Source organism: Nicotiana attenuata, chromosome 1 (assembly GCF_001879085.1).
Source record: "Nicotiana attenuata strain UT chromosome 1, NIATTr2, whole genome shotgun sequence".
NCBI lineage: Eukaryota > Viridiplantae > Streptophyta > Magnoliopsida > Solanales > Solanaceae > Nicotiana > Nicotiana attenuata.
In genome coordinates, this window is record NC_031989.1 from 48,855,532 (window position 1) to 48,927,620 (window position 72,089).

Consider the following 72,089-nt stretch of genomic DNA (forward strand, 5'->3'; position numbering starts at 1 on the left):
CTTGCCTTAAATGTTGTAATGCAGATTTCGACCTATACAGCTTTCTCATTTCAAATTTAAATAAGTCTCATCATTTTATATTTTTTTTTACTTTTTCTCGAGATGCCACTTGGCTTCATATAAAGCTTGATTGCCAGCCTTTTAATATAATTTAGACAACTTTGAATATATTATCTTCATATCAAGCTTGAGTACCACTTGGCTTCACTTTCAAGCTTGATTAATTCTTCGATTGTCTAAATTTATCAATAATATATTAAGTATTATTTATTTACTTTCTTTTATTTCCTAAATTTAGTATTTTATCTATAATCTATAACTGAAATAATTTTATATTTAATACTAATTTTGTTTTTTTTACTTCGTCCAAAATATATGTTCTTTTATTATTTTATAAAAACTATATCAATATTTTTAATATTTTCTTCTACATTATATGGAATAAGCAATTAGGCTTTTCTTCTATTTTATTTTTAATACAAAGTTATGATATTTTTTTTACTATGTTTCTTGTAATAATTTTTTTATTATATATTTTTTATTTTGTGTGAATTGATAATGATCAGCGAGACCAATACAAATAGGGACAGAGAGAAGAATATATCTTACTTTTTAAATTAATTTAAAATACTCTTGTCTCTAGATTCAAATTTATAAGCTTTATCTCAATTCAAATATTTTTATATATCAATTCAAATATATACGAAACCTCAAAATGATATAATCTAATAAGAATGTTAAAGATTGTGTATTTTAGCTCCCAATGTCAAATACACTTTTAGGATTACACATTGTCTATACAAATCTATAATATATATATTGTTATAAATAGAATTTTATTTATGGTGAATATCTATATTTAGAGAGATTCTAGGGTTTATTACTTGGTGGCTAAGTCACCCTCTCCCTATAAATAGAGGGTTCTATTCCATTGTAATTGATCCCATATCAATAAGAATTCTCTCTCCCTACTTTTCTCTACAATACTCTTCTTCTTCTTTTATTGCTTCATAACACGTTATCAGCACGAGACTCTAACCAATTGAGTAGAAGCTTTGGGATTGAGCATAATGATTGTCAATTATTCCATGAACTTCCTTCATGATTAAATTCTGGATTTAAGGTAAGTATTTTACCGTATTTTTCTCTTTTATTCTATACTTTGATTTTAAATACAAGCAAAGACAACAAAGTTTGATTATAACTCTAATGGAGTTTATAAGAAATTATAACCACCTGAAGTGGTAAAATTTCTATGCCTCGCCATGATCAAATTCATGTATGATTGTGGGCAAAGAATTGAAAACCCGTCCCATTGAATTTGCTCCATTCTCATTCCCTTAAGAGAATGTGATAGCAGTATGTGATAAGTCTGAAAGAAGACAAAATTATTACTATGAATGTATCAATGGATATGGACGTGGCAATAGACGAAATTATAATCGTCATCATTTGTGGTAATGAGAACAATAAGGATTCTCAAAATAATCTTTCACTCTGTGAAAAATATTTGTCATCGATTTGACATGAGATTTTGTAAAGCACATATAGATGATTATGGTCCATTCATGATGTGAATGTGACAACATCTGATTTATGAATACATATTCATTCTTCAAAGAATATGAACGTGCTAGTGGTAGTGAATATACCGCACTCACCTCTAAAAGGAGGTTTGAGATGATATAAGAAAATAATGTCATTATTATGGCATGAATGGTCATTGGTCACGTACCTATTGTACGCCAAAATATTTTGGCATTGTGATTGTTAAAAGACAACGGTAATGCAAGAAACAGATCTTGCATATAATTTTGACCATAACCATAATGGTATAACTTTCTCTTTAAAAGAGATATTCACCATATGGGTGTTGATGAATATGTGGTACTACAAAATTAATTGAGAACTCTGCAAGAGCCAATTATACTATTTTGGAGAAACACAATTGATTACCAATAAGGTATTGTGTTGTAGTAAGTCTCAAAGAAACTTATTCAGTTTCCAAAGTATACGCGAAAGCGGTTGATTATATTGAGACTATAAATAAAGGAAAGATTTAATATCTTCTATTACTACAACTTGTAGCGGGGTAATATGTATGTGAAAAGCTACCCGCTTTATTCTCCAGTTTGTACTACACAAACAAAAGAATGCCACAATAAAGAGAAGTTTATTGATATAAAAACCCATATCATAATAAACTTGGAGTTTATTGATAATTGCACACGTCATGGTGTAAATCTGAAGTTTATCAATATTGATAATTTATTCAGTTGGCATAATTGGTTTACCCATATCAATTTAAGTATGATGTGCAAAAATAAAAGAGAATTCACATGGGTAAATATTAAAGAACTAGAAAGTTCTTTACGAATTCTCTTATGTTGCCTGTTCTCATTAATTAATATACCAACTAAAATTGGGATTGAATCCCATGAATGCTGGAAATATCAAAGGTGAATATGGTCCCATTCACCGGCCATGTATACCACATAAGATGCATCTATGAGATGGTTACATGTGCGATTATTAATAACCCGCAACATGGTGTTTTGTGAGGTAACTTGCTCAATAATTTAATTTCGTGCATAATTTCCAGATTTCCTATTCAAGATAGTTTATCTTGATAAGTTGGCTTACATCACAGTTGGTTTAGCAAAATGATTTATTGAGTGCCTCCACTTAATAGCTAAAACTATTGCTTATGAGAACAAAATTACCTATATCAGTTTGATATAGGTTATATACGAAAGTATATTACATTCTCCCCTCACAAGTGGTTCAGGGTCAGGAACCAGATAATTCCATCTTATTATTATTGATGTGTGGTGTACATTTTAATTAACAACATAACACACAAATATGAGTTCTTAAAGTTGAGGAAACAAGTTAGTTTTTCTAACATGAGGGGGAGACATGATAAACAGTTGAGAAAAAGTTACGTTGAATGAATTATCATTTGTACATCTAGATCCTCGAATAAGATAATATGAACTCGAGGTTCATAAAAAAGATAATTCATTTGCAATATATTGCAAAGCATGCCAGACGCATTTGCTGACCCAAAGAAAGTAACTATATTCTCATTGCAAATGCTCTTATTAGAATAAGTCCTAGAAGGACAAAGTCTATAGTACGCTTAAAGCATATAGACAAATCGGTTTCAAATAAACTTCTTGATAAAGAAGATGAGCAAATGATCAAAATGATCATAATAAAGGAGGCAAGTGATCTAGAAGATCACATGACATACCACTTCATAAAATCTCAAGAGAGATTCATGTACCTGAAAATATGAATGAAGAGATCTCTATGTTATGTCTTTATGAAAATATATTGAAACTGATATAAAATGTTTGTCGACGACTATAGATGAGGATCTTAAGTCGGTCGCTTACAGACACAAAAATATTGGCCAAATAGAAGAGACACAATTCAAATAGAATTGGTTTCATATGAAAGACATGTAGTTTTGAACATGTAGTTCAAACACTTGAAAGTATAAGTCAATGGTATGTGCAATCAGTTTTTCGATATCTTATATGTCTAGCATTACATGAAAACTTGATATGCATCTAAAGTCTATTATATGGCTTATATGACTTAAAAATCCTTGAAGGATTTAAATTGCTTAAAGCATATAGAATTCATGGTCATGAAGTACTACATCCTCAGTGCAATTTGTGCACAAATGTATCTTGCTATGACTATAGGCAGATAATATGATAGTAAGAGTTTTCACCTCTATATGAAGATATTGAACTGACGATTCCAACAAGATCATATGAAGACAATTCATCTCTATCAAGAATGATGATTTCAAGGTGCAATATATTCATTCAAGTTAATATGGCTGATTTTTGTTCATCAAATCTCTACCAAAGATCTTTTGAAGATGGTGCGCAAGATTGGAATTCAAATGCTTAAGGATGTGAATTGATGCTCTCATCAGGGGGAGTTAATACGCGTTGTACTCTTTTTCCCTGCAAGGTTTTGTCCCACTGGGTTTTCCTTGCAAGGTTTTTAACGAGGCAACCAAAAGGCGTATTGTTAGATATGTGTACTCTTTTTCCTTCTCTAGAATTTTTTCCCACTGGGTTTTATTTTAGTTAAGGTTTTAACGAGGCACATTTTCTGTTGAATAGACATTCAAGGGGGAGTGTTATAAAGAGAATTTTATTTATGGTGATTGTCTATATTTAGAGAGATTCTAGGATTTATTACTTGGTGGCTAAGTCACCTTCTCCCTATAAATAGAGGGTTCTATTCCATTGTAATTGATCCCATATCAATAAGAATTCTCTCTCCCTACTTTTCTCTACAATACTCTTCTTCTTCTTCTTTTATTGTTTCATAACAGATATAGATTAGATTTTGTTATAAAATCTGGTTAAATTTTGCCTTTAAAATACGAAGTAGCATTTTCTCTATATGACACTTGGTTTGACCTCATGCTTCACTATCATTCTTTTAATGTAATACATGAAGTTATGTTATGTTTTTGTAACTTCACAATTTAAAATAGAATAGGTTTCAAAATATATATTTTTTTAAATATAAATACTATTATTTCCGTAAAAAAATAGTTAAGCATGTTTAAATTCAAATTCAAAATGAGTAACTAATTATTAGGGTTGATAATGCTAGCTTAAGGCAGTGCATTTGGAACTTCTAATTTGAATTTTACAAATTTACAAGGAGATTGCTATGTCTTTGTTCAAGTTTAAGTCTTTTTCTTGGAATAGATAAATTCTTGATAGGATATACTAATTTAACTAATAATCTGATCGAATGACCGCAAGATTAGAGTTATAGACCTCATACAAAAATAATTAGGAAAATGATTTCCCCAAAAGCCCCGTCGAGATTCATAAATAGACAAATTAAATAAGCATATGCTTCAATTCCACTTTCTACAAGGCTAGTAGCTCAAACGTAAAGCTACAAACTTGTATGTTACGGGTGTAAAATATGATTTTCATATCAAATACTTACCTTATCTCAGCCTTTCCCACAAAAAAGAAGGTACATAAAAACATTTAAAAAGAAAAGAATAAAATCGAGAAGTCTTGAAATTCAAATGACGAATATCGATTGAGAAAACACCAAAGCTCCTTTAATTCTTCCATTGTTGGGATCGTTGGCATAAAACAAATGAAAGTGACCTGTGGTTTCACCATCGGAACATATAAAATTAATTTTAAAAAACTGAACAAAATATATTTTTTGGCAAGGGACGTGGCCTGTGATTTCACCATCTACAAACTAAAATAATAGACAAACACCATCCTACCACAAATTAAATTGGCCTTTCTCAAACTTGAACCCCAAAAATAAATATAACAACGAAAACTCGAAAAATCTACTAATACACACACACACACATATTTAAATACATATATTGTTTATAGAAAGAAAGACAACTTGAGAGTAGGATATTAATTATGGGGAAGAAAGAAGAGGAGGTGGCAATGGAGAGAAGTGAGAGGGGTTGGGTAGTGGTGAAACCAAAGGCCAACAAGAAGTTTGGAGCAAAAGCCATAGATTGGTTAGAAAAGGTGATTGTTAAATTAATGTACAATAGTGGTTCTAATTCAAAGGCTTGCCATTTTCTATCAGGTAACTTTGCACCTGTTGATGAAACACCTCCTTGCAAGGACCTTCCTGTTAAAGGCTACTTACCTGTAAGTACTCCTCTTCAATTACATTTCCTTATATATGCTGACAGTGTAAAATACTTCTACATTATCAATGTATCATAATATGTTGCGGACTTGCGGTACGTAATTTCTCTTAAATAGTGTTTCTAAATATATTTTATACTTCTCAAAAACTGCTTCTGGTTCTATACTTTTTTCTATTTACAAATTAGGCCAACCACCTTAACCAGAAAAAAAATAACACTTTTAGCAACAAAAAACAATGGAGTACTACTTTTGGCCAAAAAGAAGGTTGGCCAAACAGGCTAGAAGACTGGCCGGCCTCTTTCCTTTTCAATCACGTGACTTTTTCTTCTTGTACTTATCATTTTACGCAAATAGGTTGTAAAAATAGCACGGGCTAGTGAGTTTTCGGACTGGTCATTCAAAAATAGTCAGCGTTTGCAAAGTCATTGAAAAATAGCCACTATTTTGCTGCAACACGGAAAGTTACAGCATAATATATTGGAGATCGGTGCACCTGTGTGTATGAACTTCCAGCATATTATACTGGAGTATTTTTCCGAATTTTGAACAGTGTTTTCGTTCAGATTTATCTTTACATAAAAAATGGCTAAATTTCGATTACTTTTAAAATTGTGGCTTTTTTTAAATGACTACTTGTAAATCTGACTATTTTTTAATTTCTCCCAAATAAGTTAGATAGTTAAATGGAAGAGGAAAGCTCCACAAAAGCCTCTTTCTCCTACATTGTCCAAAAAGGTGAAACGAAACCACCAGAAAGCTAAGAAAAGTCGAGAAGAGGAGCAGGCATTACTTTGTAGTCTTGTTCTTTCTTCTCTATAAATGTGGATATTGCATCTGGTTTACTGTCCAGATTATTTATGACAAGTTTATGTCATTTTTTTAAAGACTTTTACCTATATCTAAGCAAACAGATAGGTCAAGAAAACGAATATGTGACAGCAAATAATCCTTGACCATTGAAAATAGTATGCAAATTTTAGTAAAATCCTTCATATAAAATACAACATATATAGAGCATTAGTTTATTCAGTCCTTAATTTTCCGTTGATTCAATCTTTAATAAATGAAATTTGGCATGCCGTTCCATTTGAGATAAATAAAGCAAGAAAAAAGTTTTTCACCTAAGGTTTGTTGCCGTTGTTGTAAAGTAAGAAACAAAAATTATGAAGTGTGTTTATTATGGCACAAAATACTTTTCTAAAAAGATTTTTCATGATGAATCAATTTTTCAACCTTTTTTTTTTACCTAAAAGTATTTTCCATGCCAAGAGGAAAAAGAACGACGTGTAAATATCCAATTTTTACCATATGTCAGATATTTTTTATCCAATGGGCAGTCACGCATTGAGATTTAAAAATAATCTCCAAAAATAAAATACTTTCTGGGAAATTTCTTTTTTGTCCCTCTGAAAACCCACCTGAATTCCAAAATTAAAGGAATTGTTCCCTCTTTTTTTATCCCCAAAACCATTTTACAAATGTTATCTTAGGAAACGAAAAATATAAAAGAAAAGCGGGAAATTAGGGGGACAAATTGACAGTTACTCCAGCGAAGCTCCGCCTCGCAAATTCGAAGAAAACAGCGACACGTGGCAGCAGCATCTCCACCAGCTTAACGGTATCAAGAGGAACTCCATGACCAAACTTTCACACGCAAACATATTCACCAAAATAGGTTAATTGATCATAATTAGGCCATTAATTAGAAGAAGAAAAAAAAGGTACTGTAGTATAAATGATTTCAGATTAAAGTACTAAATAAACAGACGCATGGCATGCAATTACGTATATATCAGCTACGATTAAGTATTTCCTATATATAAGCACAGAGATTTCAGCTTCCACCCTCAACAGTATAAGGTAAAATGGGGAGGAAAGAAGAGATTAATGGAGTGGCGAGAATAGAGGGAGGAGTGGTGGTGGTTGACCCAAAGCCCCAAACTGGACTAACTGCTAAAGCCATAGATTTGGTAGAACGGGTGATGGTGAAGCTGATGCACGACTCCAGCAAGCCACTTCCCTTTCTTCAAGGAAATTACGCGCCCACTGATGAAACTCCTCCTCTTACCAACCTCCCCGTTAAAGGCCATCTTCCGGTCAGTTCACTTCATTTCACAGTTTTCCGTAATTACATTGTTTACGTACTTTACAAACTACTTTAAGCAATTAAATCTGGTATAAAATTGTTACGTATGCAGTTTAAAGTCATAAAAATTACTCTTCCGTCCCAATTTATGTAGCATCATCTGATACGAAATTTAAGAAAGAAATGAAACTTCTAAAATTTGTCGTCTAAGTTAAGCTATAGACATTTGTGCGATTGGGCAGAATAAAAACTGAATTATTTCTAAATATATAAGTGTAACATTCCTTTTGGGACAGATTAAAAAGAAAAGTGTAATGCGTAATTTGGGACAAAGGGAATAGTAAATACTAAATAGTTTGAAATTACTACTATCATTATCTGATCGGAATCAACAGAGAGGATTAAGCAAACAGAAGTGTGAAAGAAAGTAGTCGAAATGCTTATCTTATTTAACTAATGAAAATTTATTCATAAAACAATACATGACAGGGGAAGATCAATGGGCTTGTTGCCCAATGAAATTCCAAAATGGTAATTCCCGGTAAAAGTTATTAGTAGTTGTAACTGTGAGCTGCTCATCGAAAATAGGTAAATATGGAAAATCCAAAAGTTGAAAGCAAGCAAAGGGCACTCCAGTGCAGAAAGCAACCCCTGTGCACACAGGATTCGGGGAAGGGCCGCACTCCAAGGGGGTGTGATGTTACCCTAATGCAAGCATCGGTGGTTGATTGCACAGCTCAAACCCGTGACCTATAGGTCACACACAGACAACTTGACCGTTGCTCCAAGGCTCCCCTTCAAAAATTGAAAGGAAGTGATTATAAAAATTTGTTGTGGTGAAGTTTATGATAAAGAGGGAAACTGCTTTAATTAGAGTTCCATCTAGGAGGTGATTACTCAACACTTTTAACGGGTGAAAATGTGGAACTATATATGATATGTGACTATGTTGTTAGTGAAGATTTAGGTGGCATCCTACTGTAATGGAAATTTAAGATTCTTAGAATATATAATAGGACATCATCGTTAAGATAAACCAAATATGTTTTCACCATTTAGAAAAAACAAGTTTGTTGAAGTTAACTTGTAGAAGAGAGTAATAGACTCTCGGTTACTACATGGTAGCAGAATATGCATCTTTGCTCCAAGAGCTTGTTGAAACTGTATTTTCAAAGTGTGCTTTTGGGAGTTCAATTCATGACCCATTTGTTCATAATAAGGACCAACAATGCAACCTAACCTGATTGTAAATATGGGAGTATGTGACATGCCAAGAACTTAAGCTGTAGCAATGAATCAATTGATATTTGTCAGCTGTGAAGGGTGGAAAAATAAGATGAATAACAAAAGGTTTTACTTCATACAAAATACTAATCAGTTGATATTTCATCCTTTGGTTGTTTCTCCACTTCCATTTGTCCCCATAATTCTTTCAGGTTTGCATTATGAAAACTGATTGGGGTGAACAGATTGTTGTTTCCTTAATCTTTAGTATAAAGAAGAACATATCCGAAACAACTTTAGTTCTAAGATCTTCATTTTATGATGGCTTAATCTAGTTGGCTTCGCTGAAATCTAATAATCCATGATGAACTTTGCATGACAGGAGTGCCTAAATGGTGAGTTTGTCAGGGTTGGTCCAAATCCAAAATTTGCTCCAGTTGCTGGATATCATTGGTATTTTCTTTGCTTCATAACCTATTTCCATCACTATCTTTCCGTTCCTTCTCTTCTTCCCCCTTTCCTACAATAAAACAAATACAATCTCTGAGGTTACATAATAAAAGAATTTGTCGTTCTTGTTCATTAACATATATATAATATTCTTCTGCGTTCTTTGTTAGTGAAGAGATTCAGTTAAAAATTGCTAGTATTGAGACTCATCCTTGCTTTTTCTCTGTGCAGGTTTGACGGTGACGGGTATGTCTTTTGCAGACTTGACTTTTCTCTTTAGCATACATAGTAAATTGTCACAAATCATTTTGGAAAAGAAGTGCCACTAGTATTCTACTCTTGCACTCGTTTTGAGCAAGAACAATGTCAATTTGTTTTGCTGAAACTGGATTAGATTATTGCATTTCATGTGATTAATCAGCTACCTGGTATTATTTAATGAGGCAAGGAATCCACACTTGATAATCTTTTAATCTTTGAAGAAATCATTCATCTTGTTGTACTCTTTTCTTAACTGATAACTTTGTATGGTTTGTCGACCTTGTGTGTGGCTCTTTAAACTTTTAGTTAAATAATACTGCGTCATTTTAACCAGAGTCAGATATGGTATACAGGGGGAGATGCTTGTTGCTAGGTATTCTGAATAAAAATGATTGATGATTGGCACATTTCTTAATATCATGGCCAGCTTTGTTCATTATCTTAGTTCAATTTGCCTGTTTGCCTGTTTGCCTTTTTCCAGTGACAACAAAATTTGTTTGGTGTATCTACATTTCTGTGTTTCATGCTGCTTTTGATATGTGAAGGAGCACATGTTGAATGTGAAGGAAAATATCCTCGTATTGTATGACATCAAGAAAATGTTACCTTGATTAACTTTATTTTTCCTTCAGCATGATTCATGGCTTGCAAATTAAGGATGGAAAAGCAACATATGTCTCACGTTTTGTGAGGACATCTCGTCTAAAGCAAGAAGAGTTCTTTGGAGGAGCTAAGTTTATGAAGGTGTACATTTGTTTTGAAGTTCTAACTCTCAAATTTCTTTGTCTTGTTAATCTTTTATTCTATGGAACTTCAAGCAGTATAAGTTTGAAATTTCTGGAACTTAATGTAATCATCTGTCCATTTTTTTTTTGGGAACCATTGAGCTGTTCTTGCATAATTAAGGATCCTTTATCTAGAAAACTAGCATAAGTTGTTCACTAAGTATCTGGAAAATCAACATGTGACACTCTGTCATCCTCATCTTATGGAATAAGGATCATTGCCAAAAGTAGGGAAAGGAAAAAAAGAATGAAAAAAAGAAGAGGATATAGAATACAGGATGAGAATGTAACAGTTTAAGCATGTCAACAATGTTCTGAAGGAACAGTGAAGAAGAAATCTTTTGAGACTCAATTGAAGGAGAATGTACAGACTTTGGTAATCTTTTCAATATGAGCAATAAAACTAGAAAACTTAAAATTGCCAAAATTAAATGTTGGAAAGTTTCCTTGGTGTGACGAACAGTAACACTACCAAACTTTTTAGGTTGGTAAGTATCAGTTATTGTTGTGCTTTATTACGGTCAACAAGATTTAGAAAGCAATTTTTACAAAAATAAAGTTCCTGTTAGACAATCAGAAAGAAGAGTAGACGAATCGGGGGAAGAGAAGCTGGTAGAAATTTGATGATTATTGAGACTGCTCTCCCAGATAAAAGGATCATTATTGTATACTCATCTTTAGAAGATGAAATGATGGAAAGAGACAACTTTCGGCATTTCTGTCTTCACATTAGTACTATGGTGATTTTGCAATTAAAATAATTTTCCACTGAAATGACCTACTCATAGTTCTTGGTCTACTTGTTCTTAAGTTAACCTGTTATGAGTAAAAAAAACGTATAGAATGGTTATGAATATCCAATTACTTACCTGGATTCACCTCATAGCTAAATTAGATGCATTCTTATTCAATGTTAAACCATCAAATTGTTCTTAATTTGACATTTTATGATTAAAAAAATGTTGTTCTGAATACCAATCACTTACCTGGATAGCTAGATACTTTCTGATGTTAGATGCATTCTTAATCCTCAAATGCTATTATTGTGTCAAGCAGCCATTTCTTTGTATATTATTTAGTCTTTACTACTACATTTGCAGATTGGAGATCTTAAAGGGCTGTTCGGGTTGTTCTCAGTATACATTTACATGCTCAGGGAAAAGCTGAAAGTTTTGGACACTTCTTATGGAAATGGCACAGGTAGGTCAACCAGGTTTGAGGTTGTATGATGTTGTTATCTTGCTGGTTACCTTTGCAACAACTTTTGTTATGAAGGAAATGAATCTCTTGAAGAATGATATGCATAGATGTGTGTTTCTGTATGCCTGTGTTAGACTTAGGAAGAGGAAATGAGCTTTTTTCACCTTCTTTCAGCTAATACAGCTATGATATATCACCACGGGAAGCTTTTGGCTCTTCATGAGGGTGATAAACCATGTAAGTCACTTCTCCTTTTTGATCTATTAACTGAGAAATTTAAGCTATTTATAATCTAATTGCTTGCTAGCCTGAATATGTTGTTAATGGTTCTTTGACATCTTATAGTTAGTCACTTTGTTCCATTTATATTGCAACCTTTAAGTTTCAGAAATGATTTTATATGTATTCAAACTGCCAAACAATAATTTGATTGGCAACTTAAGATTGTTATTTGTTGTTTTTGATTGTTTTCCTTCTTCATATTGGCAAAATGAAAATTTCGTTCACAGATGTTGTTAAAGTTCTGGAGGATGGAGACCTTCAAACGCTTGGCATGCTGGATTATGATAAAAGGTTGCAACATTCCTTTACTGCTCACCCGAAGGTTGACCCTGTAACTGGTAAGAGAACAGTCGTGTGAATCTGCCTACAAATTATGGGAAAAAATAAAACATTGTTGTTGTTTCCAATCCTTTGTTCATATAGAATGCTAAACTTTTAAGAAACAAAACAACGATCAACTGTGGATATCACTCATCATTCCCCTGTATCCCTTCCATTTCATATGCTGGCTTCCTCCACTTGATGCTATTACTGTGTCAGCTGCATTTTGTTCAAGCGTACAAGAAGACCAAATATGAATGTAAAATAAAGCTGGGGAGTAAATGTGTGATGATTTATTTATTCCCATATTATTTTGGAAATATTTATTTTTTCTTTTCTTTTGGATAGGAAATATAGTTTGACTTGGAAATATTTGCATACAGGGGAAATGTTTACTTTTGGATACTCGCAGACACCACCTTACGCTACATATAGAGTCATATCCAAGGACGGTGTCATGCAAGATCCTGTTCCAATAACTATACCAGCATCTGTTATGATGCATGATTTTGCTATTACTGAAAATTATTCAATTATGATGGATCTTCCGTTGTACTTCAAACCAAAGGTATGCCACCTTTACAGCTTCTTTCTATTAATTTATATTATGGAGAGTAGCTTTACTCTCCTGATACCACTTGAAATTTTCCTCATGTTTTTAGTCAAAATTAATTATGAAAGGGAGTTCAGCTGATTAATGAGTTATGTATTTTTAGGAAATGGTGAAAAATAAAAAGCTGGCATACAGCTTTGACCCCACAAAGAAGGCTTGCTTTGGAATTCTTCCACGCTATGCAAAGAATGAATCCCTAATCAAGTGGTTCGAGCTTCCTAACTGCTTCATATTCCACAATGGTATGAAATTTTGAAATCTCAATTTTTTTTCCGGTTTTTATATCTGAAATATTGGAAGTTCATGTCCCTTGAGTTTCTCCTTGATTGGAAAACTGAACAGACTCTAGCCAGGATGTAAATATATATAATTATTCAGTTCAATTGACTTTTGTAAGGAGCAAGTTTCACTTCAATTGACAATCCCTATTATGGAATATCTCCATTAAACTGGTTAGAGAAAATTTTTTATCATGTAGAGAAGGTTTATTTCCAATGGAGTTTTTCGCTTTGTGCTTTGCTCTTTCAGCCAAAATTCGCATGTTTTCCACAGTTTTTGGATGGTTAGATAATATCTGCAGGATATTCGTAACTCTTAATGATGATAAATCTAGCCCGAAATTAACTTCATTAAGATTTGAGTGAGAAAGCCAAAAAATAAAAAATAATGGAAATGCATCTTTTGGCTATGCCTAAGAAGTAAGCCTTTGATTGAAATCATGGCTTGGTATGTGTTACAGGCCTGTTACGAGTGCATAATATAGACATTACTAGTTCTCTTATTTTTCTTGGCAATAGCTTCTTGCAAATCTTATTGTGCTTGCTCACTTCACTTCACTCAAACTGGCATGCGGCCACAATTAACTTCTGTGTTTCACTGATACTATGCTGGCCTGCTGGGACTTGGGATAAGAAGATAACTGAGAATTAACCCATAAGCAACTTACGGTATAAGTGAAACTTATAAAGGCACGGATTTATCTGCATACAACTGTTCTCCCGAAAGAGAAGTCGCTCGAGTAAATTTTTAATTAATTCCTTTGGTGGAAAAGGAATTTGAGTACCTTCATAGAAATTTCCTCTTTGCTAAAGTACCAAACTGAAAGAAAGATAGAAGGGGGTTCACCAAGATTGTAGTGTCTCTAGTCCTGATGTTTGACCTTGGACATCTTTCCATAGCGACGTAGGTGGATACCTTAAAAAGCCTCATGCTGGGTCTGCGCTGCGTAAACCGACGTAATTCCCCATTCATCCGAAATAGTATTTTAGTAAAGAAGAAAAGCATTCTGGGCTGACTACTACATGTCCATCTAGTGCAGTGGCTTTGAAGCAAGTTACCTTGACCATCTTCCGAAGTTCTAAATAATTTACTGATTGAAGGCTGTAAGAGCGGACTGCTCTACATTCAGCGACATCACAGTGACCCCGAAACAATCTTCTTCTAGTTGTGGGATGAAATTCGAGAGCCAATTGCTGTCTCTGAATAACCAGAAAACAGATTTCTACAAAGCAACCGAGAACATAGCTACCAACCTGCGGAGTTCATTAAACCCGCTTCCTGATATACTTCTCTACAGCTTTGAAGAGATGGATACACTTTGTACTCAATGTAGATGGTTTGCACTTCTCAGATCGTCTCATTAGACACAATGACTGCCTGGCTTTGAGTAACTTCTGTTATAGACTGCAAAAACATAAAAAATGTCTAACTCTTATTAGCACCATTCATAAACTTCACCAAGTCACAAGATATAAATGCCAAAGTCTTACGAACCGATCCAAACTGAGTTTTGTTTGATTGCTTTACCAGCCAATGCTTGGGAGGAAGGAGATGATGTGGTCTTGATCACTTGCCGTCTCCAGAATCCAGATTTAGATGCGATTAATGGAACTGAAAAAGAACAACAGCGTGATGGTTTCACAAATGAGCTGTAGGGTAACTGTAACCTCATGATCTTAATTGACTTTAATTATCTTTGAATGTTCTTGATTTTAGTCGTAATTATCAGGTATGAGATGAGATTCAATATGAAGACTGGTCTAGCATCACAGAAGAAACTGTCAGAGTCTGCTGTTGATTTTCCACGGGTCAACGAGAACTACACTGGAAGGTCAGCTGTTACAACATTTTCATTTTAATTCTAAAATTCCTACACTACATAAAATATCCAGGATGTGGATTAATGGATGTTAAAGTGCTGCATAGGAACACCTTCATCTGCTGGCTGTCTCTCTTGCTTCATCCTTTTTTCATAGTGTTGAGAGAAGCTTGCCTTAATTTTAGCGACTTGATCATGTCATTTTCATTTCTTATCTTGTCTGCCTAGAGGTTTGTTTAGAAAATCTTCCTTGTGCCATCATAATGATAGTGACTTTTGTAAACTTTAGGAAGCAACGCTATGTATATGGAACCATTTTAAACCACATGGCCAAGATCACAGGAGTTGTCAAATTTGATTTGCATGGGGAACCAGAGACTGGAAAAACAAAGCTCGAAGTCGGCGGTAACGTTCTTGGAATCTTCGACCTTGGACCTGGAAGATTTGGCTCAGAGGCAATATTTGTTCCCCGTCAGCCTGGGACAGAATGTGAGGAGGATGATGGCTACTTGATATTGTTCGTACATGATGAGAACACTGGGTACCTCATCTACCACTCTCTTTCGTTGCATAAACAAAATACACAATTATCTTAACTTGGACCTTTTCTATGTGAGACCAAAAGATAGAGATATTGAGTGTCTTTAGGTTGAATTTACTGTTTTAAATCAAGATTAAAGTGGGAAGGGAAATGTAGATTTCATCTCAAAGTTTCCTGCTTCAAGCCAAGTATTAAGTAAAAGAGCATAATAATGCAACTTGCCTCACGATTATGATTTAAAGATTGTGGCATGTCCTGGAAATCGTTAAGATGCCGTGTTAGTAACCTCCTGCTGAAAGTTTTCCAAGATTTTCACAAATCCTATCAGAATGAAAGAAAGTCTCATTCAATCAGTCAAACACACTGCACTCTCGAACTAGTTAGGGTTATGAGTCTTCTGTATATTCCTCTCTATTTGGGTCCACTTTATTGCAAAACTGGCAAGTGATTTGTCTTTTAAAGCGATAATGGGTTCTCTGCATTCCTACTGGGACATAATATAAGATTAGCATAAGCCGAAAATGGTTCTCTGTTATTCTTGTAATAAGATACAAATGCTCAGAAAGGAGAATTCCCCGTTGAAGAAAATCTCAGTCCTAAATAGGAGAATGACCAATGTAATGCCTTCCTTTTCAGGGGAGCAATTGTGACTTTTAAGGTACATTATTTTGTGCCAGAAACTTGAAATATTTTCTGACCAATTCCATTCTCTGGTTCACTATGCAGAAAGTCATCAGTGAATGTAATTGATGCTAAAACAATGTCAGCCGAACCTGTGGCAGTTGTTGAATTACCCAAAAGAGTTCCATATGGATTCCATGCCTTCTTTGTCACAGAGGTGAGTTAACATAACATTCTTTGACATTTTCTGTTGATTGTTGGTTAATTTTTTCTATGTAGGATAAAGTGACCTTAACTTTTGATCCGGGCGGTGTCCTTCCTAGATTTGGAGTTTTCTTTATTCACTAGCCTTGCTTAAACTAGGATTTGGCTAAGTTAAGGTTTTTTTTGCTGATAAATAGTTGCTAAAAGTTTTTTTTAGTTATTACCATGATTAATTTGTTATGTATTAATTGTAGAGTTACATTTTGCTGCTTCTGAGGACCCTCATGGCAGCAAATTCTAGTAGTTTTGACTCTCTTTTTACTTGTTCTCATTCTTACATATTGGTCTATACTTGGTCCCATTATCTCAATTCATCATACTCTGTACAGGAACAAATACAAGAGCAAGCCAAACTGTGAGAAATACTTGTGAAGAGTGGATCGAGCAAGCCAGTCTTCCAGCAACATGCAACCCTATTCTCAGTTGTCCTCATCAATTCTGTGATTTATGTAACTATATTCATACTACCTGTTATAAGCATGTGGCTACTGGTGACTAGAACATAATAAATGTATGTCAAGTTTCTGGAGGTATACATGTATCTACACTCATTTTATACACAAAAGAATAGAATTGTTAAACTTCAAAAATACACATTTCCTTCCAGAACTGGTATCGTTGATGTCTGAAGATTAAACAAGTTAACCTAAAATAGAGTCCAAAAGAAAAGGCCAGAATATAAAGAGGGACAACTGAACTATGTGTTCATTTTTTACATACAGCAGCAGGCTGCAGGGCAATAATAGAAAGCCAAATAAAGCTGCTACTGCAGAATGTACCAGAATTTCTCATTCAATATGTTTGAGAGAATATAGTTTCCTCTTTATTACACTTCCATATCCTTTCTTTTGTTCATTATCATGCCAAACTTCTCTAGTCGTTTAATCATCAATGAAAACATTAACTGAGGACTCTTTCTAATCACATAGCTCTCTTTTATGTTGGTTGCTAACGCATAGTCTCCTAGTTGAAGGTAAGCATTGTCAATGGTGAATAAATCACTTTTTTAAATAATAATAACAAAATTCCTTTTGTGTCATTAAATGTAAATTTGTGTTTTTTCCTAAAAGAAATAATATACTCCATCCGTTTCATATTAGATGAGGTAGTTTGACTCGGTACGAAGTTTAAGAAAAAAGAAGAAGAATTTTGAAACTTGTGGTCTTAAAAGCTTAAGAGGTAAAAAGTTTGTGGGGCCATGACATTTGTGTGGCTATAAAAGTTTCTCATAAGGGTAAATGGGTAAAATGAAAGAGTTTAAAGTTGAATTATTTCCAAATTTAGAAATGTGTCATTTGTTTTGGAAGTTGGAACATACTAAAGAGGAAAGTACCTTATCTAATATAAAACGGAGGGAGTATTAGGCACTAAATCACCAAAAGTAAGAGAATAGGGTGCTAATTAGAAATTATAAGACATATATGAGGGATGCAAAGTGCAAAAGATAGTGCGTGGTGGAAGCTTGTGAGTTGTGAGTGTATAGTTGGTACCCAAAAGTATCTTAATCCACAATTCGGGTATCTATTTTAGCCGTTACTACAAAAGACGTCCCGCGAATACAAACAAAACAGTGGAAAACGTGTCCATGGCATCTCCGTCATCAACAAAGTGAAACAACCAATATCCACTATACAGATTACAGACTATAATCATTCATTATAATACACACACACACAAGAAGAAGAAAAAAACCTTTTCTAACAATCAACTGAGTGGGTGGAGAAAATGGGGAGAAAAGAAGAAGATGATGGAGTAGAGAGAAGTGAAGGAGGAGTTGTGGTGGTGAACCCCAAGCCAAAAAACGGAGTAATTGGGAAGGCCATAGACTTGTTGGAAAAAGGAATCATAAAGTTAATGCACGATTCGACCAAGCCACTTCACTATCTTTCAGGGAATTTTGCACCTACGGATGAAACTCCTCCTCTTAAAGACCTATCCGTCACAGGCCATCTTCCGGTCAGTTCACTACTTTTCTTTAGTTATTTACTTATTATCTATTTGTTTGTTTTGCTTTTTTTTTTTTTTGTGTGTGTGTGTGTCATTCTTGAGTTATATTTGCTGAAATTAGGTGCTTATTGGACCCAAGATTTGAACTTTATGCGTTTGAGTTCCAAATTGTAGCACAGCTCATTTGAGTTGCCGGGTTTGAAATTAATTATTGGTACTTATTTGGTGGATTTTTTAACACATATACAGAGTTTGAGCTAAACTATTGGGTTCGGATGAAGTCATAACTTCTATACTACATTCCCCCCTGCTTACACCTCTTTGGATAGAGGGGTTGTGCTTAGAGAAGGGTGTTCGAAGTTTGTCTATCGAAATGAAGGATACAGATTTGGTTATTACAAGCTTGCATTTTTTGAGAAAATGGTAGGGGGAGAAGTAGGAAGTTAGTACTAATTGGATGCTCATCTTTTTCTATCATCAAGGAAAGAAAGGGGAAAATGAGGAAATGCCAAAATCTTAGGAGTGCAAATCCAATAATAGGTTGGGTTTGGTCAGCATGATTCAGCTGAAACTTAGTTTGATCCTTAATTGGTTCTAATGAGAATAGGATAACTCCTAATAATATTTATCACTGAAATGTGTGCTGTTGTGAATAATAATAATAACAATAATTCAAAATTTCAAGGGTAATAATAACGCCCATGACATGGTCGAAGTATTGTGATAAAAATTTACAGTTTGCGTGAGTTCATCTCTGATGACTTTGCTAGAGTCCTACACCATGATTATATTAGGAATTCTTGATTAGCACAAAATATATTATTTGTCTGATTAACGAGCAAAGCAGGGGAGACTTCCTATTTGTTTCTATTGAACTAAAGAATTCACTTTTATCATCCTTGATACAGGGAAACATTTGCTTATTCTTTTCATTGCTCTAAAATTTCTGGGGAATCTGCAAGATATCTTTTGTTCAAAACTCTAATAAGAAACTGGTTAAAGCCTATGTGATAATGTCCAGAGCAGATTTCTTGACAGTTTAGCGAACGTAGAATGTAAATGTCAATACATTAGGTTATGCAGGATATGATTTACTGCGTGGAAGATTCAGTGGGATCTTACTGCAACAGAGATTAAGATAACATATAATTAGCAGGTAACACATAGTTAACAGCATTAGCGAAAGTAACAGCTTGGGCTAAATAGCTTATTGAAGTTCAGTTGTGCAGTGGTGTGAAGAGCAAGCAATTAAATCACAACTATACTGTATGGAAGATTAAGTGGCATCTTGTTGTTTTATTCATCATTTCATTGTTTATGTTTTTTCTCTTGGCTCATATCAAACTATAGGTTTGCATTTGCTGGGATTGATTCGACAGAGGCACAAGTAGATTTATGCAACATTATTTTCATTTCTCCTCGAATTAAAAGCATAAGAGATATTGTCTAATTGACTTCTAAGGATTTACATTTTGTGCTTGTTGCCATCAACTTTACTCTTATGATACCTAGTAATATGAACTTCTAATTGCAGGAGTGCCTTAATGGTGAATTTGTTAGGGTTGGTCCAAATCCAAAGTTTGCTCCGGTTGCTGGATATCACTGGTTTGTCTTTTATCCTGAACCTATCGTCCTCAGGACTTCCAAATTCCTTTTCTTCCTGAAAATGATCATAAGCTTTTCTGGGTTCCTTTTGGTTATTTGTTTCTTTCTTGCCATTGTATCCCTGTAGCTCATTAAAATGAACATCATTTTCCGATTGCATCAAGGCTTATTCCCAATTTATTTCTATGCAGGTTTGATGGGGATGGGTAAGGCATTTACAATCTTGACTTTGCAATTTGGAGCAGTAATAAGTTATTTTCTCATTGCTTTGAACGACAAGTGGAGCACCTTTGTTCCAGCTACCTATATGTTTCTTTTCTCCAGCTTAAGCATTTTGAAATAGGTTGCCGCTTATTATGTACTAAACTTCCCTTTCTGATACTAGTGGCAAGTAACTGAAAATTTCAGTAGGCATTTTGTTACTTTAGATAAGAAGGCCCTTGTACTCTTTTCTTAATTGAACAACTCAAATGGGCATTATAGTCTCCGTAGACAGACCTTGTATTCACCAGAATAGGATTGATACCATTTTTCCAACAATAGAAAGCTTCAACATGGTAGCAAGGGTATGAATCTTTAAATTTATCATAACAGGACGAGAAGGATTGACAAGCAATTAAATATTTGAATTTGATGATAACAGGAAAGAGAAGGATTGAGCATTAGGATGGCAAGACAACGAATTTTCAGGTTACAAGGACGTTTTTTTTAAACTATTGCTTGTTAAGAAGCACATTATGAGGTGGATCAGGACTATTTGGTTTGTAAACTATGTCAATTAATTCATAGCAGTGTGTTTTTGCTGTCTAGTCTAGGTCTATAAATGTTAACCATGATGTTTGAAGGTATAAAAAAGGGAAAAGGTATACCTAAAATCATATGGAAGGTAAGTTGTGCTGAAAGACCTGAAATCTCCCAGAATCTATGCGTACTTAGCCAGGAAAGGAACACAATAAAAGTAAAAGGCCAATAAAGGTGATACCAACTAATTAAAATTAATGTTTGGTCACGAGGGTGTACAGGGATAAGAAGAAGGATCTGCACATGGTGTTAATTGATCCGGAGAAAGCGTATGACAATGTTCCTAGAGAGGTTCTCTGGAGATGCCTAGAGGCTAAAAGTGTGCCGGTTGCTTACGTTAGGGCGATTAAGGACATGTATGATGGAGCTAAGACTCAGGTTAGGACAGTGGGAGGCGACTCTGAGCATTTTCCGGTTGTTATGGGGTTACACCTATGTTGCTCGGACTCTCCTAAAATGTCGCCGGGTGCGTGTCGGATCCTTCAAAAGTAGTGTATTTTTGGAGGATCCGACACGGGTGCAGCAACATTTTGGAGAGTCCGCGCAACATAGGGTTACACCAAGGATCTGCGCTCAGCCCTTTCTTGTTTGCTCTAGTGATGGACGCACTGATACACCATGTTCAAGGAGAGGTGTCATGGTGTATGTTATTCGCTGATGACATTGTTCTGATTGACGAGACGCGGAGTGGCGTTAACGAGAGGCTGAAAGTTTGGAGACAGGCCCTTGAGTCTAAGGGTTTCAAGTTGAGCAGGACGAAGACGGAATATCTTGAGTGCAAGTTCAGTGCCGAGCCGAGCGAAGCGGGCATACATGAGGCTTGGATCGCAGGTCATTTCCAAGAGAGACAGTTTCAAGTACCTTGGGTCGGTTATCCAGGGAGATGGGGAGATCGACGAAGATGTCACACACTGTATAGGGGTGGGGTGGATGAAATGAAAGTTAGCATCTGGAGTCCTGTGTGACAAGAAAGTGCCTCCACTACTCAAAGGTATGTTTTATAGAGCAGTGGTTAGCCCGGCCATGTTGTATGGAGCTGAGTGTTGGCCAGTTAAGAACTCACATACTCAGAAGATCAAAGTAGCAGAAATGAGGATATTGAGGTGGATGTGCGGGCACACTAGGATGGATAAGATTAGGAATGAAGATATTCGAGAGAAGGTGGGTGTGGCTCCTATTGATGACAAGATGCGGGAAGCGAGGCTCAGATGGTTCGGGCACGTACAGAGGAGGAGCTTGGATGCCCCGGTAAGGAGGTGCGAGCGGTTGGCATTGGTGGGTACAAGGATAGGTAGAGGGCGGTCTAAGAAGAATTGGGGAGAGGTGATCGGGTGGGATATGGCGAGGCTTCAGATCTCCGAAGACATGGCACTCGATAGGAAGCTGTTGAGATCGAGCATTAAGGTTGTAGGTTAGGAGGTAGTTAAACATATTTAGTTTACCAGTGTGAGGCTAGGCTGATAGGATTTAGTTTTAGACTGTTAGTGGTCAGTGTTGTGTTACACTACTCTTCCGTTTGCGTAGTGTCGGGCCTTATTTACTGGTTATTATTTCTGCTTCCCATCTATTCACTGGCTCTTGTGATGTTGTTATTATTTCCATGGTTTTTTTTGTTGATGGTACTGATATATTGTCTCTTTTCGTCTTTTCGTTTTCTTGAGCCGAGGGTCTATCGGAAACAGCCTCTCTACCCCATTGGGGTCTGCGTACAAACTACCCTCCCCAGACCTCACTTGTGGGATTATACCGGGTCGTTGTTGTTGTTGTTTGGTCATGAGGGTATGCTTGCATCAGGTTCAGGTTCAGTCTTTTAATCTATTTAGAGATGTTAGGTCAGTTGATATTGTAGAGAACCTCTAGGGTTAAAGATCTCCAAGTTATTGAACCATATGGAGCAAAATGGATGGTGAAGATTCATATAGCTCACTCCAACCAGTTTGGGACTAAGCCGCAGCAGCAGTAGTTGTAATTGTTCCTCTTTCTTTTGTGCTGCTGCTGCTTAATCTTTTTACTTTGCACACAATCTGATTAAATTGCATCGATTATTCATTTGTCCTATATTATGACAAAGCAATTTTTAGTCTGTTTTTTCCTATTCCAGTTTATCAGTTACTTTTTCTTTTTTAAAAAAATTTGTTAGACGAGTTATGTTGAAGCTTAATAACTATCATGTCTTTATAACTCTTTCACATGGAAAGAAGTAATACGATCTCAAACTTTTAGCCTTTATTCAGCATGATTCATGGCTTGCGCATTAAAGATGGAAAAGCAACTTATGTATCACGATATGTGAGGACATCACGTCTAAAGCAAGAAGAGTTCTTTGGAGGAGCTAAGTTTATGAAGGTGTGCATTTGTTTTGATATTGTTACTCCTAGATTTTTGTTCCCATCAAGCTTCATATAATGATGATTGCAGTATCTTTTAGTAAAATTTCTTCACATGTGTTGATGCATTCAGCAACTTCTTCACATAACTATGGATGCCTTCTTTAAAAAATATGTCACCAAATTTTGAATGCTTCATTATGTAGCTATTCTGCAAGCTATTTGGAAAGGGGCAACACAATTAGTAAATGTATTGTTGTTTATTGGTTTTCTGGAATTAGGGATGATGACCAAAAGAATGATGCTGTTCGAATGTGGTTTGTCCTTTAGGGCATAACATCAGTTTGAAAAAATGTCCCTGCAATTGCAGCACTTCAGAAAGCTTTTTCAACTCTTTTCTGTATCTTCATACTGGATATGGATCTTATTTTAAAGATAATTGTGTCATTCTTTTCCCCTTTAGTTTATGATCACTGTAAACTGAAATGATGCATCTGCTGGCATGCCTTTGTCATAGATCTCTATTAACCTCTAAAAAAAATTAATAATTATGGTGTCCGGGTCAGCTTACGCACACCTCGACTAATTCACGGGGTAACTCTTAAAATTTAAGCACCAGTAATTCAGAGGAAAGGAACTGAGACATCCTATTGGTGTTTATGACCTGAAGTTGATTCACCCCATTTGTTTTGTCACTTTCTGCGGTTAGTTTCTTCCTTAAATTTTCTTTCCCAAATCAAATGGGGCTACTGTGTCAAGCTACCATGCATTATGCTTTATAAACCCTTTGCTTTACTGCGTCTGCAGATTGGAGATCTTAAAGGGTTGTTCGGTCTGTTCACTGTTTATATGCAAATGCTCCGTGCAAAGCTGAAAGTATTGGATATCACCTATGGAAATGGCACAGGTTAGTTGGCTGGAATTTTAGCTAGTTTATCTGTCTTCTCTTGACAAGACTTTCCAAGTATAATTTGTTAATGATGGCAGGAACGCATCTTGATTCATAACAATTTTTATGTAGTCTATGTGATTACCAGCTAAAAGTAAAATTTGTTTCCTTCTCCAGCTAATACAGCTCTAGTATATCACCATGGGAAGCTTTTGGCACTTTCAGAGGCTGATAAACCTTGTAAGCCACTGCTCTGTTTGACTTGTTCAGTAATATGACATATCTATTTTTTGATGTGCAAGCCTTTGAATAGGTGTTGTCTTCGACCTTTTTCCCATTTCTTTTTCCTTATATCAAGCACGATTATATAGTGAAATTGTAATCTGAAGTCTTGGTTATGGGTAGACCACAAGTAGTTAATATTGTTTCACTCAAGGATTTAGATTATTAGTATATATTCTGCCTTTAATACTGCGTGTACACTGCACAGATGCACTTAAAGTTCTGGAGGATGGAGATCTTCAAACACTCGGCATGCTGGATTATGACAAAAGATTGGCGCATTCCTTCACTGCCCATCCAAAAGTTGACCCTGTGACTGGTAAGAGAGCAGCAGTTCTAGTTCTGCATTACCAATAATAAGCATGTCACTATATATAAATCCAAAAGATTTGTCCTTAAACTTTGCTACCCAAATATTTATTGATGAAAGAAGTACCAGTACATGTATTCTTCTAACGATTGTGATTAAAACTGCAATCCTTTCAGTGCATCACCTCCTTTAGTTGAGTCATCTGTTCAGCCTTCTTTTCTCACTTGCTGACGCCTCTTTTCCTACATGTCTGGCTTGCCAATCTGATAGTGGTGATGTAGATTTTAGATAAAACCAAAGAAAATTGCTATTTTCCTCCATAACATAGTACTATTTTATCAAATCACGTTGAACAACTGAATGCCAAGGAAATTGATTTTGAAGTTGAGGATAGGACAGTGAACAGAAGATGGAGCGGCATTCCCTTTGGGCTGTAAATACAGGTGAAGAAAGATGGTTGACCCAGGATTAGGGTTCCCAGTTTAAACGCAAACTGTGCATAAACTATCCAGTGACAACAACAACAACAACGACAACAAACCCATTCCACAAGTGGGGTCTAGGGAGGGTAGTGTGTACGCAGCCTTATGTGAAGGAAACTATCCAGTAACAGTCAATCAACATTACCTTTGACGCAGTCACCTGCTTATGTTGTGTATCTGTGATAGATTCTTAGTTCAAGGTCCACTGTTCAAAAGTGGAGAAGAAGAACCAAAAATGGATCATTTAGTATAAGTTTGGAGCATGAATTATTTAGCCATTATTTTGGTAGAACAGTCTGAGTTTGACTTTGAAATTTTGCAGGTGAGATGTTTACCTTTGGCTACTCCCACAACCCACCTTACATCACTTATAGGGTTATATCAAAGGATGGAATCATGCAGGATCCGGTCCCAATAACAATACCAGAGCCTATCATGATGCATGATTTTGCTATTACTGAAAATTATGCAATTATGATGGATCTCCCTTTGTGTTTCCGACCGAAGGTATGAGACTTCTGTAGCTCACAATTTACTGATTTGTCTTGTAGTAATATCAGCTTTCCTCTCTTGGCGGAAATATGATGTAAGCTTTTTACAAGAGATGAAAGCCTTGGCTCCAAAATTAAATCAGAGAGATATGTTAAGTCTTGTTACATCAGTCCACCTCCTTATTGGAGTCCTATAGGAGAGGACTTCAAGGAGGTTTCTGGTTTATGGACATCTGTTTTAAGAATCAGCTATTGTAAGGTAAATGCTTGTCGAAAATTTGGTAATAAAACTTCATGATTGGTAGCAAGTATTAAACTCAGAATATTTGGGGTATACTAGTGCTGGTACAGATGTTACTTATTGAAATTCATCTCATATTTACATTCCTAACTTTTACTCTTGTGTCTAAAGTATATTATTAGAAAGAATGGTAGTCAACAAAGCGTTTAAAGAACCATAAGAAAATGAATTGAACTTTGAAATACATACCTTAAAACTTCTTTAAACAGAAATAGTTAGTATAATGATCCTAAAAGTGGAGTAAGAGCTTTGTTCCAGATACTAAAATGTTCAAAGATGGGTACCACAAAAACAGAGTAAAATATAGCATACATGTATTGGACAATAATTTTACACCTGCAAATATAAAATGAAAAACCATAGCTACCACTATATGCTAGTCCTCCAACAATCACTAATTGGGTTAGGTCATTTCATGAACATTACAGCAGCAACTTGTAATGTCAGTTGGCATCCAAATTACACTTGTTTTTATAATTTAGTAGCATACTTATTTCCACATTCAACCATAGATGAGAGAAAGAATTCTGATTATATTAAATATATTATTACTATTTAAGTCTTTTGAAACCTCCATAATTTAAGAAATACTTAATTCTTTAATTCAATATTTCTTAAAGTCCACTGTAGTATGGTCTGAAGAAGCATGTAACCAGTGAATTGTGTCTGAGGTTACCCAAACCAGCTTAAGTAACATCGTCCAAGAAACTTACGTAAAGATGCTGTAGTTTTTACCTTTTGCATGACTATCATCTGTTTTCTTTTTGTTCTTTGCAGTGTTCATTTTCAGTTACTCTTTATTCGGGCCTTAAAAAGAATGTGGCATTTTGTTATTCAAGTTATTTGACATTGCCTGGTTCATTCAACATGAAATGGATGTCTTGAATGAAATGGATCTAGTATATTCCGTTTCTTTGTACATGGTCATTTGAATTGACGAAGCCATAGCAATACACCATGACTCGATCTTTTGTTTGATAAAGGGACAATCTATTTTTTGAGTTATATTTGTCCTACTTGGGTAGTGTGAGTGATTTTAAAGGAGTTTATACAAGTTGTGGGTTACTCCATCAGTTGCCTTAGGTTTTGGGTTGGGTGCTCATATTCTTTCGAATTATACCAAAGGGAACCTTTATTAAACTCGTTCTCACATCCATAAGTCTGTATTAAAGTCCATGTGTGAACTCCAAAATCTGGTTACACGTTTGGCAGGGTGTTGAGTTTATATTTGTCCGGAATTGTATATTTGTCATGCATAGTGTTAAGATTTTTGGATTTATTCTTAGCTATGAATTTTCTATTCAGGAAATGGTGAAAAATAATCAGCTGGCTTTTTTCTTCGATGCTACTAAAAACGCTCGATTTGGAGTCCTGCCACGATATGCAAAGAGTGAGGCCCTAATCAAGTGGTTCGAGCTTCCTAATTGCTTCATATTTCACAATGGTAAGCAACTTTGTGGTCTTCCTTGAAAAGTTAAAATTTAGCGTATTCTGAACAGAAAAGCTGTAGCTACCCAATAGCTGTATATGTTTATGCAGTGATTAATGGGTATGAAAGTTGATTGATAATCCTTTAAGGGAAATAATCTTTCAATAAAAAAGTACATAGTTTAGGAATTTTCCTTTTGGAACCTGGAAATTAAGTTTTAGAGTTTGAGTCACCAGAATCACATTGGATGTTTACAGACAAAATATGTCATTTTTTAAAATAATCTGGTTGGTTGAAACTTGGAATTGTTATTGCCACGGAATGCAGGAGGACTCTTCAGTAGTAACTTTTGATCATCTGAAAGCTTAAAAGCTGTAAATATAAATCAGAGGCCCAATGAGATATAAGTGGAAATGCCACCTTAAAAAATTTCTGTAAGGTAATTAGGATTCAGGACAAACATCTTGAAGATGTCAGTGGTCCAAAGATAAGTTGCAGTGTAGTCTTTGCACTTATAATTGGTAATCGTCCTTTGTGATAGGTATAGGGTCGACACATTCTTTACATCAATTTCTTGCTGTAGCTGCATCTGTTTTCTGACTGGTTTATCATTTCAATTATTTTACTAGCCAATGCTTGGGAGGAGGGAGATGAAGTCGTGTTGATCACCTGCCGCGTTCAGAATCCCAACCTAGACATGGTCAACGGAGTTGTTAAAGAAAAGCTAGAGAATTTCTCCAATGAGCTGTTAGGAGACTCCGACATTGAGTTTTTAAATTGACCTTCTTTATATCTGCCACCGTTCATGATTTTGGTTTTGGTTTTGTTTTTGACAGATATGAAATGAGATTTAACATGAAGAGTGGTGCAGCTTCACAGAAGAAACTCTCGGAGTCTGCTGTTGATTTTCCACGGATCAACGAGAGCTACACTGGCAGGTCAGTTGTCTCCATCAATAAAATTTTCAGGCAATTTTTGATCAATGTAGCTTATGTTTGGCGGTACAAAATGCTGCTATCTATTTTGCTTTAACTTTAGTTCATGAGTTCTAAGTGCGTGCTTTCTGTGAGTATTAACTTTATTAGCTTTGTTCCTTTTGGTTTTGGTTACTTGATCTGGTCTCTCTAGAGGTTTTTCAGAAGACCTCTCTCTTATGTTGGTATAGTGATATTAGCCTTTATGAAATTTAGGAAGCAGCGATATGTATATGGAACCACTTTGGACAGCATTGCCAAGGTAACTGGAATCATCAAATTTGATTTGCATGCTGAACCAGAGACTGGAAAAGCACAGCTTGAAGTTGGAGGAAATGTTCAAGGCATCTTTGATCTAGGACCGGGAAGATTTGGTTCGGAGGCTGTATTTGTTCCCCGTCAGCCTGGTACGGAATGTGAAGAGGATGATGGCTACTTGATATTCTTCGTACATGATGAGAACACTGGGTACCTTATCTGCCACTCTCTTACTTGAATCTATCATAAGCATCACTATCGATATATCTTCTCTTTTCCCGCATAAGACCATTCTGTACTGGTAGTCTTCTGGATGTTAAGGAAATCTTTCTGTTCTAATGTTTAAAGCGAAATAGAGTGACAAAGAGGGTCAGTCTAGAGTACTTGTTGTGTCGAACAGTTCAACCTATGTAATTGGAAGAGCATAGTGTATTCTACCTCTAAGATCCGTTATATGTGTGTGTGTGTAGAACAACTGCAACTACAATATACTGAAGCAACGTGACTTTAAGATCATATGATGCTCAATTGTCCTTATCTTTTCCACCTTAATTTGAGCATAGCTAGAAAAAATGCGTACATGAGCATTCACTCTTTAGTTATAATCTTCTTTGGACTTTAAGTTAGAAAATTGAAAGCAGCATATGTCCCTATTTCCCTTGTGCGTTATACATGGTCCGCCTTTACGCCCTGTTGAATTATTTTCCTATCTTAGTTCTTAGGCGCATATGGAAATATTAGCAGATTTCATGACTGAGATTTAAAACAGAATTTTCTTGACTAAACCATTCTCTTATATATTTGTGCAGAAAGTCAGCTGTGAATGTAATTGATGCAAAAACAATGTCAGCAGAGCCTGTGGCAGTTGTTGTATTACCCAAAAGAGTTCCTTATGGATTCCATGCCTTCTTTGTCACAGAGGTGAGTCATCCCAATTACTTTGGGTTCTTTGCCTTAATTTTCTTTCAGTATCAATAGACCCAAACTTAAAACCAGGACACGAGTACTGTTTCCTTTTCTGGTTAATGGAAAAAATTAGAATGCTTGGTGCTTCTGGACATCAGCACTGCAACGAAAAACCTACTTTTTTTTTTTAAGTGAATCTCCATATTATGCTTTATCCTAACATATTTCTTCAGAAAATTGCTTCCCGTTTGAAACCGAAATGGTAAATATGACTTCTTTTTCTGCAAAACGAAAATTTCCTGACAAGTGAAGGTTAAAGAACTCCATTTGTATCTCTCTGTCCCCCTTCCACGGTGAGCGTTCCTGGTTGCCATTAAAAATATTTCAGTATTTTCAAATCGGCAAAATACATAAGTTACCCCTGAACTATGGACCAAATTCCTATTACACACTTTTTACGGACGAAAATCACCTTATACACTCAACCTTTCTAGGATGTGCCTAAGACACACCTCTTTGTCTACGTGGCAGGTGTGTGTTTTACAAAGAAAATAAAGCGTCTGAACAGTAAAAAATTGTATATCTAATTCTTTATTTGAAGGGTCCAGAGTTAACATAACTTATCCAACGGTTAAATAGATTTTTTATTTGTCCTTTTCTAATATCATCCTTTTTTTTTAATATTTCTAAAATAATCTAGTTCAAATTGAAGATAATAGATGTTTACTGTCCATTTTTTCCACTTTTAATGAAGAAATCTATTCAAATTGTAACAGGTGAAAAAATCGATTCAGGATGAAACTATAAACAATATAGAAGAATCTGTAATGAAATCTTCAAATGAGATGAGAAGAACAATGTAAAAGAATCTTCTCTTTTTCTTTTCCCTTTTCAATGGGGCAGCCATGAAGAAACCCACTTATTATATCTCAAAATATTTCAGAAAAAAATACATCAGAAAGTAGGAGCAATTGATCAGGGCTTCTCGTTTTTTTTTTTCCTGTGAATTGTAAGGTGGAGGTTTGGGTTCGTTTGGTGCTCGACGGCAATGGAGATAACGAGAAGGCTGTGGAGGGTGAGTAATGATGGTGGGATGGTGAAAGCTGGGTTATGTTTTTAGTCTATCCATGTTTTTTTCTTGGATATGGGTATGTTAATGGAGAAAGAGAATTGTTGAGTAGTGGTGGTGGGACTGTGAAGGCACGACGAAGGAGATGCTTTCCTTTTCATTTTTGCTTTTTTTTCTTTTTTCTTTTTCGTGGGTGGGGTTTGTTTTTCTTTTTATTTTTTATTTTTTAAGTCAATGACACGTGTCGCTATATGACTGATGCGTGATATTACACATGTTTTGAAAAACTGGTCAAGAAAAAGTGGTGTGTCTTAGGGACACTCTAGAAAGAAAAATTTTATTTTGTGTCTCACACAACTGATACTAGTTGTATGAGGCCTCTTTTTTGTCTCACAACTGTGTGGTCCCAGAATTTTGTGGACCCAGATGTGTAAGATATGGGTCCACAAATATGTGAGATAAAAAGAGGCGCCTCACACAACTAATGTAAGTTATGTGAGACACAAAATAAAACCACTCTGAGCTTCAGTATTTAAAATAATGGTGACATACTGAAAAGTTGTTTGAGTGGCGGGTAAAACTCACATAAGCAGAGGGGGAGACACATTCATGAAAAGCGAGAAGCCCTGCCGTGGGGGACTGACCAACTATGAATAGATCTTACTTATGCTTACGGGTAAGAACATATATTAGTCCGTATCGTGGGTCTATTTGTTACAAAAGGCGAACATCCCCTTTCCAAAACATTAACATAGGTCCTCAGGCAGACATCGAAAAGGGGGCGAAAAGAGTCTATTTACCTTTACAATATTTCGGAAGTATTTCGAGTCAAATATTATTATCCACTCACAAATTGTCAACTTCTTGTTTAAGTGAATTTCATGTCAAACACAACTTGAACTTCCAAATACCTCTTTCAACTTCAAATACTAATCTTTTTTTAATTCAACCAGATACTGTCCAAGCGCCTACTAGATCACCATTCTACTTGCTGTAGATTAGAGGGAATTTAGATACATTATTAAAAGAAGTCTCATGCCTGCAAGTTCTGTCAGCTCGACCCTTTAAAACTTTTGACTGTTTCTTTTCACTTTCCTGTTTAAACTTGGTACTCATTCTCTGAATTCATTTACTTTGAACAGGAACAAATTCAAGAACAAGCCAAACTGTGAGAGTGATCACAACATATATACCTCGTTATCTTGTATCATGGCTGCATCTATACTTCTATAGTGCTGTTATAGAATAGCTATAACTGGCTATTTCGTCATTGATAACTTGACACAAATAAATGTATTTATGTGTAGACTATAATTGTTACTGCTTTTTTCATCTTTCTTTGAGCCGGGGTCTATCGGGAAAAACCTCTCTACCTTCTCAAGGTGGGGGTAAGGTCTGCGTACACACTACCCTCCTCAGAGGCGTATCTGGTGTAGAAGCTATGAGTTCAATTGAACACATAGCTTTTGCTCATACCCTGTATTTTTGTCCAAAAAAATATTAAATATGCACAAATAATAAATTTTGAACCCATTAAATTAGATGAGATGTGTTAGAGTTGCGAATCTAACCCATAAAGTTTAAATCTTGGATCCATCTTTGATCCTTCCCATACCCCACTTGTGAGATTTGCTGTTGCTGTTGTCGTATAATCTATAATTGCAGCTTCTTCTGATGGCATTTTACTTCTATGATCAGACCCGCAAATATTTTTCAGTAAAGACATTTGGCTCATGGAATGGAAGAAACACATGTTCGAATATCCACTTCATACATTATTCTATAACGCAAGCTGCAAGCATTCTTAGTCACTTGATATGTATTACAATCCTAGAAAATTTGCAAATCCTGAAATTGGGTTTACAAATTGACTTAAATTTTGATCTCGTATCCTACAATATGCCAAAACCACAAGATATAGAGCCCGTTTGGCTTAGCTGATTTAGAGTAGATGATAAGCATTAGGTGCTGAAAAACACTTTTAAGTGCTGAAACTGATTTAAAAAGTAAGCAGTTACGTGTTTGGATAAAAGTGCTGAAATTAATAATATGCAGCTGAAGAACTAGGTATACGAAGAGTTTTGTTTTAAAAAGAAGTATTTTAGAGATAGAATAGTAAATATTTTGGTCAAACTTAAAGTGCTTATAAGCTGCATTTTGATAAGTTGGGGGAGACCAACTTATGACTTTTGGCTTATTTTTGGCTTATAAGCACTTAACTTATAAGTACTTTCCTCATATACGCAATATGAAATTACTGTCCACTAGGTTTGAATACCACAAATTTAAACTTGGCTCCCGTCCACCTCTCCATTTCCTCAATTGCACCCTTATAATTCTGACATGTGTCCAATTAATAATCTAATGACTCAGATTTGTTTATTTAACTAAAAGAGTATAACCATGGTTTAATCCTCTTTCTCTCTCATCACGTTGCTGAACGATGTGAAGAAATCTAATTACACAATCACTCGATAAGTGTGACGGAGAAAGAATTTCTTCAACAACGAAAAACCCACATATGAAATCCAAACTAAAATTTCTGAGAGAAAAAGGTATAAGCATCAACTGGAAAAATTATGGCAGATGAGAAAGGAATCGTCACAGCCTCACAGGCATAAAAGGGGAGACAGAGAAATGCCCATGGTTAAACTCTTTAGTTAACCAAACAAATTTGAGTCATTAGATGATTAATTGGACACGTGTCAAAATCTTAAGGGCGTAACTGAAGAAACGGAGAGATCGTGTGATAGTATGCACATCGTCGTTGTAACCGGCGACCTAGCGGAGAACTAATTAAAAAAAATGTAGGCCACATTTATAACAAGCGCCCTAGTGGTATAATTTCAGTTTGGTTAGAACTCCGGTAGTAGCTCACAGTTAACAAATTATTACGAAATCATACATTTTTTAATTATTCGAAATCATATTCTAGATCTTAATTTTTATACTTAGTAATTAACGTTTGATAGTAATATTTCTAGCGCATAATTATTTCTTATTAATTAATGTTTGATAGTTATGTTTCTAGTGCTTAATTATCTCAGGTATTTCAAAGAAAAATAGTGAGATTATTCAGGATGAAGATAAAGTTGTTTAAAATTATTATGTGAGAATATTGTTCATTGTCTTGTTTTAGATTCTTTTAGCTCTGTGTTAGCTTTTGCGTCATAAACATCAAGATCTATGTTTTTAAAGGTATAAGTTGTTTATAGTTATCAACTTCTCAATAGGTTAGTGCCAACATTTCCTTTGGGATAATACATAATTACCCCGGGGTCCTCGCATTTTACCAAGATGCACCCATACACTTTGTGGTGATTCTATAAACCCCGTGAATTTATTTGTAATGCATTAAATACCACCTTTTGTGCCGACGTGGCAGTTGCAGTGTTTTCACGAAATTGCAGCGCGTAAAGAAAGCCCAAATTAGTGTAACGATCCGACCGGTCGTTTTGAGCTTTAGCGCGTTCTTCGGCGGTTTGAGGCCATGAACAGCTTCACTTCAGGTATTATGATTTGTACGCGTGGTCGGAATTTAATTTCGGCAAGTTTGGAGTTGATTTGGAAAGAAAATTCTCATTTCGGAAGCTTTATGTTGAAAGAATTGACTAAGGTTTTGATTTTTGAGTGAACGACCTCAAAATCGGGATTTGAAAGTTCTAACAGGTTCGTATGGTGATTTCGGACTTGGACGTATGCCCGGATCTGGTTTTGGATGACCCGGGAGCGTTTCAGCGCCTATTGAGGAAGTTAGTATTTTGGAAGAATTTCATAAACTTGGGTTAAAGTTCATTTCAATGTTATCGATGTCCGTTTAGGATTCCGAGTCTGGGAATAGCTCTGTATGGTGATTCTGGTATTGGGAGCGCGTCCAGAAGTGGATTCGGAAGTCCGAAAGTCATTTTGGAGTCATTTGGCTAAAGTTAGAAATTTGAAGGTTTTTGAGAAGTTTGACCAGAAGTGGACATTTTGATATCAGGGTCGGATTCCGATTCCGGAAGTTGGAGTAGGTCCGTAATGTTGAATATGATCAGTGTACAAAATTTAAGGTCAATCGGATGTGATTTGATAGGTTTCGGCATCGAATATAGAAGTTTGAAGTTCTAAAGTTCATTAAGTTTGAATTGAGGTGTGATTCATGATTTTGATGTTGTTTGATATGATTTGAGGCCTCGACTATGTCCGTGTTATGTTATGGGACTGGTTTGTGTGATGGGACGGGGTCCCAGGGGCCTCGAGTGTGTTTCGGGGAGGTTATGGATCATTTCGGGATATGTTGGAACTGCTGATATCAGGTATCTGGTTTCCTTCTTCGCGAACGCGAAGAGAGTCCCGCGTTCGCGAAGAGGAAAATTGGAGGCTGTTGGATTTGGCCATCGCGAATGCGAAGTGGTGGTCGCGAACGCGAAGGGGTTGACTGGGTTGACTATGCGAACGCGAATGGACAACCGCGAACGCGTAGAAGGAAAGAGGGAAGCAGGGCCTATGGATTTTTAGCCTTCGCATTCGCGAAGGGGTCGCCTGGTGAAGCTACGCGTTCGTGACTGGGTCTCGCGTTCGCGAAAGAGGAATTTTTTTGAAGCTGGATTTTTGGCCTTCGAGGACGCGAGGGCAGTGCCGCGTTCGCGAAGAAGGGCGGATCTGGGCTGGGCAGAATGTTTTAAAAGCGGGGTTTGAGTTCATTTCACCCATTTTTCACTCGGCTTGGGCGATTTTTGGAGCTTTTGAAGAGGGGGTTTCATCATATATCATGAGGTAAGTGATCTCTACTAGTTGTGAGTTAAATACATGGTTTGTATAAGGATTTAGACATGAAAATTAGTAGAAACTATGGGTTTTGGGTAGAAGACATAAAAATTTATATTTTGGATTTTTACCATGAATTTGGGCATGAAATTGAGAGTAATTATATATTTGTGTTCATGAGGTTATGGGTAAAGTTTATCTTCGAAAAAATTTCGGAATCCGGGCATGTGGTCCCGAGGCCGATTTTGTCAACTTTTCGAGCAGAGTTCAAAATTTATATAAATCGAATTGTTATGAGTATTAGGGTATATTTTCATTGGTTCACCCATTATTTGGCTAGTTTTGGAGCGTGGGGCTTCGGTTTGGGTCATCGGAAGGGCTTGGAAGCCGGTTATAGAATTTTAGAGCGAGGTAAGTCTCCTTTCTAACCTTGTAAGAGGGAATTAATTCCATAGGTGAACTAAATTATTATGTGCTTTTATTTGGGGGGGCTACGAACGCACGAGGTGACGAGAGTCCGTACGTAGCTACTAGCTATGCCTATGTCCGAATTGTTTTAGGCTCACAACATGCCTTGTTGATATTGTTGTTAATTTATGTTTATTGTTTGTCTTGAGAAGAAACAAGATTAAGGTTGCGTAATAATTGTGTTGGAAGTAATTTGAACTGAGGAATTTAAGATTTTCAATTAAACATTGTATTTTCGAAAGGAATTGAGAAATATTATAATAGCTCAAGAAATGTATGAGTAACCGCGTCGCATGTACGTTTCACAAGTGGGGTAATTTCCTTAAAAGGATACAAATTGAATTACCCTTATTTTGAAAGAAATCAAGAAAGAAATAAGATTTTAATGTTAAATTTATATTTGACCGCGTCGCATGTATGATTCACGAGCGGGGTATTTCCTTCTACTACTCTTATGGGATCAGGCCGTTCGCCTTGGCAGGATTTATGTACCACACTCTTATGGGAGCGGGTCGTTCGCCTTGGCAGGTTTATAGATGCATCTATGGTTCGCGTCGTTCGACCCTCGGCAGTGCACAATTTACTTTTATGTTGGATCGGGCCGTACGCCTCGGCGTTTCCTATATATATATATATATATATATATATATTGTGGATATCATCAAGAGGTTGTCATAATTCAAATCAGGGAAAATCCCTTGGATACACAGGCCTCAAGCCAAATGTTACGCACGGTTCCATGAGAATAATATATATATATATATATATATATATAGCGAACTTGCTAGTTGAGAGCTTGAGTAAAATTGTAAAGAGGGGAATTATACCACGTATTTTATACATGTTTATTTCATATATTTACTCTGTTTCATATTTATTTACTTCTTTACTGTATCTGATATTATTAGACCACTAATAAGTGTCGAAGTCGGCCTCTCGTCACTACTTCTTCGAGGTTAGACTAGATACTTACTGTGTACGCATTATTTTCGTACTCATACTATACTTGCTGTGCATTTTTTTTTTGCACAGGCACATGTATGTCTAGTGGCCTAGTGGGCGCAGTGGCATGGAGGATACGGAGACTTAGGTGAGCTGCATCTCTCGAGACGACCCGCAGCCAGCGGAGTCTCCTTTAGAGTATTGTATTTTCTTCTCTGTCCAAATTTGTGTTTCGGACAGTTGTTGTATTTCATTTTATTTCCTAGAAATTGCTCATGCACTTGTGACACCGGATTCTGGGAGAATTATGGGATTAATCAGTATTGAGAATTGCTAAAAAGCCTTATTATTTACTCTGTGAAGTTCATCATTTATTATTTAATTGGAGGAAATTATGATTTCAAAAAAATACTAAAATGAGAATTTAATTAACTATTTAGTGTTGGCTATCCTGACAGTGGTGTCCGGCGCCATCACGATCTTTAATGGATTTTGGGTCGTGATAACATGGTATCAGAGCACTAGGTTCCCTTAGGTCTCACGAGTCATGAGCGATTCTAGTAGAGTCTTGCGGATCGGTACGGAGACGTCTGTACTTATTTTCGAGAGCTACATAACTGTTAGGAGCACTTCCCTTCTTGATTCCTTATCGTGTGGTTTGATTTCCTTTGAGGCTTACGTATTCATTTCCTTCATATATAATCTTATGCGACGGGAAGCGCTTGTAATCAATTGGGAACTGAGGAGTTGTAACGGTACTACAAGTGTGGTGCGAGATGTTCTCCCGGCATAGTTGATTGGGCTATTGTCGTCGCCTTGCAAAAGACTATTCCGTCATTTCAGTTCAGTAGTTGTACTTCTGAGAGCTTTGGGGCTATGCACAGGTTGCTATGGTGCTCATGAGTTGTTATCGCGCGGTATTGATGTGATGGTAGGACGCTTGCCTATAAGTCGGGGCAGTGAATGACTTGATACGAGGTTTACTCAGTGCATGATTCAGAGATTCGGTATTTTATTTCTAGCGGAGGAAAGGCGATCAGACTATAAATGTTCGGGTTTGGGTTGATAGAGTAACGAGACTTGGTGTTTTCAAGTGTGGTGGAATTTCATATGTGACGTGGTGTCGTTGTCCTCGATTGTATGTGTTAAGTTCTCCGGTGTTATGATCTTCTGCAATTCGCCTTTGGGGCAGGATATTGTGAGATGGTATTGGAGAAGCGGCTGTCAGAGATCGCGGGGTGCGGTGGTTTAGGATTGAATGGGTATTTCTAATGCTGATGGCTCGAGAAGGGGGATCTTTGAAAAAGGGTTGAAGTTTGTAGCGATCCATCAGTTCAAGTGCTACAGAGATTGAGGTTCGTGATGTAAGGAATGGTTAGATTGGTTAGCCATGGTTGAATTGGCATAGTGGTGGAGGTATGTGCAAGGCTCGACGGCCGCCGTAATTCATTTTATTTGGAGGTATTCAAGTATTATGGCATGTTATGTGTAGGAGAATCTCGAAAGGGCTATGGCGGTTTAGACCACTACTTGAGGATTCGAATGTTCTACAGTTACGAGAATTCACTCGCGTGTTGCTGTGGTTCTCTTGGAATGAGTTAAGTAAAAAGTTTCTATGTGATGAAGAGTTTACCATATTAGTGGTTCAGGAGTTATGATGAAATTATCGTACTATCGTATATTGGCTTGTTAGGTGCAGTGAGCGGTATGAAATTTGAAAGTGAGGATCAAGGTTGCGGTTCGGTGTTTGACAAGGATGTCACGAGCCCGGATGAGCGAGAAAGGGATTTGGATATTTGGAGTAAGCTGGTATTTTCTTCAGCGTCACCTGAGATCGGCATTTTCTGCCGGAAGCCTTGCATCTTGGTTATGGGTGCTTGTATGCTTTACAACATTAGCGTGATGGTGGTATAGGTGTGCAGACTTGTTATCTAGTGCGGAAGGGTCGTGGGAGCGTACCTCACGTGAAGATTGTATAAGTGTGACATGTAGTCACTTGATTGATTGAAGAGTTAAACCAAGTGTGAAGATTGTGGTAATATCACTAATTTGAGAATTTATGCCTGGAGGACACTCGCTTTATTAGGTTCTGGACTGTGGAGGTTTGCTCCGGATATGAGAGTTGTTCTTGTGAGTCATGGGAAAAAAGGGTTATTATGGACCCTTGGAAGGTTATTATCCTAGTATGGTGCAGTCAGAAAACGCTCAAGGTCGATGGGTGGATTTAAATATGAATATGGGCTCTATATCGTGCCAGATGTGTTCATTTCAGCATACACTCCTTATGAAGGAGTATTCGGATGTTGGATGTTATCTCGTCTTCGGCTATCTCATATAATACCATATTGTGCCGTATGAGTTGTGAGACGGCTTGATAATTTTCTTATATGTTGAGGTTCCGCGTAGCGATGGTATTATGCATTTAGCGTGCTTGTGACTGATTTAAGTATTTTTGTAGTAATGAGCAATTTAGCTCGGTAAGTATCTCCTTATGTGAATTTTACGTGTGGATCGGGTGGCATGCCGCCACGGGTATGTTGTTTGGATCGGGTTGTACGCCGCAACAGTGTGATTTTGAGTACAGTCCCCTATATTCTATTTTTGTGTGTTTTGCTTCCCATTTTCTGAGGAAAGTTCATATTAGTTGTGTGAGTTGAGTAGTCCCTTCCAGAGTTCATTTTCTTATGAATCACGTTCAAGTTTGTAGCTTATTGGCATGTTGTGGCATCATATGAGACTTTTTGGTCATGTCTGGGGTGGCTTATTGTCTGAGCAGTTCGTGCTGGGTGAGACGAGATTATTGGATTTGGGATCAGTGCGATCAAATTATATAAAGTATATTAAAGAGCAAGTATATTATTTGGTTCATAATGAGGTACGGTTACTATTGGGAGAATAGACTCAATGATTTGTCGACTCGGCAGTTGCTTATGAGTTTCTACACACCTCTTCCGTCGTGGCAGTATTGCAAGAGTTGGAACAAGACTAATATATGTTATGAGGAGCATTAGGGGCATCGAATTCGTGAAATGTCGGCTATTATTATCGGAGAGTGTTATTTTGGTCATGTGAATGATGTAGTGCATGGTGTGGACTCAGCAAGGGTATGCAGTCGTGTTCTGGTGCATCATGTGGTGATTGATACGGTGTTCGTATGTTGGAAGTAGGCCTGGCAGAGAATTGTGGATGTTGGAATTGGGGTCTAAGCTTATCTTCTTGAATAAAAGAGAATATCTTCAGATTTGCTTGAGCTAATATGCTCAACTGAGTTGTGGTAGCACGGGTAGGTGCATGAGGTGTTAAACAGTAATTTCAGACTACTCCAGCGCAATTCCCAGCACGTTCGAGGACGAACGTATGTTTAAGTGGGAGAGAATATAACGACCCGACCGGTCGTTTTGAGCTTTAGCACGTTCGTTGGCGATTTGAGGCCATGAGCAGCTTCACTTCAGGTATTATGACTTGTACGCGTGGTCGGAATTTAATTTCGGGAAGTTCGGAGTTGATTTGGAAAGAAAATTCTCATTTCGGAAGCTTTAAGTTAAAAGAATTAACTAAGGTTCTAATTTTTGAGTGAACGACCTCGGAATCGGGATTTGAAACTTCCAACAGGTTCGTATGGTGATTTCGGACATGGGCGTATGCCCCGATCGGGTTTTGGATGACCCGGGAGCGTTTCGGTGCCTATTGAGGAAGTTAGTATTTTGGAAGAATTTCATAAATTTTGGTTAAAGTGCATTTCAATGTTATCGATGTTCGTTTGGGATTCCGAGTCTAGGAATAGATTCGTATGGTGATTCTGGTATTGGGAGCGCGTCCGGAAGTGGATTCGGAAGTCCGTAAGTCATTTTGGGGTCATTTGGATAAAGTTAGAAATTTGAAGGTTTTTGAGAAGTTTGACTGGAAGTGGACTTTTTGATCGGGGTCCGATTCCGATTTCGGAAGTTAGAGTAGGTGTGTAGTGTCGAGTATGACCAATTTGCAAAATTTGAGGTCAATTAGACGTGATTTGATAGGTTTCGGCATCGAATATAGAAGTTTGAAGTTCTAATGTTCATTAAGTTTGAATTGAGGTGCGATTCATGATTGTGATGTCGTTTGATGTGATTTGAAGCCTCGAGCAGGTCCGTGTTATGTTATGGGACTGTTTTGTGTGATTAGACAGGGTCCCGAGGGCCTCGGATGTGTTTCGGGGTGGTTACGGATCATTTCGGGCGGTGTTGGAACTTCTGATATCTGGTATCTGGTTTCCTTCTTCGCGAACGCGAAGAGAGTCCCGCGTTTGCGAAGAGGAAAGTTGGAGGCTGCTGGATTTGGCCTTCGCGAACACGAAGTGGTGGTCCCGAATGCGAAGGGGTTGGCTGTGTTGACGACGCGAACGCGAATGGATACCCGTGAACGCGTAGAAGGAAAGAGGGAAGCGGGGCCTATGGATTTTTAGCCTTCACGTTCACGAAGAGGTCGCCTGGTGACGTTCGGGAGCTGGGTCTCGCGTTCGCGAAAGAGGATTCTTTTTAAGCTGGATTTTTGGCCTTCGCGGACGCGAGGTCAGTGCCGCATTCGCGAAGAAGTGCGGATCTGGGCTGGGTAGAATGTTTTAAAAGCGGGGTTTGAGTTCATTTCACCCATTTTTCACTCGGCTTGGGCGATTTATGGAGCTTTTGAAGAGGGGGTTTCGTCATATATCATGAGGTAAGTGATCTCTAGTAGTTGTGAGTCAAATACATGATTTGTATAAGGATTTAAACATGAAAATTAGTAGAAATTGTGGGTTTTGGGTAGAAGACCTAAAAATTTATATTTTGGATTTTTCCCACGAATTTGGGCATGAAATTGAGAGTAAATTATATATTTGAGTACGTGAGGTTACGAGTAAAATGTATCTTCAAAAATTTTTGGAATCCGGGCACGTGGGCCCAAGGGCAATTTTGTCAACTTTTCGAGCAGAGTTGGGAATTTATATAAATCGAATTGTTATGAGTATTAGGGTATATTTTCATTGGTTCGCCAATTATTTAGCTAGTTTTGGAGCGGGCTTGGTTTGAGTCGTCGGAAGGGCTTGGAAGTCGGTTATGGAATTTCGGAGCGAGGTAAGTCTCCTTTCTAACCTTGTAAGAGGGAATTAATCCCATAGGTGAACTAAATTATTATGTGCTTTTATTTGTGGGGGCTACATACGCATGAGGTGATGAGAGTCCGTACGTAGCTACTAGCGATGCCTATGTCTGGGTATTTTAGGCTCACAACATGCCTTGTTGATATTGTTGTTAATTTATGTTTATTGTTTGTCTTGAGAAGAAACAAGATTAAGGTTGCGTAATAATTGTGTTGTGACGAATTTCAATTGAGGAATTTAAGATTTTAAGAGTTTCCATTAAACTTTGTATTTTCGAAAGGAATTGAGAAATATTATAATAGCTTAAGAAATCTATGAGTAACCGCGTCACATATATGTTTCGCGAGCGGGGTAAATTCTTTAAAAGGCTACAAGCTGAATTACCCTTATTTTGAAAGGAATCAAGAAAGAGATATGATTTTAATGTTAAATATATATTTTGACCGCGTCGCATGTATGATTTTCGAGCGGGGTATTTCCTTCTACTACTCTTATGGGATCGGGTCGTTCGCCTCGGCAGGATTTATGTACCACACTCTCATGGGAGCGGGCCATTCGCCTCGGCAGGTTAATAGATGTATCTATGGTTCACGTCGTTTGACCCTTGGCGGTGCACGGTTTACTTATATGGGTGATCGGGCCGTACGCCTAGGCATTTCCTATATATATTATTCTCATGAAATCGTGCGTATTATTTGGCAAGAAGCCAGTGTATCCAAGGTTTTTCCCTCATTTGAATTATGACAACCTCTTTGGTGAAATTCACTATATATATATATATATATATATATATATATATATATATATATATATATATATATATATTATTCTCATGGAATCGTGCGTAACATTTGGCTAGAGGCCAGTGTATCCAAGGGATTTTCCCTGATTTGAATTATGACAACCTCTTGATGATATCCACTATATCTATATATATGCTCTGATTACGGAGGGAACTTGCTAGTTGAGATCTTGAGTAAAATTGTAAAGAGGGGAATTTTACCACGTATTTTATACATGTTTATTTCATATATTTACTCTGTTTCATATTTATTTACTTCTTTACTATATCCGATATTATTAGACCACTAGTAAGTGTCGAAGTCGACCTCTCGTCACTACTTCTTCGAAGTTAGACTGGATACTTACTGGGTACGCGTTGTTTTCGTACTCATACTACACTTGCTGTGCATTTTTGTTGCACAGGCACATGTATGTCTAGTGGCCTAGTGTGCGCAACGGCATGGTGGACACGGAGACTTAGGTGAGCTGCATCTCTCGAGACGACCCGCAGCCAGCGGAGTCTCCTTCAGAGTATTGTATTTTCTTCTCTGTCCAAATTTGTATTTCGGGCAGTTGTTGTATTTCATTTTATTTCCTAGAAATTTCTCATGCACTTGTGACACCTAGTTCTAGGAGAATTATGGGTGTAGACATGTAAGTTTTGACTCTCCCCGAGATTTTACACATTTTTAGCATTTATATATTTAGTTTAGGTATATTATGGCTATTTCAACTAGTTTTGACTCTTTTACTTTATTTTATCACAAAAATGAAAATTACAAAACATATTTTCTCCTATTTAGCTAATTGATATTTTATTAGTTACTTTTAGTTTATCTACCTTACATAAAATTAAAAAAGATACAAAAATAGTTTCACTTTTGGTATTTAGTTTTATTTTAGTAGTTTATTTTAATTAAGAGTGATTCTATATTTTATAAATACATTATACTTTTAGAATAGCATTTGGGATTTTAGCTAAAAGAGTTTAAACAATCCCAAAACTAGTCTCATTTTTGAATTTTCTTAAGCAATTTTGGACCAACCCAATTACCCTTAGCCCAAATAACCTTAGACCATTACCCCATCCTTAACCTAAGACCTAACCCATGACCCCCTCCCCCCCCCCCAGCCGTCACCCTTCAGGACTTTTCTTCTTCATTTTAGGGACAGACCTAACCCTAGAACCCCAAAACCCTAATTTTACTCCGTCACCCCTCTTCTTCAAACAGACCCCCTAACAACGACCACCCTCCTATTGCCGCGCTAACCCTTTTTCACTCACCAGCCACGCCGGCCACCACTCCAAGAACAGCCGCCGCCGCCGCTCCCTTCACGCTCACTTACCACGCCGCTGCCGCTCCCTTCACCCTCACTTACCACCACAGTCGCCACCCCCATCCCCTGAACCCTAGAACAACCTTCCAGGCGTCACCCGCACTAGTCAAGACCAAATCCACCACCGGCCACCTTCTTCTTCACGACAACTCGCCGAAAACGAACAGCCACCACTCCTATTACCCTCGTCTTCACCCTCAACCAAAAGACCAGCCCACACGACCAACCCAACGTCTCCAGCCGCCGCCACCGCTAGCTATACACTCGCCGAAAAAAATCGCCGCTCACCACCCCCTTCGTCACCAATAGCCGTCACTCCTCTCCCAGCTACAGCTTCCATCGTCCTCCAACCAAGAGCCATCGTCCCTCATCTCTGTTCCGCCGTTTTACTGCCGGAATCCGGCGAGAATACACCCAGCAATCCTGCCGCTCATTTTATTCTTCTGATGTTGCTGCTCCGACAATAACCACCGTTGAAGTGGTGATTCCGTCCTCATCAGCTCCACCGGCGACTGCACATACACACAGTCGAGAAACACAACAACAACAACAACATACCCAGTAAAATCCCACTAGTAGGGTCTGGGGAGAGTAGAGTGTACGCAGACCTTACCCCTACCCGGAAAAGGGCAGAGAGGCTGTTTCCAGGAGACTCTCGGCTCAACAGGAAAAGGCAATAATATCAGAAGAGAAATAAGAGAAAAGACATGTAACAATAAAAGATACCAGAAAAAAATGGCCACAACAAATAAGTGAAAGGACAATAACACAAAACACCAATGTGAATGCAACAAAGACCGCTAAACAAAACCTAACGGAACTCTAACAGACTACCCGGTACAAAGAGGGAAGAACTCTCGACTACCCCCTAGCCTACCACCCTAATGCTCGACCTCCACATGTTCCTATTAAGAGCCATGTCCACGGAAATTTGAAGTGGCGCCATGTCCTGCCTGATCACCTCGCCCCAATACTTCCTAGGACGCCCTCTGCCTCTTCTCGTACCTGCCAAAGTCAACCGCTCACACCTCCTAACCGGTGCATCTAGGCTTCTCCTCCACACGTGTCCCAACCATCTAAGACGCGCTTCCCGCATCTTGTCGTCCACGGGAGCCACGCCCACCCTCTCCCGAATATCTTCATTCCGAATTTTATCCAGCCTAGTATGCCCACACATCCATCTCAACATCCTCATTTTTGCTACTTTCAACTTCTGGATATGTGAATTCTTGACTGGCCAACACTCAGCTCCATACAACATGGCCGGTCTAACCACCGCTTTATAGAATTTACCTTTGAGTTTCGGTGGCACATTCTTGTCACACAGGACTCCAGACGCTACCCTCCATTTCATCCACCCCACTCCTATACGGTGCATAACATCCCCATCGATCTCCCCATCTCCCTGGATAATTGACCCTAAGCAAGTTTCTAAAAAAAAGGGGTGTGACAGCTATGGCGACTCTGTTGGGGAGTTGCAGGTTCGAGCTGATACTTGATCTTGTTGGCTTTTAGGATATTCGATTGAGGTGTTTGTTTGTTTTATTTGCTTTGTTTATTTAGTTTGTTTGTCTTATTTCCTGTTTTGTTGGTTATTTGTTTATCGCTTTTCCTTATGTGTTTACGGCTTTATAACTGTCATCATGTGCATAACCATGGGTCTTCTTTCTGCAACAAGTCTCGGAGTACGCATCGCATACACGAACTCTTTGTTGAGTCACCCTTATTTTAGGAGGGGGAGCCGTCGGACGTATGGAGTGGGTGGAAAGCTTGAGCAGCCACCATCGACCATACGCTCCCCCGAATTGCCTTGTTAGTGAACCCGAGGCTTGGGTCAGCCTTTAGGTTATTTTTATTTGCATCATGTCATTTAGACCTAGCAGGGCTCGGTCCCAAGTACCGTGTCCCATTATAGGAGGCCTATCTAAATTTTGTCAAAATGGGCCCGTGGCCCAAAAAGACATTCAATCATTCCTATGTGATACGTGTTGCATCTTTGAGGGTAGAAAGGTCGTTTGGCTGACTGATGTTTGGGAAAGAGGGTGAAATGTAAAAAATGAAGCAAGTAGGGTCCAGTTATGATTTTTTTTCACAACTTTTTCAAGAAAAAGCCAAAAAAATGAAAATAAAAAGTTCAAAAAGATTTTACACTTTCCCATCATTTTTTAAAAAATCCAAAAAAAAGAGAAAAAGAAAATCCAAAAAGATTTTACATTTTCCATCATTTATCTAAAAGACAAAAAATATGTTTTCTCCAAATCAATGTTTTTTTTAAAAAATTTCTTTCCCGTATCCAATCATCCCGAACTACGCATACCTGATTCTCGTCTTTCGGGGCGGGATACGTAGGCAGCCCACATAGGGTCCGATCTTCCTAGTGAGTCTTAGGTTCTTGACTTCGCGGGGTCTTAGCTAAATCTAGCATGTCTAGCCATTTTTGGCCACATCGGCCTTGTTGCAAAATAGGGCTATTTTGCGAAGTGGCTTGTTGAACCGTGTTTGGAGAGTCTAGAATCCAAAATTAGCCATCTCCTTACTTCAAGGCCCGTCCTTGTTGAATTTACAGGTCTAGCCACTTTTTGGCCACATCGGCCATTCTTGCAAATGGGGTTATTTTTGCGAAAGAGGTTCATTGACCCATGTCTTAGGATCTTGAGTCCACAACTAGGTGTCATATTACTTTAAGGTCCGTTCTTTTTGAGTTTGCATCTTTAGCCACTTTTGGCCATATCGGTCGTTCTTATAAAATGGGTCATTTCTGCAAATTAATTTTGGGCCATGATTATTGGGAATTTGAATCCATATAAGCCTTAGTGAGGTATTTTTATGTCTTTGAGGTCTCCTTTATTGAGTTTGCACTTCTAGCCACTCTTGGACGCGTAGGTCATTTTGCAAAAAATAGCCTAATCATGTCTTGCATGTGTCCAATAGGAGGTGTTGTGGCGTAGCATAGTGTCTCGAGTCACTAATCTATTTGGTTGTATTTTTCTCATTCAACTATGGATTCATTTACCAGGACTCGATCATGACAGATACCCCAGGACCACGGCATTCAGGAGCTGCTTAAGGAGCCTTTTTATGTTCTGAGTCTGTTTTTATGTTTGTCTTTCACTTTGTAGTCTTGTCCAGTAGTATTGCGTCTTTTAGGTGATGTCAGAGACTAGCATAATCTAGTTGAGTTCGTCGAGTCTTTTGTTATCGTATTTCCTATTTTGTATGTGAAAACCAAAAAAAAAATTATAAATGAAAAACTCAAAAAGATTTTTGTTTATTTTTTCCATTACTTTTCCAGAACTATGCTTGATCTGATTCATGAGGGACATGATACGTAGGCAAGCTACATAGGGTTCGATCAAATCATCACTAAAAAAAAAAAAAAGGAAAAAAAAAAGAAAAAAAAAGAGAGAATGAAGTTGTGGGACATAAGAAATGACAGGAAAGAAAAGAGCGATAATCAGAAAGAAAAGAGAGGAAAGGTGTTGATACCCAATTTTTCCCTATGTATATTTTAACATGCAAATTACCTTCAAATAGCATATGTATGCGTATATAGGCATATCCAAGTGTTTTCTTATTTTTCCTTAATTTTAAAGGATTTTTAAATCAATTTATTCCCCTATTTTATCCATAAAAATCCAATAATTGCTTCTAAAAATTATTACTTTGGTAATTCCTTTGTTGTAAATTTATATTTAGGCTAACATATAGCTAAGGTAATTTTTGCATATTTTTACAAAATTATTTAGTATTTTTATGGCTAAAATTGTATAATTGCAATATTAGCCCCTTTTTAGATTTAACTATATTTTATATTCATAAAATTAGGTCTGGTATTTTAAAATAATTAATTTTTTTAAATCAAATAGGGAAAATTGGCTATTTAGATGATAGCCCCATTTTATTTCGATTGTAGTCTAAATTGGACCCCAATTTGAATCCCAATTCCCTGGCCCAATTCATATTAAACCCCGACCCAAACCCAATTAAACTGACCCATACCCGGATCCCCACCTAACCTTTTAAATCTTAGTTGTTGATCATTTAGATCGACGGCCATCGGCTACCCTTGCCTAATTAAGCCCAAAAGACCCCCCAAACCCTTTCATTATTCACCACACGCCGCCTTTGAAACCCCTTCTCTCCCAAATCCTCTCTACAACAGCCTCAAACCCTAGCCGCCACCACCCTAATCCGCCCTAACCTATGGCCTTCCAAGATCATCGGAGAACTCTGCCAGCTTCCCCGGCTCTTTTGTGTTTGTCCTTATGGTTTCAAGGCCAGAATATGAAGAACTATGGTCCAGACTTCGTTCATGGCCATTCTCCGATCATCTTTGGCTTTTCTCCGGCCAGCTATGGCCATTCGAGTCAGATCTTTGACTCTTCTGGTTAGATCGATAGCTTTCAAGGCCTTTCTCATTGCTTTTGGGTTCTTCTGAAACCCTAATCTCTAAGGTTCTTTCGATTTCTTTCAGACATGTTTCAGACTTATGCTTGCTTTGAACCTCTAAGCATTTTCTCGAAGTTTCTTTAAAATTTTGCTTTCAAAACTCTTTATCTTTTCTGATTAGGTTTTCCTGTTAAGTTATTCAAATCTTTTCTCTGATTTTTTGACATGTTTTGCTATGTTTGCTCGTATTGTTCTTCTATCTGAGTTTGCATGATAAAAACCCTAATTTCTTTTGGCTGTTTGATTAGACGAATGCTTGAGTTTGTTTGATTTGTTTGTTTGTCCTCTTTTAAACACTACTATTGTTGGAAAACCCTATGTCCTTGGGTCTGAAACTATTCGTTTAAGTGCTTGACTCGATTTGAAGTTCTTTGTTTCAGAATTTCCTTTCCTTTATGTGATTCCTTTGATTCTGGGTTTCTATCATCTTTAAAACTTCACTATGCTTGAAACCCTAATTTTTTCAAAAAAGGGGTTTTCTTCATCTGCTACCTTCGCATGCTTCTAATACTCTACTTTCTTCACTATTGACTCAATGTGACTTGACCTATTTGACTACTATGGCTTGAATGTTTGCTATCTACTGGACTTTGTGCTACTATTACATGCTAGTTCTTTTTGCCAATAGGTTTGGCCTCGTATGTCTAGTATTTGTGCATTCTATTTATATGTTGAGGTTCTCTCTTTGATTGATCTTCAATCTCATGACTGATTTCAAACCCTTCTTTTGTGAAATTCTGATTTCACTCGTCTGTTAAGTTTAATTGATTCTTTTCCTTTGTTTTGCCTTACTCTGAATCCTTTCCCAAAATAAATATATTCCTGTACTTAGACTTGATTACTTACTCAATTGTTTTACTACTTTTATGGCAACTATCAGTTTGCTTACAAATTGATTTTTTTCCTTATTATGAACCTGTCATTACCCGTTAACCAAGTGATCCCTTAATTAAAGGCAATCACTTGTATAGTTGATTCTGAATTGTGATTGTTTCCATGTTTATAGCTTATTACTTGTCTTTTACTTGTTTTCAAAAGGGCTATAAATGCCCTGTACTTATCTTCTTTCAGACACGAACTACTGAAGTTCACAAAACACACTTCACTCTAGAAACTCTCTTTCTCTCTTGGCTCTGTTATTACTTGTGTTGCTGCCTTACCTAGCCGGCTGAGAGCCAAGGCTAGGCTGTGGGAAATTTGCTTACTTTCTTTCTGGATTTTCTTCTTTACTGGTATGTTCTGATTAATCTTCAGTATCAACAAAAACATGTTTATTTATTATTTCCTGCACTCTTGCCTGTTCCCTGTTTGTGTTTAATCGAGTTTCACTCCTAAGCATGTTATAATCTGCCCCCCTTTTCTTTTTTTGAATTTATGTTTCCCTTATGTATGAAATCTATCAGTCACTTATGAATCCCAATCCCCACATCCCCTATGTGTTTGGTATCTTTGGTTGGTTTGGGGCATGACAGCATTGGTCATTGCTGTGCATGACCCAAACCTGATTCCCTGGAATCATAACCTCCATATGCTGTGTGTTTTGGCTGGTTTATGGGCATGCCAGCTTCACTTATTGCTGTGCATGTCCAGACTTGATCCCTTTCAGGGTCATATGCCATCTACAATGTATTCCCACACCCCTGCCCCTTTGTGCACTTGGTGATACTGCATAATTTTAGCTGCTGTTTTTCAAACCACCCTTATCCCCCTACTGCTCTCAATCCATTTTTTTAAAACAACTTTCTGCTTCTACACTTCCACTCTACTCTTAGACTTAGGTTCTGCCCCTCTTGTGTGAGCCCTGCTTTAGGACCCATGAGCTCCCTCTAAACTTGGACACATAAGGGCTGGCCTTTTCCACTGCACTCATCTCTATCTGGTTATGCAACTTAGGTGTGAGCACTGCCCGAGGTCCTATTGAGACCCTTAGGGAACTTTGACATACTCAAGACTGAGAAAGGCTTTGAAACAATGGCATCTTAAGGCAGTTTATCCCATAGCTCAGGGAGGAACCAAGAATCAGGCTTCCTCTGGTTGTATTTTTATGTATTTTCTGATGTAATTCAGTATTCTTGGTTTGTAATAATTTCTAATAAACACTTGGGAGCTGGATAGTGAAAAAGGGTTGGGTAATTATGCATGATCAAGGGTAGAAAACATGCCTATAGGACTGCTTTTAATTCTGCGTATTCAAATTGCATTTAGAAACCATGTCTATAGAACTTGCTTTAAACCCTACATGTTCAACTTCACCTCTAGATAACCTGCTTATAGGGATCATCTAATAATTCTGCATGTTTGATATCATGTTTTTTAGGACCCAATTAGTTATAATCTGGCATCACGTTTTTTATGTTAAAATCAGCATAATGTATAGAGATCATACCTATAGGAATTCCCAAGTAAAACCTGCCTGTTTCCATTGTTTACTAGATATTATGCCTATAGGGTTTAACATCATTCATTCAGAGATCATGCCAATAGGGGTCAAAAATCACTCATTTGGACATCATATCTATAAAGGTCTAAAATCAGCAATCAGATACTATGTCTATAAGGGTTTAAAATCAGTAATTTTAGATATCATGTTCATAGGAATAAAATCAGCAATGACGGATACTCTCGTCTGCAGGATCTAAAAGTAGTCTAATTTTTAAATTCCTCTACTCTGAACCAGTTTTTTTTAAGTAACTTAATCTCTTCTTGTTAACACGATCTAGAAAGCATGCCTATAGGATTTCAAACCATTCGTTTAAGTTGTTACTACTTGGGCCACATTTAGAATCAGTAATAGATACCATGTTCCTATGAGCTCCCCTAAACATTTAGGCAAGCCTTAGGTAATAATAAAAATAATAAAACTGAACTCGCCTCTGTTAACCGTTAAGTGCTACAACCAGCAGGCAGGCCTGATTCGTGTTTCCTAACTGAGTCATGTAATAGACCAGGCCTGCCGCAACAACAATGATCTCCTTCTCTCAAGTTTTTTTAGAATCAGACTGTACTTGTGTTTGAGTCATGCTATTGGATTACTTTGTTTGAGGAGGTATATATGAGACTTCAGTGTTTACGTGCTTCCCCTTTTATGTGCAGTTTTTATATGTTTTGTATTTCACCTTAGATTTTTTCACCTTTGAAACTCCAAGTCAGCCAATAACCCTCCTTTTAAGAATAGTAGTCTTAAGTGCCTCTGGGACTGATAGGAATGGAGCGGGTAATAACATGCAATAGTAGTCGAGACCAATCCGCTTTAGTACCTTAAACGGGGTGGGAAAGGGTAGATATGGATATGATGACCGCTAATACCACGTGTAGCCCCTCTTTTGAGGAGTGATTACCGGGTATTGCATTGATGTGATCCATATTATAAATAAACCTAGGACCCCCTTCCCTTATTTTCTTTTCTTTTAAAGCATTATAACTCCTTTTCAAAATCAGCCTTTTAATTGCTCTTTCAAAATTTGTTTACTTTCAAACAGTTGTTTATTAAAATCCCCTCTTGAGCCTTATCTGTCTATATGTCAATTGAACCAAATTCACAAAGAACTATCTGGCCGGAAACCACACTAGTGGATCTTGAGGGGTGCCTAACATCTTCCCCTTAGGATAATATCAAGCCCTTACCCTATCTCTGGTTATCAAGCAAAAACTTAGAAATAAACCTTGAAGGTGTCCTAATGCACCATAAATCATTAGGTGGCGACTCTTCAATGCAAAACCCAATTCCCAAAAGAAATGAGTTGTCTTATACCCAAAATGTCATTAACCCGATTCTCCCGACGCGAGGAGGGAAAAAAGGGGGCGCGACAGCATGGCGGCTCTGCTGGGGATGTTGGGCTTTTACCATTTCAGATCGTACTTGTGAATTTGTACTTTCCCTTCATATGCAATTACCTGTTTAAAATTCCTTTAAGCATTTAATTCTTTTACAAAAGCAAAACTGACTTATCTTCTTCTTTTTCTTTTCTTCATGCTACTTTACTATTAATAAACTGTTGTATTTACTGCTTTCTTAAAATACGTGACAATATGCTTTTAATTATTGCATAATCATGTCAACATCATATTCCACTCGTGCCAAACAAATACATAGCAACGCTTATAATGAGTGGTTGCGCTCTTCCTATATTATTACCTAAATTCGGAAAGGCAATATTTGCGGTAAAATCAGTCGATCAACGGTGTAATCGACGGTTTCGTGCCTCCCCCCTTGAGTTGTCCACTCAAGGGAAACAGTCTATAACCCAATAGAAACCTTATTCTGTTTAAAATTGTGCATGCATCAATGGTCAAACTTAGTTGGGTCAGTTATGTTGTCCACATAATGATTCCTTTAAGATAGCCTTGTCCAAAGTCCACTGGATTTCCCAAACCCAAACGGACATCACCACGTTCTGTGCATTTTATTTGGAGAATTAAAATGCGTTCATGCTAATTTTGGGTATTAGTAGTCGAGTCCGTGGGGTTAAGGGCCTAACCTTATTTGCCTTCAGATAATAGAGGCACGAAGTCCCTAGATTCGGCATGGTCACCAACATCCATTCAGGTTGCTAAGCAGGTGGAGGGATCTTCACTCTAGTGATCAAACTCTCGTCCGAAAATATCTGGAAATCTAACCATCCCTTTTGGAAACCAACCCAACAACAAGATCATAGAGGCTGCTACACGTTTCTGGGATTGTGAAAGGGCTGTATTCCGCTTTGGGGACATTGAAATGACACCCTTGTTAGAAGAGATAGGAGGGTTAGCCGGTCTAGTCTGGGAGACTCCGGGTCTACTGATGCCTGAAAACCACAAGGGCAGGGGTTTCCTCAAAATGATGGGCCTAAAGAAGAATCCAGAGTTGACATGTCTGAAGGAATCCTACATCCCTTTTGACTATTTATATGAGAGGTACGGTCACAGCAAATCCTACCGTACCTACCCGGATGAGTTTGCCATTACATGTTTGGGGCACATTCATCGAAGGGTCTTCGTCTTTATGTTTTGTTTCCTGGGGTTGATAGCGTTTCCAACAAAGAAAGTAAGGATCCACACCAGGCTAGCCATGGTAACTAAAACCTTATAGAAGGGATTGGCGGGCAACCATTCAGCATTGTGCCCATGATAATTGCGGACATATACCGAGCCTTGGAGAAGTTTAACAAGGCGCAAAACACTTCGAGGGCTGCAATTTGCTACTTCAACTCTGGCTTATGGAGCACCTCCAAAGGGGTGAATACCGACAAGAGATCCAGCGAAGGGACTGGGATGATCATATCTCTTTCCATCATCCGAAGCGAATGAATTACATGCCCAATATGTTCGCTCAGCCAGAAGATGCCAAAGGATGGGTAGAGCTATTTGATAACTTAACCGAAAAACAGGTCCAGTGGATGTTCGAGTGGTTTCCGACCGAAGAATTCATCACCCGATCCAGAAATGCACCTTTTCTGATACTGATTGGTCTGAGGGGAACATATCCTTACGTCTCTCTCCGAGTTATGAGACAAGCCGGTAGAAAACAAGTTATACCCAGGGTCGACAAATGAGTCATTTCCGAGCTGACTTCTAGGATGATGATAGTCCTTACAAATGCCAAGCTCATCATATGTGGCATTGCAAGATCATAATGGGGAGAGATACCATCGAGCCAGACAGGTATCATGCTGGTTGCGCTCCTTTCTACTCAGGGTGGTTGGAAGATAAGACCGATGGTTTGGGCCAGCCAGGATTTACCCGAGGTCACAGAATCATAGATGAAAGGGCCGAGACACAGGTCAAATACAATCAACTACGCAAAAGGATCCGAGAATACGAAAGCGAGCACCGCAAAATACAAGAGTCCAACAGAAGCTAATTGAGGAATAGAAGGACATGGCTGTCAGTGCCAACAAGCGACTGGGATACTTGGATGAGGCATAGTGGAGTTGGAGAAAAAGTTTCTCAAAAGGGTCGAAGATTGCCAAAATGCTTAAGGAACCGAAGGCGGACACCTAGCCAGGGCCTACCTATTGTTGGGACTTCGCGAGTTTGGAAAGCTGTTCGATGGAGCCAGGGATGCCGAATCTGGGGAAGGTCCTTCTGGGACCAAATAGATAGGAAATCTTCTTTTCGCTTTATGAAATGTAATAAGGTCAATGGCCATTAGTGATTTTTATTTCCTGTTTATTTGGTGTCAATTTGGGATTTGTCTATTTTTTATCAATGAAATGAGGCATTTAGCATCCTAAGTTCTCCAAATCAATTTGTTTCTAGGCCTACCTCGGGCACAACGAGGCTCCCAAATTAGGACACGCTTTATATTCCTGCATTATGTGTTTAAATATTGCAACATTTTTTTATGATCCTCACTAACTTGGTTACCTTTTTGTTTTATTTTGTTTTTTCCCTCCCCAAAGGTTAGTTCGTGCACTCTGGCAACATCATCCTATTCCACAAGATCCTGGGCCCTCCATCCACTCCTCCTCTAAGTCCTGTTAAGAACAAAAACAAGGGCAAAATGGAAGATTTGAACGTTAGAAAGGAGATCACAACAGCAGAGGCCATTGATGGCCATGGTATTCGGGTTCCCAATGAAAATGTGTCACAACTCGAGCAGAAATTGTTGAAGTTTCAAGAAGAGCTTGATCAGGTTCGGAACCTGGCCAACCTATCCTTCTTCCTCAGCACCCCAGACACCATCTTCCCCAATGGACAAAATCCCACAGCTCCACAAAAGCAACCAAATCATCCCACTATTCCAACAAAGAACCAATGCAACACTTGCCACACTCCAAACCACAATCCGAAAATGACCACTTCCACACCCACAAACCCGGCCACCACAACAATCCCATTTACGTGGAGACCGTGCCACTCTCTACCCAACTTATATCTTGCACCCCTGAATTCGAGGAGAAGGATTTACTCATCAGGAACTTGGCTGAAGAGCTTAAGAAATTGACTAGCCGAATCCAAGGCGTTGAGGGAAGTAAAGGTATTGAAGGGTTGAACTATGAAGATCTCTGCATACAACCAGATGTTGAGCTGCTAGAGGGGTACAAACCTCCCATGTTTGAGATGTTTGACGGTTCAGGTGATCTGAGGGTCCATCTGATAACATACTGCGACAAGCTGGTCGGGGTAGGAAAGGGCGAAGGATCCGCATGAAACTATTCATGAGGAGTCTGAAGGTAGATGCACTATCCTGGTACATCAGCCAGGATCCTAAGAAATGGTCAAATTGGGTAGGTATGGCCTCTGATTTCATGGACAGGTTCAGATTTAACACAGAAAATGCACCGGATGTATTCTACATTCAGAATCTGAAGAAGAAGCCTACAGAAATGTTTCGCGAGTATGCCACTCGCTGGAGGTCGAAAGCTGCTAAGGTCAGACCTGCCTTAGAGGATGAACAGATTAACAAATTCTTTATCCGGGCCCAGGACCCGCAGTATTATGAACGGCTAATGTTGATTGAAAATCATAAGTTTTCCATCATCATCAAGCTGGGAGAGCAAATTGAAGAAGGTATCAAAAGCGGCATGGTTACAAACTTCGAGGCCTTGCAAGCCACAAATAAGGCCTTGCAGTCTGGTGGTGTGTCTAAGAAGAGAGACGTGGGGACCGTAATGGTTGCACAAAGGACCAAGTCTCCCCTCAAATACCAAACCTGCCGTATACCTCCGCTCGCATATCAGTCAGCTCTGAACTACCAAGCACCTTCCTACCAAGCCCCAGCACCAACCTATCAGTCACCTCTACCTCCCACATATTAGCCTACCTCGCCCAAATATTCCCAACCCGCACATGTGTACCAAGCCTACAATGCCCAACCATCTCATTACCAATCACCCCCCACACGCCAAAACTTTCCTAGGCCCCGACCTAACTTTGATCAGAGGCCCCCAAAACAATACACATCCATTGCCGAACCCATTGATCAGCTATATGAGAGACTCAAAACCGCCGGTTATGTCACCCCCATCCCTGCTTCAACCCCTGAGAACCCTTTTCAGTGGGTTAACCTAAACAAATCTTATGCATACCATTCTGGCATGAAGGGACACACCATCGACGAATGCCGCTCTCTAAAGGACAAGATACAGTCCTTAATCGATAACAAGGTCATTGTAGCAAAAGAAGCCGCTCCGAATGTTCGCAATAACCCCTTACTAGATCACAAGGGCATGGGTTTTCACATGATTGAAGTAGAGGATGATTGGGATCCCGAGGGATCCATTGGGTTGATCGCAGAAGGCGATGATCCAAAGAAGCCAGCAGTTACTCTTAACCCCATCATGGTCCAGATTCAACCAGCCGAGGTCACTGAGGTAGACGTGTGTATCCCGCTTGAGTTTGAGGCAGCACCATCAGCCAAAGCACCGACACCGTTCGAGGTTACAATTTTACCACCGAAGAAACATGTCCCATTTGAAGTAAAGGTAGCCGCACCAATTCCAGTGGCGATGACCACCATGCCGTCATTTCATACAAAAGCTATTCCTTGGGATTATACGGCTGAGGCTAGGAGGAAAGGCAAAGTCAGGTTCGAAGAGACTATCACATCACAGGGTATGACGAGGACTGGATGAGTCTATACCCAGGAACACTTAGCTGAGTCAAGTAAGCAAGCTTCCAACCGGCCACTCATCATTAAAACTGGTCCAGATGACCTTTGGATGAAGATACATGCCAAGGAGTATTCAGTCATTGACCAGCTAAACAAAACACCAGCACAAATATCTATCCTCTCCTTGCTGCAGAACTCCAAAACACACAAAAATGCTCTGTTGAAGGTGCTGAGTGAGGCATACGTGCCGAGTAACATCACTGGCGAAGAGATGGCCAATATGGCGGGACAAGTGTTAGAAAGCCATAAAATCACTTTCTATGAAGACGAGCTGCCGCCTGAAGGGTTGGGTAACAACAAAGCATTGCATATCACCGTGTAATGTGAAGATTACTTCATCACTAGGATCCTGATTGATGAGGGTTCCAGCCTTAACATATGTCCATTGATAACACTCAAGAAGCTGGGTAAAGGACTGCACGAGATAAAAGAAGGAGCAATCAATGTGAAAGCTTTTGATGGGTCCCAGAGGTCCACCATCGGTGAAGATTAGCCTGTGTCTGCAAATGGGACCAACTTGGTTCGAGGTTGACTTTCAAGTGATAGCTGTACCAGCATCCTACAACCTGTTGTTAGGACTCCCTTGGATTCATTCTGCGGGGTTTGTGGCTTCAACACTGCATCAGGCCGTGAAATTTGAATGGAATCCCCAGGAAGTGATCATTCACGACGGCAGCAATCCTATATACAGTCGTCAGACCATTCCGGCAATAGGTGGAAGAAGAAAGTTAGGTAGAAAGACCTACAACCACATCGAGCGGGTCAATGCTGTCGATAAAGATAAATAGTGGGACAACAAGTCGAGAGTATATTGAACTCGAGTGGGTACGAACCGGGCAAAGGGCTCGGGAAGAACCTCCAGGGGCTAAGAAGCACGACACTACTTTCGGTCTGGGGTACGAGTACACTTGGGAAGAATTTAATAACTGGTCGCCACCATGGCGTGGTCCTTACTATCCGCTGGAGCAGCTGATACCGCCTTTGAGCAGACTTTCCAATAGGCTGACATTGTTTATGGGACAGACGAAGAGGAGGCGCTTGCTGCGGTGAAGAACTTGTTTTTAGAAGACAATGATATGGATTGTTGTGTTGTTTTTGAGGAGGAGGGGGAGGAAGGTCCTTCCGTACAAGCTGTGAGTAGAGGAGCATACCTCAACAATTGGACCATCAGGACCACCAGAGCCCCGCGAGCCTCGGGGTAGTAAGGCTAAATAAGCATCATGCACAATTTTTATTTTTACTAGATAATCTTCTCTTTTTGCATTTTGATTTCTGCAATAAGATCTTCAATGTTCCAAACAACTATGGAATTTATCAAAGCATTTCGATTTTTCTTATGAATCAACACTCATTACTATTTTTCTCTCATTACTTGCACAACATTACAATTACTTATCTTGATGAACCAATGACTGTGACATGCAATGAGACAACGCAACAAACAGACATTGACTCAGAAGAAGATGACATACCAGAGGAGATTGTTAAAGAAGTTGAGAACTTTGAAAATCGACCTAAGTCCAACCTGGACGAAACAGAAATTGTTAACCTAGGAGATGCAGAGAATGTCAAGGAAACACGAATCAGCGTTCATTTGTCACCATCGAAAAAGAAGTAATACACCAAATTTCTAAAGGAATATGAGGACATATTCGCCTGGTCATATGATGACATGACTGGTCTAAGTACATCTATTGTGGCCCATAAACTGCCAACTGATCCGACATGTCCGCCGGTAACATAGAAGCTCAGGAAGTTCAAGCCTGCCATGAATTTGAAAATAAAGGAAGAAGTCACTAAGCAAGTCAAAGCTAAAGTTCTCAGGGTAGTTGAGTATCCGACATGGTTAGCCAACATTGTACCAGTACCAAAGAAGGACGGGAAGGTAAGAGTCTGTGTCGACTACCGGGATCTCAACCGAGCCAGTCCGAAAGATGACTTCCCCTTGCCAAATATACACATATTGATCGATAATTGCGCCAAACATGAGTTACAGTCATTCGTTGATTGCTTCGCCGGTTATCATCAGATCTGGATGGATGAGGAAGATGCTGAGAAAACGGCTTTCATTACGCCGTGGGGAATGTATTGTTACAAAATGATGTCGTTCAGCCTAAAGAATGCAGGGGCCACCTACATGAGGGCCATGACTACCATTTTTCACGATATGATACATAAAGAAATTGAGGTATATGTGGATGATGTCATCATCAAGTCCAAGAAGTCCATTGATCACATGGAAGATCTGAGGAAGTTCTTCAACAGATTGCGAAGGTACAACCTGAAACTGAATCCCGCAAAGTGTGCATTTGGGGTTCCCGCCGGAAAGTTGCTTGGGTTTATTGTGAGCCGCCGAGGAATAGAATTGGATCCATCAAAGGTCAAGGCCATTCAGGAACTTCCACCGCCAAAGAACAAGAAGGACGTGATGAGTTTCTTAGGAAGGCTTAACTATATCAGCCGGTTCATAGCACAATCTACAGTTATCTGTGAGCCAATCTTTAAGATGTTGAAAAAGGACGCCGCTACCAAATGGACTGATGAATGCCAAAGAACCTTCAACAAGAGAGTCAAGCCGAGGCAATTCATACCGGGGCAGTTAGTATTAAAGAAAATTTTTCCGCATCAGGACGAAGCCAAAGGGAAATTTTCTCCCAACTGGCAGGGTCGTACATGGTTCACCGGATTTTGACAGGACGAGCCCTCATACTCACAGAAATGGACGGAGAGATCTGGCCAAAGCCAATTAATTCAGATGCAGTCAAGCGTTACTATGTGTAATCTCATTATTTTCCCTATATGATGTAATTTGAACTACGTCTGACCTGATTCCCGTTTAAGAGGGGATACGTAGGCAGCCTTATAGGTTCGGTCACAATTAAATAAAATTTTCACTTCCCCCAGAATTGGAAACTGGGGCAGAATTTTGAGGAGGACCCTCAAAATTCTGAAGTAATTTCAGCCGATCGCTGCGCGAGCAGCAGTCAGAAGAGTCAACCCATCAAACTGGAGCAGAATTTTGAGGAGGACCCTCAAAATTTCGTAGCAGGAGAAATTGCAATGTCTCGAGCCGCGTCACAGTCGTCGGTTCATCTATAAAATATTTTAATTATACGTTTACGTTATACTCTTACAAAATCATGCATGATTATTATCAAAACTGCTTTGTTTAGCAATGCTACCCCAACGATACGGACGGCATCGCCAGATCAAAGCCAGACAAGTTAAGCAAAGCCAACGGGGATACGAACTAACCTTTTCCCCTTTACAGAACTCACGATTTTTCTTTGGATGCAGCCAAAAAGATTACAAAATCATTGAACGCAATATCTGCCCGTACAATAAACGTCGTTCAAAGATACTATTCTATGAACCATTGCGCCTACCGACATCACCTATTAGCATGCGCCCATAATGTTTCATACGTCACAATGCTCCCAGTAATCACAATGCCGCAATCTGCTATCAGCTAAGAAAATCTACTGCCATTTGCTATTCTATTTCTTGCATAAGGCTACTATTCTGCCTTCCAACTTGCATAAGGCTACTATTCTGCCTTCCGAGGTTAAGCTTTACCTCTATCTGCATTCGCATTGCATAAGGCTACTATTCTGCCTTCCGAGGTTAAGCTTTACCTCTATCTGCATCGCATTGCATAAGGCTAATATTCTGCCTTCCAACTTGCATAAGGCTACTATTCTGCCTTCCGAGGTTAAGCTCTACCTCTATCTTCATTCGCATTGCACGGCTGAAAGATCGCCATATTGCACAGCTGAAAGATCGCCACATTGCACGACTGAAAGATCGCCACATTGCATGGCTGAAAGATCGCCACATTGCACGGCTGAAAGATCGCCATATTGCATGGCTGAAAGATTGCCACATTGCACGGCTGAAAGATCGCCACATTGCATGGCTGAAAGATCGCCACATGGCACGATCGCCACATTGCACGGCTGAAAGATCGCCACATTGCACGACTGAAAGATCGCCACATTGCACGGGTGAAAGATCGCCACATTGCACGGTTGAAAGATCGCCACATGCTATCGCATTTCATGGGATGAAACATCGCCAAATTATCCAAAGGCGTCATTGTTCGGATGCACCATCCTCATAGCCCGAGAACACCATTTCATGGCCTGAGGATCCCTTTCAATCTTCTGCATATCATTATTCAAAGGCACCATGGTTCGGAGGCACCATTTTCATGGCCCAAGAACATAATTTCATAGCCCTTGAATCCTTTAGTATAGGCTTCATAGCCCAGGACATCATGTTCTAAAGACGCCATCATAACCGTCCAAAGACAGCATTCATGGTCCAACGGGAATTTGCATCATGTTTAAATTTACGCACAATATATGCTTGTGTTACATATTTGCAGGTAAACCAGCAAGCAACAGCCGTCCCGGCAGGAGCGTTCCCGCTCCAGTGCCCGCAGCCATATCAGACCTGGCCATTCCCATGAGCTTCCCCTCGCCCTGACCAAAACATTGCGTCCGTTCTTGGAAAGTACCTGTCGGCATACCCCGCCGACGGATCTCGAACTACATATGGCCTGATTCCTGTAAGACCAGGGATATGTAGGCAGCTCAAAAACTAGGGCGCGGCCTACCCTCTTCAAACCATTTCGTTCGGTCAAAATTTGGCCATCACAACTTTACCCGACAACTCTTTCATCCTTCCCGGGTAAAGAGGGGCAGCTGTTGATACCCAATTTTTCCCTATGTATATTTTAACATGCAAATTACCTTCAAATAGCATATGTATGCGTATATAGGCATATCCAAGCGTTTTCTTATTTTTCTTTAATTTTAAAGGATTTTTAAATCAATTTATTCCCCTATTTTATCCATAAAAATCCAATAATTGCTTCTAAAAATTATTACTTTGGTAATTCCTTTGTTGGAAGTTTATATTTAGGCTAATATATAGCAAAGGTAATTTTTGCATATTTTTACAAAATTATTTGGTATTTTTAAGGCTAAAATTGTATAATTACAATATTAGCCCCCTTTTAGATTTAACTATGTTTTATATTCATAAAATTAGGTCTGGTATTTTTAAATAATTAATTATATACTATAAGGCTTTTTATCACCTTTAATTTATTCACAAAAATTATTTTATTATTTTTATAAATCAAATAGGGAAAATTGGCTATTTAGATGATAGCCCCATTTTATTTCGATTGTAGCCTAAATTGGACCCCAATTTGAATCACAATTCCCTAGCCCAATTCTTATTAAACCCCGAGCCAAACCCAATTAAACTGACCCATACCCGAATCCCCACCTAACCTTTTAAATCTCAACCGTTGATCATTTAGATCAACGGCCATCGGCTGCCCTTACCTAATTAAGCCCAAAAGACCCCCCAAACCCTTTCATTATTCACCACACGCCGCCTCTGAAACCCCTCCTCTCCCAAATCCTCTCTACAACACCCTCAAACCCTAGCCGCCGCCACCCTAATCCGCCCTAACCTATGGCCTTCCAAGATTATCGGAGACCTGTGCCAGCCTTCCCTGGCTATTTTGTGTTTGTCCTTATGGTTTCAAGGCCAGACTATGAAGAACTCTGGTCCAGCCTTCGTTCATGGCCCTTCTCCGATCATCTTTGGCTTTTCTCCGGCCAGCTATGGCCATTCGAGTCAGATCTTTGACTCTCCTGGTTAGATCGATAGCTTTCAAGGCCTTTCTCGTTGCTTTTGGGTTCTTCTGAAACCCTAATCTCTAAGGTTCTTTCGATTTCTTTCAGACCTGTTTCAGACTTATTCTTGCTTTGAACTTCTAAGCATTTTCACGAAGTTTCTTTAAAATTTTGCTTTCAAAACTATTTATCTTTTCCGATTAGGTTTTCCTGTTAAGTTATTTCAAATCTTTTCTCTGATTTTTTTGACATATTTTGCTATGTTTGCTCGTATTGTTCTTCTATCTGAGTTTGCATGATAAAATCCCTAATTTCTTTTGGCTGTTTGATTAGACGAATGCTTGAGTTTGTTTGATTTGTTTGTATGTCCTCTTTTAAACACTACTATTGTTGAAAAACCCTATGTCCTTGGGTCTGAACTGTTCGTTTAAGTGCTTGACTCGATTTGAAGTTCTTTGTTTCATAATTTCCTTTCCTTTATGTGATTCCTTTGATTCTGGGTTTCTATCATCTTTAAAACTTGACTATGCTTGAAACCCTAATTTTTTCAAAAAGGGGTTTTCTTCATCTGCTACCTTTGCATGCTTCTGATACTCTACTTTCTTCACTATTGACTCAATGTGACTTGACCTATTTGACTACTATGGCTTGAATGTTTGCTATCTACTGAACTTTGTGCTACTATTGCATGCTAGTTCTTTTTGCCAATAGGTTTGGCCTCGTATATCTAGTATTTGTGCATTCTATTTATATGCTGAGGTTCTCTCTTTGATTGATCTTTAATCTTGTGACTGATTTCAAACCCTTCTTTTGTGACATTCCGATTTCACTCGTCTGTTAAGTTTAATTGAATCTTTTCCTTGTTTTGCCTTACTCTGAATCCTTTCCCAAAATAAATATATTCCTGTACTTAGACTTGATTACTTACTCAATTGTTTTACTACTTCTTTTATGGCAACTATCAGTTTGCTTACAAATTGATTTCTTTCCTTATTATGAACATGTCATTACCCGTTAACCAAGTGATCCCTTAATTAAAGGCAATCACTTGTATAGTTGATTCTGAATTGTGATTGTTTCCATGTTTATAGCTTATTACTTCTCTTTTACTCGTTTTCAAAAGGGCTATAAATACCCTGTACTTCTCTTCTTTCAGACACGAACTACTGAAGTTCAGAACACACACTTCACTCTAAAAACTCTCTTTCTCTCTTGGCTCTGTTATTACTTGTGTTGCTGCCTTACCTAGCCGGCTGAGAGCCAAGGCTAGGCTGTGAGAAATTTGCTTACTTTCTTTCTGCATTTGCTTCTTTACTGGTATGTTCTGATTAATCTTCAGCATCAACAAAAACATGTTTATTTATTATTTCTTGCACTCTTGCCTATTCCCTGTTTGTGTTTAATCGAGTTTCACTCCTAAGCATGTTATAATCTGCCCCCTTTTCTTTTTCTGAATTTATGTTTCCCTTATGTATGAATTCTATCAGTCACTTATGAATCCCAAACCCCACATCCCCTATGTGTTTGGTATCTTTGGTTGGTTTGGGGCATGATAGCATTGGACATTGTTGTGCATGACCTAAACCTGATTCCCTGGAATCATAACCTCCATATGCTGTGTGTTTTGGCTGGTTTATGGGCATGCCAACTTCACTTATTGCTGTGCATGTCTAGACTTGATCCCTTTCAGGGTCATATGCCATCTTCAATGTATTCCCACACCCCTGCCCCTTTGTGCACTTGATGATACTGCATAATTTTAGCTGCTAGTTTTCAAACCACCCTTATCTCCCTACTGCTCTCAATCCAGTTTTTTAAAATAACTTTCTGCTCCTACACTTCCACTCTACTCTTAGACTTAGGTTCTGCCCCTCTTGTGTGAGCCCTGCTTTGGGACCCATGAGCTCCTTATGAACTTGGACACATAAGGGCTGGCCTTTTCCACTGCACTCATCTCTATCTGGTTATGCAACTTAGGTGTGAGCACTGTCCGGGGTCCAATTGAGACCCTTAGGGAACGTTGACACACTCAAGACTGAGAAAGGCTTTGAAACAATGGCATCTTAAGGCAGTTTATCCCATAGCTCAGGGAGGAACCAAGAATCAGGCTTCCTCTGGTTGTATTTTTATGTATTTTCTGATGTAATTTAGTATTCCTGGTTTGTAATAAATACTTGGGGGCTGGCTAGTGAAAAAGGGTTAGGTAATTATGCATGATCAAGGGTAGAAAATATTCCTATAGGACTGCTTTAATTTTGCGTATTCAAATTGCATTTAGAAACCATGTCTATAGAACTTGCTTTAAACCCTGCATGTTCAACTTCACCTCTAGATAACCTACCTATAGGGATCATCTAAAAATTCTGCATGTTTGATATCATGTTTTTTAGGACCCAATTGGTTATAATCTGGCATCACGTTTTTATTGTTAAAATCAGCATAATGTATAGAGATCATGCCTATAGGAATTCCCAAGTAAAACCTGCATGTTTCCATTGTTTACTAGATATTATGCCTATAGGGTTTGACATCATTCATTCAGAGATCATGCCTATAGGGGTCAAAAATCACTCATTTGGACATCATGTCTATAAAGGTTTAAAATCAGCAATCAGATACTATGTCTATAAGGGTTTAAAATCAGTAATTGTAGATATCATGTTCATAGGAATAAAATCAGCAATAACGGATACTCTCGTCTGCAGGATCTAAAACTAGTCTAATTTTTAAATTCGTCTACTCTGAACCAGTTTTTTTAAGTAACTTAATCTCTTCTTGTTAACACGATCTAGCAGGCATGCCTATAGGATTTCAAACCATCCGTTTAAGTTGTTACTACTTGGGCCACATTTAGAATCAGTAATAGATACCATGTTCCTAAGAGCTCCCCTAAACACTTAGGCAAGCCTTAGGTAATAATAACAATAATAAAACTGGACTCGCCTATGTTAACCGTTAAGTGCTACAACCAGCAGGCAGGCCTGATTCGTGTTTCCTAACTGAGTCATGTAATAGACCAGGCCTGCCAGAACAACAATGATCTCCTTCCCTCAAGTTTTTTTTAGAATCAGACTTTACTTGTGTTTGAGTCATGCTATTAGATTACTTTGTTTGAGGAGGTATATATGAGCCTTCAGTGTTTACGTGCTTCCCCTTTAATGTGCAGTTTTTATATGTTTTGTATGTCGCCTTTGATTTTTTCACCTTTGAAACTCCAAGTCAGCCAATATCCCTCCCTTTAAGAATAGTAGTCCTAAGTGCCTCCGGGACTGATAGGAATGGGGCGGGTAATAGCATGCAATAGTGGTCGAGACCAATCCGTGCTTTAGTACCTTAAACGGGGTGGGAAAGGGAAGATATGGATATGATGACCGGTGCGCTAATACCACGTGTAGCTCCTCTTTTGAGGAGTGATTACCGGGTATTGCATTGATGTGATCCATATTATAAATAAACCTAGGACCTCCTTCCCTTATTTCCTTTTCTTTTAAAGCATTATAACTCCTTCTTTTCAAAATCAGCCTTTTAATTGCTCTTTCAAACTTTGTTTACTTTCAAACAGTTCTTTATTAAAATCCTCTCTTATTTGAGCCTTATCTATCTATATGTCAATTAAACCAAATTCACAAAGAACTATCTGGCCAGGAACCACACTAGTGGATCTTGAGGGGTGCCTAACACCTTCCCCTTAGGATAATTTCAAGCCCTTACCCTATCTCTGGTTATCAAGCAAAAACTTAGAAATAAACCTTGAAGGTGTCCTAATGCACCATAAATCATTAGGTGGCGACTCTTCAATGTAAAACCCAATTCCCAAAAGGAATGAGTTGTCTTATACCCAAAGTATCATTAACTCGATTCTCCCGACGCGAGGGAAAAAAGGGGGCGCGACAGCATGGCGACTCTGCTGGGGATGTTAGGCTTTTACCATTTCAGATCGTACTTGTGAATTTGTACTTTCCCTTCATATGAAATTACCTGTTTAAATTCCTTTAAGCATTTAATTTCTTTTACAAAGCAAAACTGACTTATCTTTTTCTTTTCTTTTCTTCATTGCTACTTTACTGTTATAAACTGCTGTATTTACTGCTTTCTTAAAATACGTGACAATATGCTTTTAATTATTGCATAATCATGCTCAACATAATATTCCACTCGTGCCAAACAAATACCATAGCAACGCTTATAATGAGTGGTTGCGCTCTTCCTATATTATTACCCCCTAAATTCGGAAAGGCATATTTGCGGTAAAACCAGTCGATCAACGGTGTAGTCGACGGTTCCGTGCCTTCCCCCTTGAGTTGTCCGCTCAAGGGTAGCTGTCTAAAACCCTATAGAAACCTTATTCTGTTTAAATTGTGCATGCATCATGGTCAAACCTAGTTGGGTCAGTTATGTTGTCCACAGAAGACATTGAGAACATCTCAGTAAGTTTGGGTGGAAGAAAGAGAAATAGAAAAGATGTTGAGCCCCGCCGACGACAAGATCCAGTTGGTGTTCTTGCTTAACGCTTTCAGCCTCAATATCGACCCCATGAATATCCTCGTACTCCACATAATCCTCCCCACTTCTACTTCTCTCCACAAAACCCCCAAAGTCATACCTCACTTTCCTAATACTCCATCCGCAATGCACCGCCATACGCTCCACATCCATAAGAGCCCCAATGGCCTGCACCGCCTCCACAAATGGCTTACCCGCCTCCTCAAGCATATTAACCACCTACCCGCAAAAGGTTCCAACCGAGGCCGGAGTACAAAATGAAAAGGCAACAGCTAAAAGAAAAGACTTTCACTCCTATTGGAGAATCATATGCCAGTTTGTTCCAGAGGTTGAGGCAATTGGACATGTTGAAGCCGATTCAGATAAAAATGTCGAACCCTCTTCCAAAGAATTTTGATTATTCTCAAAGGTGCGCGTACTATAGAAAAGTGTTGGAATCTGAAAAGAGCAGTCCAAAAGCTCGTTAATATAGGTGACATTGTCGTGCAAACTCCAGATACAGTAGACACTAGCCAAAGTCCATTGCCTGTTCATAATGAGACGCATATGGTGGGTATGATTTGTGTTGAAAAGGAATATGAGAGCTCTTCTGAGATCCTCGGAGGGCCACTTGCCGCAAAGCTTTCAGCGCTATCAGTCTCGGTTCCAGAAGTTGATCTTAAGAACGAGCTGGCAAAAGGGACCCAAAAGCAATTTGCTAAGGTCAATGTGATGGAGACTTGTGAAGGTCCTAGTAATGTTGATGCGGAACTCAATGGCTAAGATGTTGAGCTTGTTGAATGAAAAGATGCTCCTTTCTTTGCTAGTCGGGGAGGAGTCTTGGTGGTTTATTTTATTGTCATTTCTGTTATCCGGGTTATTTTAGGTTGTAATCCAGATATTGTCTTGTGACTCAAACCCTTCTATCCTTTTATTTTGCCTAGTTCGTTTAGTCTTAGTAACTCATTTAGTGTTATCTAGGTTTGTTCCAGGGTTGTAACCCAAATTTTGTTTTGCTTGTTTCACTGTTCAAACCCTTTTACCTTATGTCTAAAGTAATTTCATGTTTTCTGTTATTTATAGTCCGTATTTGTTTAGTTTTCTATTTTTCTTTTATAGTTCTTTCCATGCTGACTCTAGTGACATGACATGCACATGGAATTCTCAGCCTGGTCTTAAACGTTAGTCTAATCATGAAACAAGTTTTTAAGATGACAGGGACATCTGAGAGAATTAAATAAAGATTTTGACTTTTTGAGATCACTCAAAGCCCGAATTGTGTGAAACTGAGGTAGATAGTTTGAGAAGTTAATAGGACGACAAGAATTTGTTACAAGAGAATGCGTCCTAGACAATTTGAAGCAAACAACTTTGAGTTCAAGTGCATCTCAAGTTACAAGATAAAGCCAAGGGAGTTTGTCCCATATTGACGGAGGACATCCATTGTGAAGAAAAATTACCCAACAAGAGTTTTGTACTTGACAAGGCACCAAAGAAAGGTGGAAGGCATATCTGTGTCAGCATGCACGATCTTCATTTTTCATCCTTGCGTTGCATGTGTTGTATTTGGCATCTTCAGAGATTGGGAGGCCCTCTTTCATCTACCCAAACACTTTATACCATTCGGTACCCCTTTTGAGCCTATGCTAATTTCTTTGGCCTCACCTCTTTTAGAATCAAGTTAAAGTCATTAAAAAAAAATATATAAAAAAAATCATGTCCCTATAAGGTTTGTTTTAGAAAGTTCATTCCAAAAAAAATAAGAAGAAGAAAAAAGAAAAAAGAAAAAAAGAGAAAAAGCAAAAAAAAAAAAAAAGAAGAAGAGAAAAAAAAAAGAAAAAGGAAAATAGTAACAACGAAGAGTAGTTTTCTGAACTACGTTCGACCTGATTCTTGTCACCACAAGATACATAGGCAGCCTTAAGGTTCGGTCCCACCAAATAAAATATTTCATAATCACACTAAGTCGAGAGTGGGGCAGTCTTTCTTAGAAATTCCATCTTAAAAAAAAAGAATCAAATTCTCTTGTTTTAGAAATTGGGGCAAAGATTTAGAATGGATTCCAAAAGTTGTAAATAAATTAACCCCATTGTCTTAGTTATTTTGAGCCTTTATGATATCCTTTCTTTCTAACCCTGTCCAAAAGTCACGTTACAGTCCAAAAAAGACCTCCCAGATAATCTTTGAGAGTGCCGAGCTAGACATGCCAGGAGCATGGTCATTAGAGTTGGTATCCACATCTAATAAGTTTCTACTTGGTGATTTTCCTGTTAGATATCATTTCTTTCCATTGTCCCCTTACTATGTTCCTCTTGATTTGTTTAAGTCCTCTTCTTAAGTCTGTTTTATCAAAACAAGTGAGAAATGACTTCAAAATTTGCTACCGGCTTTCCAATTGCACAAAGCCGAGTCTGGTAAGCACATCAAAATGGCATAAGACACATGAGAATAGTCTGTGCACTGAGTTGGTGATAGTAGATGTTCTTTGGGATTGATGAAAAATGCAAAGATTTGGTGAATGTTAGAACACGAGCGCAATGCATCGAGCATAAGGTATTGGACTTGAACGAATCATGAATATTTCTTGTGATAAGGGTTGTCCGGAAAAGCGGTCGGCTGATAACAAGCACTGTCTTCCAAGTACAAGTCCAAGTTGATCGTGACAAGTGCAAGAGAAATCGCCCTCAAAATCAAGGCCACAAACTAACCACCATGTTTTAAACTCACAAGTTTTCTTTGTCTGAAATAGGGATGAAGGCTATGTTCATACCAATGCTTGGAAGCTTGAATTTTTCAGGTATAATGCTCCAATTATGCTTACACAAAGGCTATTGAGAAGATCACACATCACCCCTAAGAGACGCACTTCCTAGTCTGGGTCTTTCAGGTTATATTTTTGTTTTAGGAGACGCATTTCCTAAATTAAGATTTTACCCCTAGGAAACACACTTCCTTATTTTGGGTCATTTAAGTTCATTCCTAGGAGACGCACTTCCTAGTTTGAGTCATTAATATTTCACCCCTAGGAGACACACTTCCTAGTCTGGGTCTTTCAGGTTATATTTTGTTTAAGGAGACGCACTTCCTAAATTGAGATTTTACCCCTAGGAGATGCACTTCCTAGTTTTTGGTCATTTAAGTTCATTCCCAGGAGACGCACTTCCTAGTTTGAGTCATTGAGGTTTCACCACTAGGAGACACACTTCCTAGTCTGGGTCTTTCAGGTTATATTTTTATTTTAGGAGACACAATTCCTAAATTGGGTTTTTACCCCTAGGAGACGCACTTCCTAGTTTTGGGTCATTTAAGTTCATTCCGAGGAAATGCACTTCCTAGTTTGAGTCGTTGAATTTTCACCCCTAGGAGACGCACTTCCTAGTTTGTGTTTTCCGGTTATATTTTTGTTTTTGGAGATGCACTTTCTAAATTGAGATTTTACCCCTAGGTGACGCACTTCCTAGTTTTAGGACATTTAAGTTCATTCCTAGGAGACACACTTCCTAGTTTGAGTCATTGAAGTTTCACCCCTAGGAGACGCACTTCCTAGTCTAGGTCTTTCAGGTTATATTTTGTTTTAGGAGACACACTTCCTAAATTGGGATTTTACCCCTAAAAGACGCACTTCCTAGTTTAGGTCATTTAAGTTCATTCCTAGGAGACGCACTTCNAGTTCAATGACTCAATCATTGAAGTTTCACCCCTAGGAGACACACTTCCTAGTCTGGGTCTTTCAGGTTATATTTCACTTTTAGGAGACGCACTTCCTAAATTAAGATTTTACCCCTAGGAGACGCACTTCCTAGCTTGAGTCATTGAAGTTTCACCCCTGGGAGACGCACTTCCTAGTCTGGGTCTTTCAGATTATATTGTTTAGGAGACGCACTTCCTAAATTGAGATTTTACCCCTAGGAGATGCACTTCCTAGTTTTGGTTCATTCAAGTTTCACCCCTAGGAGACGCACTTCCTAGTTTGGTTCCTTCAAGTTTCATCCTTAGGAGACGCACTTCCTAGTTTGGTTCATTCAAGTTTCACCCTTAGGAGACGCACTTCCTAGTTTAGTTCATTCAAGTTTCATCCCTAGGAGATGCACTTCCTAGTTTGAGTCGTTTGAGTTCATCCGTAGGAGATGCACATCCTAGTCAAGTTTTTAGTTTTACTCTCATCATTGCATCAATAGCATAGTTGATTTACAGTTTTTCTAACAACTCACAAATCTTCCTAGTGCAAACTGGGGCAGAAAATTTTGTTTGTTTTGTTGTTTTGATTGCAGGCACTCACCTGGAGAACGAGGAAAGTCATTTCCGAATTCAATTCAAGTTAGAACTAGTAGAAGCTCGCCTCAAGAATGTGAGTCGACAGTCCGAGATGACCAAAAGAAGAAGTCTCAATCCAGGAAAAAAAAGTAAATCCGAATGCAGAAGCAGGTGAAAGATGTGAACTGCTCAAGACATGGTTGAAGTAATGAGCACTGCATGTCCGGTCTTGATCTAAAGAAGTCGTGGAAGAATGAATCAGCACCTGCAGCTAGCAAGCATCAATGTTCAAATCAAAAAGTCTGCATGAAGAACCATTCAAGACTCAAGATCAAGCTTCAGTAGACTTACAGATAGGAATCTTGCAACTCATAGCTGATAGGCTTGCTTAGTTCTTTTAGATTTTTATTTGATGTAATGACAGGACCGCGGACCGAAACCTCGACGACACCTCAATCGGTCTCCACCTCGGTATACTCCATCGCTCTCCTCAGTTCTCAACTACACATGGCCTGATTCCTTTATAGCCAAGGATATGTAGGCAGCTTAGATACCAGGACTCGGTCACATTCTCCTTTCTTTTAGTTTTTGGTCTCTCTAAATAAGGGTCGGGTCAAGAAACATGTCTCGCCATTCTTTGTCTGAAAACTCTTCGTGTTTCCAGTCAAAGCGGGGCAGTTGTAGACATGTAATTTTTGACCCTCCTCGAGATTTTACACCTTTTTAGCATTTAAATATTTAGTTTAGGTCTATT

At 38.3% G+C, this 72,089-nt stretch overlaps 2 protein-coding genes across 4 annotated transcripts; both read left to right on the top strand.

The window, feature by feature from the left end:
* Positions 5,448 to 17,045, top strand: LOC109226081 (carotenoid 9,10(9',10')-cleavage dioxygenase 1-like). 2 transcript variants are annotated; one of them, XM_019390888.1, is made up of 14 exons: positions 5,448 to 5,687; positions 9,383 to 9,453; positions 9,682 to 9,696; positions 10,344 to 10,455; positions 11,597 to 11,696; positions 11,871 to 11,933; positions 12,206 to 12,316; positions 12,683 to 12,867; positions 13,016 to 13,154; positions 14,722 to 14,842; positions 14,921 to 15,022; positions 15,300 to 15,551; positions 16,278 to 16,389; positions 16,766 to 17,045. In XM_019390888.1, exons 1-14 carry the CDS (start codon positions 5,448 to 5,450, stop codon positions 16,793 to 16,795), a joined length of 1,653 nt encoding a protein of 550 aa, XP_019246433.1. In that variant the 3' UTR covers positions 16,796 to 17,045. The 2 variants fall into 2 exon arrangements, with proteins under 2 accessions (XP_019246433.1, XP_019246438.1); XM_019390893.1 differs by lacking the exon at positions 5,448 to 5,687 and adding an exon at positions 7,364 to 7,786 and having other exon boundaries at positions 16,766 to 16,966.
* Positions 17,952 to 32,068, top strand: LOC109226093 (carotenoid 9,10(9',10')-cleavage dioxygenase 1-like). 2 transcript variants are annotated; one of them, XM_019390900.1, is made up of 15 exons: positions 17,952 to 18,392; positions 19,918 to 19,988; positions 20,180 to 20,194; positions 23,024 to 23,135; positions 23,924 to 24,023; positions 24,183 to 24,245; positions 24,496 to 24,606; positions 25,402 to 25,586; positions 27,177 to 27,315; positions 27,930 to 28,047; positions 28,137 to 28,238; positions 28,491 to 28,742; positions 29,342 to 29,453; positions 30,215 to 30,297; positions 31,650 to 32,068. In XM_019390900.1, the coding sequence occupies exons 1-15, from the start codon at positions 18,162 to 18,164 to the stop codon at positions 31,738 to 31,740; spliced, it is 1,785 nt and encodes a 594-aa protein (XP_019246445.1). In that variant the 5' UTR covers positions 17,952 to 18,161; the 3' UTR covers positions 31,741 to 32,068. The 2 variants fall into 2 exon arrangements, with proteins under 2 accessions (XP_019246445.1, XP_019246448.1); XM_019390903.1 differs by lacking the exon at positions 30,215 to 30,297 and having other exon boundaries at positions 17,955 to 18,392.

What these genes read in the sequence shown, in the direction of transcription:
- LOC109226081 (XM_019390888.1), top strand. Translation starts at nt 5,448, where the DNA reads ATGGGGAAGAAAGAAGAGGAGGTGGCAATGGAGAGAAGTGAGAGGGGT. An exon ending in TTCTTATGGAAATGGCACAG is followed by an intron (nt 11,697 to 11,870) that starts GTAGGTCAACCA and finishes ACCTTCTTTCAG; the next exon opens with CTAATACAGCTATGATATAT. An exon ending in ATGCCTTCTTTGTCACAGAG is followed by an intron (nt 16,390 to 16,765) that starts GTGAGTTAACAT and finishes TACTCTGTACAG; the next exon opens with GAACAAATACAAGAGCAAGC.
- LOC109226093 (XM_019390900.1), top strand. Translation starts at nt 18,162, where the DNA reads ATGGGGAGAAAAGAAGAAGATGATGGAGTAGAGAGAAGTGAAGGAGGA. An exon ending in CCGTCACAGGCCATCTTCCG is followed by an intron (nt 18,393 to 19,917) that starts GTCAGTTCACTA and finishes TTCTAATTGCAG; the next exon opens with GAGTGCCTTAATGGTGAATT. An exon ending in CACCTATGGAAATGGCACAG is followed by an intron (nt 24,024 to 24,182) that starts GTTAGTTGGCTG and finishes TTCCTTCTCCAG; the next exon opens with CTAATACAGCTCTAGTATAT.